This window comes from Schistocerca nitens, chromosome 5, assembly GCF_023898315.1.
Source record: "Schistocerca nitens isolate TAMUIC-IGC-003100 chromosome 5, iqSchNite1.1, whole genome shotgun sequence".
Lineage (NCBI taxonomy): Eukaryota > Metazoa > Arthropoda > Insecta > Orthoptera > Acrididae > Schistocerca > Schistocerca nitens.
The window spans coordinates 422,341,723-422,413,811 of NC_064618.1; positions in this window are offsets into that span (position 1 = coordinate 422,341,723).

The window sequence follows — 72,089 nt, forward strand, 5'->3', positions numbered from 1 at the left end:
ATTGAACAGTGGAAAAACGTTGTGTGGTGTGACGAATCACATTACACAATGTGGCAATCCGATGTCAGGGTGTGGGTATGGCGAGTGCCCGGTGAACGTCATCTGCCAGAGTGTGTAGTGCCAACAGTAAAATTCGGAGGCGGTCGTGTTATGGTGTGGTCGTGTTTTTCATGGAGGGGGCTTGCACCTCTTGTTGTTTTGCGTGGCACTATCACAGCACAGGCTTACATTGATGTTTCAAGCACCTTATTGCTTCCCACTGTTGAAGAGCAATTCGAGGATGGCGACTGCATCTTTCAGCACGATCGAGCACCTGTTAGTAATGCACTGCCTGTGGTAGACTGGTTACACGACAATAACATCCGTGCAATGGACTGGCCTGCACAGTATCCTGACCAGAATCCTATAGAACACCTTTGGGATGTTTTGGAAGGCCGACTTGCTGCCAGGGCTCTTCGACCGACGTCGACAGCTCTCCTCAGTGCAGCACTCCGTGAAGAATGGGCTGCCATTCCCGAAGAAACCTTCCAGCACCTGACTGAACGTATGCTTGTGAGAGTGGAAGTTGTTATCAAGGCTAATGGTGGTCCAACACCATACTGAATTCCAGCATTATCGATGGAGGGCACCACGAACTTGTAAGTCGTTTTCAGCCAGGTGTCCGGATACTTCACATAGTGTATCTTCAACATCACAACAAATATTTCCAACAAGATAATTTGTGATAGCCCATGAAAAAGTTAGTGCCACTAAATGACAGTGCTTCAAGCGCTTTGAAAATCTACGACCCACAATTCTGTGCAGCGTAAGGTGTCCTCGGAAAAACCTTTGTTCTGCACCAAGAGACAAATTTTCACGGCCTTAGCGTACATTGGCCAAATACCTTTCAGAGCATTAGAAACGTAAGAATAATCTCGAAGTGATATTTATGTATCTCCTTTTCATTTCGTTTCACTTTATTTTAACATGTTCCCAGCATTATATTTCCTTTGTATGAGGCTTCGCTAATAGCAATGGACATTAAAGTTCCACTTAAAATTGTCCTTGATGTCTTCATCAAGTGAATAAGATCTAAAAGGGAAAAAGAAAAAAAAAACATTATTACGCGATCTGACTGGCCTCAGAAGTGATTCGTCACCGACAAGCATATGTAAAGCAATGGAAATCCTCTTAGCACCTTAAATTATGTACTATTGATTATTGTGACCTAATGGAACGTTGTCACGGAATATAATACCTCACGAAGAACCAGCTGCTGTCCTGAAGCTCCCGAGGAGAACTTATGTTCCGGAATCTGAAATAGTTTTCTAAGGTGAAGGAATTATTTTCTGAAGTTAGGAAAGCGGGAGGCGAGTACTATGGTAATAAAGCTGTGAGGAGAGGTTATGTGACTTGATTGGGTAGCTTAGTTTGCAGAGGACTTGTCAGCGAAAGGCGAGGATCCAAGAATTCGAGCTTCGATCCGGCACAGGAAGTTTCGTATCAACGCACACTCCGCTGCAGAGCGAAAATTTCGTTCTGGGAACAATAACTGGTATTTTGGTGCCGACGAATCGAAAATATTATGTAAGCATCACAATACCACAGAGTGAATATAAACCACAAGCTACTTCTAGTTTTCTCTCTCCATCATTTTCAGTGTGACTCAGAGTAGCCTTGTTCAAAAGCAAAGCCATACCACACACGAGCAGATCACGCCTTCACTCCAGGTTAGCCAAAATGGAACAGCCGTGGAGAAGAACGCTTTGTTTTCCTTCAAAACTGACAAGCCATGCGTGGCGACCGCGCACCCGATGCTCAATGGCCGAAGACACTCTCGCCTCAAAGAGGTCAGGCAGACGTACAAGTGTAGCTGATGCGACACTGAGGATGCGGTAATCGATCAATGGGCACAGAAATAACCGTAATTAGTCGCTTGCGAGGAACAGCAGGCACGTAATAAACAGAATATATGGCAGGTTACAACAAGTAGCTTTCGCCATTGTCACCCACATTGTCGAAAGAAGAGTGACCAAGTTCTGACTTCAATGTATCATTTTCATAACTTCTAGACGATTATGTTTGTTCATTATTATTTATCGAACCGTGCGCCATATCTCTGATGTTTACGCCTCCGTTCAAAAACTAATGTCAACGTTACTTGCAACTTTATACGAGTCTGATTCCTGTATCCATTCGTCTTCAACGTCTGTTTTTATTTTTTCTTGACAGAATGACGTCATTCGGTATTTTAAAAGTTTCAGTCTCAGTTACCATTTTGAAATACTTTACAAGCAACTGCGACATTGTAAAAACCTGGAACAAACCCACTAACAGGACTTTCAAGTGTCAATAGTAAATTACTACTCATAAAACAATATGAGTAAATACAACATCTCTAACCTTCACGTCCTATCGGTATTTATGCACACCAAATGTATTTAATACTTCCAGGCACAAAATATACTATGAACAATTTGTTGATGTAAATGACATACATAGTATTATCCTTCAATTTTAATCATGCAATGAGAAAGTATCTGATTCACATCCACGAGCACGACAGTATTCTTCTTGTGCTTCATGTGACCAGAGACATAACTGTAACCTCGTTTCGATAACGTAAATCGTATAATTATAACTAATTTGTAACTTTAAACTACCTAATGGTTACTTGATAACTATCCGTACTAACCCACCTCTGGAAAGAGAGGTAATCACAGACAACAATGGATTGACACATGTTTAAGATGTTCTGCTCTCTTTTCTAGTAAGCAGTATTTGTGATGTAAATGTCTCACAAATGTGATAAAGAAGAAGATGATTCTAGTGGTTAACCTCCCATCGACGCCTATCAAGGAAAAGGGTAAATACAAGTCCACTGTACTTCAAACATCGACCTCTGCACGAGACATTAGCTGAAAACATGCTTCGAGGCAAAATATGCTTTGAGCCCTTGTTCTAGAATTTATTTCACTTAATGTTTGCGTTGCACGGTCTAATAAAACGCTAACACGTTCTGAACTCCATAGCAACCAGAAAAGAAGCACTAAGCAGGCGTGTGCCATGCACACGCTAGTCTCCAGCACTAACGCCATACGGTGCAGCACGAGGCAGCAACGAGCAAACGAACCGTCTGCAGTGTATACAATATCGAAAAACATTGCCATAATATATATTAAGTGTAACTCTTTTTAATGAGATTCTTCAGAGATGTATGCCATTATTTTAACGTACATTTATCAATCATTAATCATCATTGTTCTACTGTGGGGGCCATTGCAACACAATGAATTTTCAGTCTGTGGCATAGTTTTCTCTTCTGTGGGCCTTCCTACAGATTAAAACTGTTTTCCTGACCGCAGCTCTAACGTGGATCTTTTGGTTTTGCGGGCAGTGCTCCACAAACTGAGCTATTCAAACGTCACCGAATACCAACCCTCCCCCCCCCCGGTCTCTCCAGCTTCACTTCCTCCAGTAGAGTACCTGCTAAGGACGACGCACGCACCCATGCCCGAGGAGGGAGGACTCGAACCTTCAACGGGGGGAGCCGCGCGGACTGTGACATGACACCTAAGACCGCGCTTCTACCCCACGCTACTTTTTTTTCGACAACGTAGTAATATTGACTACAATTTTGGTTCTAACGGTATATTTATCTTTGGAGGTCAAATTTTTAGGTGTGGAAATTGTACCCTAGAACTTATAACTACTTAAACCTAACTAACCTAAGGACATCACATACATCCATGCCTAGGACAGGATTCGAACCTGCGATCGTGGCGTTCGCGCTGTTCCAGACTGTAGCGCCTAGACCCACTCGGCCACACCGGCCGGCCTTTACACCTAGTCTTCTGTTTTACTCGTAATAATATGAACGTCAATAAATAGTATCCCGTACAGGGTAAAATTTGATGCAATAAAAGTAACTCCGTTAACTTCACACATCCATTCTCTTATCGAATTGTCTACATAAACCGTACAATTGTGTGGCTTCAGTTCTCAAACGCAGTGGCATGTGTCTGTCGAACGCAATAAGATGTACGAAGTATGCCTCCAGCCTCACAATAATCGTTTTATTTCTTTCTAACTGCAAGTGATGTGTGAAAGTACTACTTGAAGGGATGAGATACATCATTTAATGGGTGACGATAGACGCAATTAATCAATTTATCGTTGCGTGTGACTTGAAAACGGCAGTATCAGCGGTGCTCTGGTAGCCTAGCTTTCAGCATGGTTCACAACTCATTCAGTAAGAATGTCAATAGCCCCTTCTGGCCGCAGCAACTGCATTGCGAAAATGGTAATTTTGTTTTTGGCAACATGACTAAGAATCAGCGTTCAAGATTCAGTTTTAATGAAGTACTCAATTTTAATTGCAAAATATTTTGTTCGTGGTAATCGGTTTCAGTATCCGAGGACTACCTTCAGACAATTAACTATCTCCTTTGGCGATCTGCGGAGGCGGTGAGTGGAGCCAAACATATGGTGGAAGGTACAATCCTCAATGAATTTGCTTAGAAAATGTACGATAACAAGTGACGGTTGTTTTCTGGAGATCTGGGATGTGGCAGCAACGATATCACTATTGGGGCGTTGAGCTATGCAGCCTCTCCTGATAGTGGTAGGGTGTGATGGAGTGCTCTTGTGGACATAGCTGAGTGAATATGCGCATAGTGCCTCTCTTATGACATTTGTACAATGACTGCCCGTCGGCGAGTTATTCGGACATTGGAAGCAGCACGGCGATGTCAAAACAGCGCAAAGTGGTTAAATTCGACCTTCGTTCGTCCAAAAGCTCTGGAAATACATCTATCTGACGGAAAATACCTTGCGACGCAACATTGCAGGACGACAGGCGATAACTGCAGCACCTGATGGACGAAGCGTTCACGTGAGTGCTCGACAAAACAGCCTCGCAATGTCTAACCGACAGAACAGTGTGGGCGGACGTGGTACTTGCCTTTCATCGAGCTGTTCCGGCAAACATGGGTCGCTGCCGACTTCATCAGTGAGGTCCGCTTGTCACCAGGCTTAGGTTACTTCATCTACTTACCTGTTGCGATAGAAGATGACCCTTACTATTACTTGTAGAAGTGTTCAATCGGTGCAATAGGTGTTGCCGTCATTCCAGTTCACAGATAGCATCGTGCTGCAGTTATCGCTTGTTGTATCGCCTGTAATATTACGTCGCAAGGTATCCGTCATTTTTCTGAAGCCTTTGGACGAACGAAGGTCGAATTTATTCACTCCGTGAAGTTTTGCAATCGCCACGCTGCTTCAAATATCCTAATACCTCGGTGACAGACAGTCATTGCACAAACGCCATCTGAAAGGCACTTTGAGGGCTTTCACTTAGCTATGTTCCACAAGAGCACATCATCTCACCCTTTCACAGTCTGAAGGGGACAGCCGGCAAATCTCAGCGTTTCGGATGCATCCCAAATCTCCAGAAAACATCCGTTATTCGTTATCGTACATTCCTATGTATCATTAGAAACATCCAGTGATTAATTACAAACATCAAAAAAAGTTTTGCATCACCTCGGTTCCGAGAGTTCCGGAACCAGTACAGAAAATTTTTATTGCTCATGAAAACGACACACTGCATGTTGTACCACCATACAGCGAGACCTTCACAGGAGGTGGTCCAGATGGCTGTACATACTGGATTCCTCTAATACCCAGTAGCACGTCCTCTTGCATTGATGCATGGCTGTATTCGTCGTGGCATACTACCCACTAATTCATCAAGACACTGTTGACCCAGATTGTCCCACCCCTCAACTTCGATTCGGCGTAGATCCTTCAGAGTGGTTGGTGGGTCACGTCGTCCATAAACAGCCGTTTTCAATCCATCCCAGACATAATGAGATATTCACTCTGCAGCGGAGTGTGCGCTGATATGAAACTTCTTGGCAGATTAAAACTGTGTGCCGGACAGAGACTCGAGTTCGAATCTCCGTCCCGCACAGAGTTTTAATCTGCCAGGAAGTTTCTTATCCCAGACATGTTCGATAGGGTTCACGTCTGGAGAACATGCTAGCCACTGTAGTCGAGCGATGGGGGCGCGAAGTGTCGTCCATGAAGACGAATGCCTCGCCAATATGCTGCCGATACGGTTGCTCTATCGGTCGGAGGATAGCATTCACGTATCGTTCATCCGTTAAGGCGCCTTCCATGACCACCAGCGGCGTAAATCGGTCCCGCATAATGCCACCCCAAAACAGCAAGGTACCTCCCACGTTGCTCCACTCGCTGGAGAGTGTGTCTAAGGCGTTCAGCCTGATCGGGTTGCCTCCAAACACGTCTCCGACGATTGTCTGGTTGATGACATATGCGACACTCATCAGTGAAAGGAACGTGATGCCAATCCTGAGCTGTCCAATCGGCTTGTTGCTGGGCCCATCTGTAACGCGCTCCATTGTGTCCTGGTAGCAAAGATGGACCTCGCCATGGACGTCGGGAGTGAAGTTGCGCATCAGTTTCCGCGCAGTTTGAGTCGTAACACGACGTCCAGTAGCTGCACGAGAAGCATTATTCAACATGGTGGCGTTGCTGTCAGGGTTCCTCCAAGCCATAATCCGTAGCTAGCGGTCGTCCAATGCAGTAGTAGCCCTTGGGCGGCCTGAGTGAGGCATGTCATCGACAGTTCCTGGTTCTCTGTATCTCCTCCATGTCCGAAAACCATCGCTTTGGTTCAGGCCGAGACGCCTGGACACTTCCCTTGTTGAGAGCCCTTCCTGGCACAAAGTAACAATACGGGCGCGATCACACCGCGTTAGTGACCGTCTAGGCATGGTTGAACTACAGACAACACGACCCGTGTACCTCCTTCCTGGTAAAATGACTGGAACTGATCGGCTGTCGAACCCCCTCCGTCTAATAGGCGCTGCTTATGCATGTTTGTTTACATCTTTAGGCGGGTTTAGTGACATCTCTCAACAGTGGAACGGACTGTGTCTGCGAATCAGTATCCACAGTCAACGTCTATCTTCAGGAGTTCTGGGAACCGGAATGATGCAAAACTTTTTTTGATGTGTGTATTTATACCGCGAAGTAGAGTGATCAAGAGACTTAACGGTTTTCAAAATGTCCTGATAAGAGATAAATTTGACGATTTTTGTCTCGTTAGTAGCGCGCACAGAAATTAACGCGCAGATTGGTACAGCCCAAAGACAGAAAGATGTCAATTGCGATTACTAACTCTAACGGTTCATTGAAGTATAGAGTCATATCATTTTCCCACCACACATGACATGCTCATTAGAGGAACGCTGTGTGTAGTGCGATATATTAGCGAATTGTGGTTATTAGCTTTTTCTGGCATTGGCCGTGTCCAGCACATACTGTCAGCCGCATTACCTACAAGACATTGCGACGGACCAAAATATAGTGCAGTCGGCGTCAACACAAAATTCTTAGCCCAAATTAAGTGACGACTACACTGCTCGTTAAGTTTAAACTAAAACATGGTTTTTGTCACGTAAATTTTATTTTTGTTGTTGTAACTGTTGCGTGCATTATGTTTTAGTGAAAGGAGGGGTGAGAGCTGCTCCAGTTGATGCTGTGACAAGCGAAAACTCCGTGGCGTCCGAGAATAAACAAGCAGAAACTGGCCAATGCGTGAGGCACACAAAATCAGTTACATCTACATCTACATACATCTACATCCATACTCCGCAAGCCACCTGACGGTGTGTGGCGGAGGGTACCTTGAGTACCTCTACCGGTTCTCACTTCTATTCCAGTCTCGTATTGTTCATGGAAAGAAGGATTGTCGGTATGCTTCTGTGTGGGCTCTAATCTCTCTGATTTTATCCTCATGATCTCTTCGCGAGATATACGTAGGAGCTAGCAATATGCTGCTTGACTCTTCGGAGAAGGTATGTTCTCGAAACTTCAACAAAAGCCCGTACCGAGCTACTGAGCATCTCTCCTGCAGAGTCTTCTACTGGAGTTTATCTATCATCTCCGTAACGCTTTCGCAACTACTAAATGATCCTGTAAGGAAGCACGCTGCTCTTCGTTGGATCTTCTCTATCTTTTCTATCAACCCTATCTGGTTCAGATCCCACACTGCTGAGCAGTATTCAAGCAGTGGGCGAATAAGCGTATTGTAACCTACTTCCTTTGTTTTCAGATTCCATTTCCTTAGGATTCTTTCAATGAATCTCAGTCTGGCATATGCTTTACCAACGATCAACTTTATATTATCGTTCCATTTTAAATCACTCCTAATGCGTACTCCCAGATAATTTATGGAATTAAGTGCTTCCAGTTGCTGACGTGCTATATTGTAGCTAAATAATAAGAGATCTATCTTTCTATGTATTCGCAGCACATTACACTTGTCTACATTGAGATTCAATTGCCATTCCCTGCACCATGCGTCAATTCGCTGCAGATCCTCCTGCATTTCAGTACAATTTTTCAATGTTACAACCTCTCGATATACCACAGCGTCATCCGCAAAAAGCCTCAGTGAACTTCCGATGTCATCCACAAGGTCATTTATGTATATTGTGAATAGCAACGGTCCTACGACACTCCCCTGCGGCACACCTGAAATCACTCTTACTTCGGAAGACTTCTCTTTGTCCCTTCCACCCGTTATGAACGTTTGAGTCTCCCAGTCTATATCCGGCAAATTAAAATCTCCACCCAGAACAATAACATGGTGGGGAAATCTACTCGAAACATTTTCCAAATTATCCTTCAGGTGCTCAGCCACAACAGCTGCTGAACCAGGGGGCCTATAGAGACATCCAATTACCATGTCTGAGCCTGCTTTAACCGTGACCTTCAGCCAAATTATTTCACGTTTCGGATCTCCGTCAATTTCCTTCGATACTATTGCACTTCTTATCGCTATAAACACGCCTCCCCCTTCACTGTCCAGCCGGTCTCTGCGGTATATATTCCAGTCTGAGTTTAGAATTACATTATTGTTTACATCTGGTTTCAGCCAACTTTCTGTCAGTTGTACTATGTGGGCATTGTGACCGTTTATTAATGAGATCAGTTCTGGGACCTTTCTATAGACGCTCCTGCAGTTTACAATTAGCACATTAATATTGTTATTCCCTGTTGCATTTTGCCTACACCTACCTTGCCGCGTCTCAGGAGGCGTCTTGTCGGGCCTAGGGAGGGAATTCTCTAACCTAAAAAACCCACATGTGCACTCCACACGTACTCCGCTACCCTTGTAGCCGCTTCCGGCGTGTAGTGTACGCCTGACCTATTCAGGGGGACCCTACATTTCTCCACCCGATAGCGGAGGTCGAGAAATTTGCATCCCAGATCTCCGCTGAATCGTCTGAGCCTCTGCTTTAAGTCTTCTACTCGGTTCTGGGAACGATACTACAAATAGTTAGCTGAGATTCCACCCTGCGAGCGAGGCTTTCCGCCTTCACCATTTCCGCCAACCGCCTGTACGAACTGAGGATGGACCTCTGAGCCCAGACGGCAGGAGTCATTGGTGCCGACATGAGCAACAATTTGCAGTCGGTTGCACCCAGTGCTCTCTATCGCCGCCGGCAGGGCCTCCTCCACATCTCGGATGAGACCCCCCCGACAAGCAGACAGAGTGAACACTGGCCTTCTTCCCCGACCTTTCCGCTGTTTCCCTAAGGGGCTCCATCACCCGCCTTACGTTGGAGCACCCATTAACTAATAAACCCCTCAGCCCGTGTGCCTGTTCGGACCTTGCTGAAGGAGCGGCCACATGTCCACACACAGGCAGAGCGGGCGATGCCACACGGCCAGCTTCCACATCGACCCTCCGCCTCGTGCGCCGCGAACGCCGCTGAACCCGCCACTCCCCTTGGGGAGAGGGTGGCCCAACCGCGCCCGGTACCCGCGAAGATGTCTCGACAGCAGGGACAGTGGGTGAGGCATGTAACACCTGGGGTGTACCATGCAACGCACCAGACTCCACACTGCCGCTACACTCCGAGGCAGCAGCCTCAAGACGGCTGACCGCGGCCATCAACACGTTCAGCTGTTCGCGAACAGTGGCCAGCTCCTGCTGCGTCCGTACACAGCAGTCACATATCCAACAATATGACAATATGCCTATGATTCAAGTGGTAATAGCTGTTCGTTTGTCAAAGTTTAATGATTCCCTTCGCGCTTTGACATGGGCTAAACGGAGAGTGCGTGTCTGTATTCCGAGCTGGGTACTCATTTTCAGATAATAATTTACAGCACTGACACATAATCTTGAGTGAACATTTATTATCTCAAAATGTTCAAACGTGTGTGAAATCCTATGGGACTTAACTGCTAAGGTCATCAGTCCCTAAGCTTACACACTACATGAACTAAATTATCATAATGACAAACACACACACCCATGCATGAGGGTGGACACGAACCTCCGCAGGGATCAGCCGCACAGTCCATAACTGCAGCGCCTTAGACCGCATTTATTATCTAACTGTCCTATAAGGAAGGCAGTCGACAGTTAATGACTACGATGTGTTATAGGTGCAAATCTTAGGGGTCTAAGAACTTGACAGCCAATCATCTGGGCTATTAACGGAACATTTGGTTCGAAATATGTTACTAAAAAAAAAATAAACTCCTTTCGAACAGGCCATGAATGCCCAACGGTACCGACTGGCCGCCGTGTCTTCCTCAGCCCATAGGCGTCACTGGATGCGGATATGGAGGGGCATGTGGTCAGCACACCGCTCTCTCGCCCGTATGTCAGTTTCCGTGACCGGAGCCCCTCACAGGGGCTGAGTGCACCCCGCTTGTCAACAGCGTTCGGCAGGCCCGAACGGTCACCCATCAAACTGCTAGCGAAGCCCGATACCTTCGGTGATCTGACGGGAACCGGTGTTACCACAGCGCAAGGCCTTTGACCATAGTGTATTACTGGGACCATTAAATATTTTACCGATGGAAGTATTAATTACTTTAACCGCTGAATCGAGACTCCCGTCTCTGCTGTAACCTTTTACTGGGACAAGCGTGGCCTTAGAAGTCAGCGCCTAAGGTGGAGGGGATTATGAAAATTTCAAACAGAAATAAAGCGTTGGTGGTACTAGACAATTTTTAAATTTTTTTTTCTTTAGGTGAGTTCCAGAGTAGGTTTGGAAATATGCGGGAGCTTGATGACAGCAAACCATGCAAAGCTAATGGCAAATAAATTCCTGCTTCGTTGAACTTTAAACAGGGTTTCTAGAGGTATTTTGAAATTTTGTTGCTGATTTTGATGACACATGTGTCTTATAAAAAGAGAAAACTCTTATCTCTTGCAGAATTTTTATGAAAAGTACTTAAAAGAAAATTAAGTTGCGGAGAACGAGAGTTGTGACTCTCGTAAAGATCAGATAATTTCAAAGATGGTAATTTGACCTCATAACAGAAATATAATTTATTTTACTCAATTCAGCATTGAAAGGAGAATTGACTAGATAGCAGAGGCTACTTCCAGTAGAAATAATCTGTAAGTGAATAAATATTGAGAAACGGTTTAAGAGTATGTACGATTCGTATCGTATTGAAGAAACTAAGAGACATGGAGTTCTAAATAAGACGTGCTGTACATTGCTTTGAAGGCAGAGTTGCCATGTTAGTAGCCGTTAAAAATTAGCGGATTAAGATTTACAACTGCTTCTTGTATTTAATTTCTGTCGTGTCCACGCAACATTTGTATTAAGCAGTAAATGTTACAGCAATTTCGTTAACAACACAGTGTGAGGAAGGCATTTTCAGGCATTTTTCTGGTGTAAAGGTATATTTGATCCAGTAATATGAAGCATTTGGCCTCGTTAATATAATTTTCTTTTTTCCACACGTTTCGAACAACCAAGGATGAAAGTACGTGATATGAAAAGGCTGCTTTCGTAATCAAGCATTTTCCTTAATGCTGATTAACGAAGACGATTTTCCGTCTGTGTCCTATTCCCGAAATTGTTTAGAACATATCTTATTATGTCTTGATGGTTTTCATTATTGCCTTCTCATAGCGTTCACCCAAAGCGCCCTACCAACAGTACTGGTAGAAAATCTAAAGTCAGATTACAGAAATACGACGACTACAGTAAAAGTAACCAGTGCAACTAAAATTCGTGTTTATAAAGGAAGATATCGCTTGAACGAGTCCACTTACGAATGAAATGTGATACCTTCCAATGATGCAAGTTTTTATAAAAACAATTCCACCAGAAGCTAATGTTTGGACCCACTAACGTAACGGACGCCGGCTTCACGTTCGTGACGTCATGACAACTGCCACGCTAACTCATGAAGAAATATTGCATCTTTGGATTTTCCGGCAGGCAAATCTTTGCTTTGCTAAAACAAAAAATTTTATATTTTATTTGCACTAGCAATTGCCTCTGGCTATCTAGTCAAATCTCTCCTTATTACATTTTGAATGCAAAACCGAGTAAAATACATTATACTTCTGTTATTAGGTGAAATTACTAACTTTGAATTTACGGAAGTCAGAAACCAATTTCTCAGCAACTTAATTTTCGTTTAAATACTTTTGATGAAAATTTGGCAAGAGAAGATATTGTTCTTTTTATACAATATCTCTAGATATTTCCCTGCGTAGGCTGCGTTAACACCACACCGCAGACGTCTGCATTTGGAAGGTGCCGTGACCGGGAAGCATCGATTATCGATGAATGGCGCCGCTCTGTGCTCAGACTTGAATCGCATTCTGCACTACGCCGGATTACCATCGTCGGCGAGTCTATCGGAGATCAGGGAAGAGGTCCCGATCTTCCACTTTTTACTAGACGCACTGAGGTGATATTCCTAGCCTCTCACAAGAAATCCTCATGCTGATTTTAAACTCGTACAAACAAAACAGCTTATTCAGAAAAAATCATACTACTAATTACTGTTTGGATTAACTTTAGAAGCAAATGTTTTGTGATCGACTGAACAAATTTCGAAGCTCTCTTCCTTAAATTATCATTTAATTCGTCTTGTTTGTATTTAATCTTAAGACCAACTATTATAACTGAAACGACAAATGAATAAAGCTCGTAATATAGATAATACATTAAGTGTTATTCGGGAATGTGGGGAATGATTATTGAGTTCAGTATAACATTGCAAATAAAATTAAAATGATCGTATGGCACTGATAGCCGAGAGTCACCAACTGGGAAGTTGGGCCGACAAGTTGCAAAACTTTTCAGTTGACGACAGACTGATCGACTTGCGTGTCGGTGACGATGAAGTGAGATCCATTTCTCGAGCGGAGAAAATCTCCGACGCTACCGGAATGAAGGAAGATTGGGTTTAACGTCCCGATGACATCGAGTCATTTGAGACGGAGCACAAGATGGTGTCAAGGATGGGGAAGAAAATCGGCCGTGCCTTTTCAAAGAACCACCCCCACATTTGGGATCGAGTGATGTAGGGAAATCACGGAAAACTTAAATTTGGATGATCGGACGCGTGTTTGAACTGTCATCCTCCTGGATGCGAATCCACTGTGCTAACCAGTGGCCACCTCGCACGGTACCCGGCCGGAGATCGAACCTATTGCTGCTGCATGGCAGACAGACGCGCTGATCACTCAGTCAGAGGGAGGACCCAACACTGCAGTTACTTTTCTTAGTACATCTTTCAAATCCCATGAGACCCATTTCATCTATATTGCCATCGATTACCTCTGAAATGCTCCACTGGACCGTTTTTAAAAGCTGTCATATGGTACCAAAACTGGTACAAAAATTTCGATCTGATATCATTTATGAAGCTGGTGTACAAATTTCACTAAGCGGCCTCTCATAGTCTCACAAATAATGATGCCTTCAATTCAGATTTCTTACAGCACAAAAATCAAAAGCTAATGGGATTACAGTCAAAGACTTTCGCAGTATTATTGTTGGTCATTAATGTAATTGAAGCATTACACAGATCATTAGACAGGTAGGTAATCAGTGAAAATATCAAAGTGCTTCGAAAATGCCCGTTTAACTGGGTGTTACATTGTCCGAAATTACAATATCTTTGAATGTGACAGATATAGTTTTTCAGGCAACGATTACTTACTTTAAGATCTGTTAGTCATGAAAACATCGCTTTGAATTTTCTTGACGGAAGTCACTGTTAGAAATTTAGAGAGTCCTGTTTCAAGTTGACATTTCTCTGAATAGTTGCTAACGAGTTGTACTTTAATCTTAACTTCATAGTAGAAGTGTTCCTTTTTTCTTGACCCTAGACTTAATTGTTCTATAAAATTAACGTCTAACAGTAATAGTTCTTATTGTTGCGGTTACAATAAGTTAAGCTAGAAAATCAAAGCCTAACCGTCAGGCAGCAACATAAGCAATATGTCTACGGGCAGTTCGACTCTATTTTTAAGACTTCGATGAAATTGCAGAGTTACAGTCTAGGTCCTGGTGTCTAGGCAGGGAGAGGGACAAAGGAAAAGAGTGTGTGAGAGAGAGAGAGATTGGGGGGGGGAGGGGGGGAGGGAGAGAGACAGCTTGTGTTTAGTGTAGGTAGTGACCAGTGATTTCCTGCAAATTAATTGTGTGAAACAATTTTTGATAAGTTAATACAAATGTATGCTTTATTCTTCTTTTAAACTGCTTTAGTTTTCAGTTAAGATGCATATCGATACTGTTTCGTAAATATTCTAAGGATGAATAAACTACTAACCAACTACATTGGGGGAAGTGGTGTACAGAATCTATGGAGCTGCAAACGTATTATCAGACTTTCGCAGAAATATCATCCACACAATACCGAAGATACCAATGACAGATAAATGCGAGAACTATTACACAACCAGCTAGAAAGCGCGTGTATCCAACTTTGTGACAAGGATAATATACAGCAGGATCCATTATATGATTAACACTCTGGCTTTTGGGAAGGTAAAGCCACAAAAGAGACAGATATGAAGTTGCGCTTGAAAATAAGAACCATCAAGACACGGTCATTGTATTTGTCGAGCTAATATAGGGCGTTCGACAATGTAATATGATGCAAAGTGATCGACATTCTGCGAAAACCAGTGGTAACCTATAGGGAAAGACGGATAATATATAAGAGGATAGAGAGGGAAAAACAAGAATAAAACACCAAGAGCATAATATTCGGTTGAAAAACGGTTTAAGACAAGGCTGCTGGTTTGCACCCCTGCTGTTCACTCTGTTCGTCTAAGCAAGAATGAGGGAAATAAAAGAATGTTTTCAGAGTCTGAATTTAGAATGGTTCAAATGGCTATGAGCACTATGGGACTTGACATCTGAGGTCATCAGTCCCCTAGAACTTAGAACTACTTAAACCTAACTAACCTAAGGACATCGCACACATCCATACCCGAGGCAGGATTCGAACCTGCGACTGTAGCGGTCGCGCGGTTCTAGACTGAAGCGCCTAGAACAGCTCGGCCACGCCGGCCGGCCTGAATTTAGAGAAGAGTTGTATCAGTGCTCAGATGCGCTAGTGACGTTGCTAATCTCACTAAAAGTGAAGATAGCTTACACAACCTTTGGCGTAGGATCAGCGGTCTCATGAGCACACGCCAAAGAAAGACGAAAGATGTGACAGTAGCAAAAACGAGATTATTGGTAAACTTAACATAAGAAATTGGGTATCATGAAATAGACGAAGTGAAGGAATTCTGCTATCTTGGAAGCAAATTAATACATGACGGCCTAGGTGAGCGGGAAATAAAAATTAAAGTAGCACAGACAAAGAGGGAATTTTGGCGAAAAGAACGCTGTTGGTGTCAAATTTCGCTTTAGTTTGAGAAATTTATTGTTGAGACTCTATGTTTGGAGCAAAGTATTGTACGGAATTGGACCATGGATTGCGGGAAAATCCGAGGAGACGAGAATCGAGGCGTTTGACGTGTGATGCTATGTAAGAATGTCGAAATGTAGGTGGACCGGCAACAAATCAAAAAATTCTCCGCAGAATAGGCGAGAAAGGTAACATATGAAGAACCATTGTCCTTAAAGTGAGTTGTAGAAGGTAAAAATTGTTAGGGGAGACAGAGATCAGAAGATACACGGAAAAAAAGGTCTTCGGATGTAAGTGTTGACCTAAGATGAAGAGTGTGAACGGGACAGGAAGTTGTAGCGAGCTCATTAAAACCAGTTAGATGAATGGTCCAGTCCTCCTTTTAACACGTCTTAGTATCAGTGAATGAGAGCTGATATGCTTTAGTTTTACTTTTTTAGACCTACACGTTTCCTTTTTTAACTTTAATAATTGTCGACAGCATTAGTCTCTACGAATTTTAATAAGGATATTGAATCCTACGATGTTTATCACCTTAAATGTTATCATCACCACCTCTAATACAACTAAACATTATCAATTCTTGATACAAACTAATCTAGTGCAACCATGTTTATAGGTGACTCAAGTGGCAGTAGCAGAGGATTACAGAATTAGTTCCGTCAGATTCGCATTACAACTCAAAAAGTAATTTATTTCACTTTATAATATTTCGTAGCAACTCTTGTAACCTCCCCACAAGAAATTATAAAAAGATCAATGATTATAGAAATGTGTCAAATGTTGTCTTCGCACAAAACTGAATAATAAAAATGAGCCAAGCGTAACCTCCTTGCAAAATTAAAGAATAATAATTGATCATAAACCCACAATAATAATAATTAAATAATGAACCATGAACCGTATGTAACATCTCCACAGAAATAATTAAACCTGATAAATCTTATAAGGACAGCAGCGCTGACCTTCGGCCCTGCGGAATAATTAAACCAAAATTCTTACCTCAGTAAAACTGCATCTATATCTGCTCTTATTTTTCGGCACAGCTTCGTGCAATGCTGGCCCATATTTAATTTTGATTCTTGGAGGGAATGCATGGGAAATATTATTTAACTTGTAATGAATCCTTTTCTTTAAAAAAGTTACTTTATAGAAAAATTATTATTGGGGCATTTTTTTGAACAAATTAATTACAATTAATATACGTTATTAGCTGAGCGCAATGCTGCTTCATTACCTTCTACAATAATACACATCGTCCACCACAATCCTGACCAGATTCGGAAGAACAGCACGCCGTCGACGCATGGCGACGCCTGCTCAGTACAACCGTCCACTCGCGACAACTACTGCCGACTGACTACTACTACAGACAGAGTGCAACTACTGTTCCTGCCGACTCGCTACACGCAACTGCACCAGACTGCTACTACTATCCAACTGACTACTCTCTCTGCCCACTCGCCACACACTACTGAACTCTCGCGCGGTCAAGCGCAGACTAGCAACGATAAATAACTCTCTGGTCAGAGATTCTGTCATGCCTCGCCATCGCTGGTAATGAATACATACGTGTTTCATAACCCTCCACTGGCGGGGCAAAAATTAGGCAGCGATGGTGAGTCATTTGGACTTGCCATGAGCAACAAATTTTTTCTTAACTAACTAACTTTACAATCACAGAAGATACAGATATATAGGTGTAGAACATGAAGTAAATATAGTGCACATGCACTGAGTACAGAACATATCAGGTAATGACAAAATATATATACAATGAGTATAGAACATATCAACAAATCACAAAAAATGTATATGCGATGAGTAGAAATCATCATGTTAACAAAATGACAAAAGTGCACATGCACTGTAGATCAGAACATATTTGCAAATCACAAAAATGCATAGACCATAAATAAAAATCATGATAACAAAATTATTATTATTATTTTTTTTACTATGTCACAAGAATTAGGATAGGAAAGGGAAGGATTGCGTAATGGTTGTAGCACTTTAGGTTGCAAGCAGCTGCGCTGAAAGTCCATATCTTTCTACAGAAGCACAACACCAAGTGAGGCAATCTAAAGTTCTTTTCCCAGAAGTATTAATCAGCGTAGCCAAGACACTGAAATGCCGTAGTAATATTCCATGTTATCCTTTTGGTAGTACATTAGGTACACCAAACAGTGGGACCATAATAGCATCTTCATCGCTCATGGTGGTGGACAGCATGTCGTGTCAACACCACGTTCTTGTCTGTTACAACAACGTAGAATTAGTGCAAAAACCAAATATAGTGCTCCATGATCATGAGGATATACAGGACAAACGGATATTGCAGTAATTCCAGGTAATTAGGTTAGAAGCTGAAGGACATTAAGTCACATACTAGTCTTCATTGAGAATTACACTAGTAAGGGGGGGGCACTCATTGCCCAGTTATTGAACATTTCTGTACCATGTATGTAGTATTACAGAATAATGTTCATGAGTAACTTTACAAAGAACATTGGCACTCATTGCCTAATTGCAAACCATCAGAAGTCATTTACAGAGAACATTAGCACTCATTGCCTAATTACAAACCATCAGAAGTCATCATAGTATTGCAGAATAATGTTTACATAATAATATTCATGAATTGTTTTTACAGAGAACATTGGCACTCATTGCCTAATTGCAAACCATCAGAAGTCATTTACAGAGAACATTAGCACTCATTGCCTAATTACAAACCATCAGAAGTCATCATAGTATCACAGAATAATGTTTACATAATAATATTCATGAATTGTTTTTACAGAGAACATTGGCACTCATTGCCTAATTGAAAACCATCGGAAGTCATTTACAGAGAACATTAGCACTCATTGCCTAATTGCAAACCATCAGAAGTCATCATAGTATTACAGAATAATGTTTACATAATAATATTCATGAATTGTTTTTTACAGAGAACATTGGCACTCATTGTCTAATTGCAAACCATCAGAAGTCATTTACAGAGAACATTGGCACTCATTGTCTAATTACAAACCATCATAAGTCATCATAGTATTACAGAATAATGCACATAATAATATTCATGAATTGTTTTTACGGAGAACATTGGCACTCATTGCTTAATTACAAACCATCAGAAGTCATCATAGTATTACAGAATAATGCACATAATTAATCTTTAATTAGATTAAAGTAATCATTCCCATTCAATTTTTTTTTTTTTGCTAGCAATGCATTGCGTTAGGTAATTACTGGGGAATGAGAATATTTGCTTTTAAATTATTGCTGCAAATGAAGATGTGTAACGTCATTCGTCTTGAGTCAGCTGTAGCAAGATCATGAAACATGTAGAGTATATGTAATCACATTCATAAATGACATGGGTTTAATGAACAACTGCTTATAGCACATTAATTTCATAAATAATTTCTCCTGCAAAATATACAAAAGTGGATTATTAAACTGAAAGAAGAAACGCATTTTATGCTGAAAAGTAGTGAACTTCGAATTAACAGGTAGTGAAATGTGTATAAATAATATGTGTGTTCCCTCGCTGTCCTTTCCAAAACCTTCAGTCATCGTACTATGCAATATAACACATACTGTCAAAACGAACTGCAACAAATACTTAAATAACTACATAGCATAAATACATAAACTTCAACATCATCCTCATCTGTAAAGAAAAAAACTTCATTATCCATCACTTCATTATCCATATTATCATAACTCCATTATTTTCATCACCTATAAAGAAAAACTTCATTATTCATAGTAGCATATTCTTCATCATTATTCATCATCATTCATTATCATCTGCAAAAAAGTCACTTCATTATTCACTACACAATTATTCCTTATTCCTAGCATATTTCATCACTAAAACTAAGATGTGAAGTTCTGTCTGACAGCCTGCATCAATCGCTTCGTATTCTGAAAGAAAAAATTAGTTAAGACTGCTATTCTACGATGTGTATAGTATATTCTTGTTAATGCTTGTTAATCCTGATCCATTTACTCTTCCTCATAAGGTTTTTGCATCTTCTTTCGTTTATTCCGTAGGTGAAATTCCATTTCTGTTTAATTTATTTCCTTCAAACGTTATTTCTTTCTGAAAATGATGAACAAAGATTAATGTCTTGCATTTAAATCATATACCCATTAAATAGAAACTGGTTTATAGTAACATAATTGAGCATACAGCATAGCATGACAGAAAACGTAACATGTCAAAAATATAGATAGTGTTCAAATGCAAAAAAATTTACCCAGTGTATCACAATGGAGCAGCAAAAAAAAGAAGTAAAGTAGTCACGATGTTGAGATATCATAAGGCAAAAATGTCAAAGTCAACTGGTGTTTGCTATATCTTAACTAATTCATAGTGCATACAAACAAAACATGAAAACAATCGTACATACATAAAAAATGATGACAAGAAATGTGACCTTCTTTGTGTTCAGCTTGTATGTTGTGTAGTTAATAGAGGCGAGAATTAAAGACTTTAATGGGGAGAGAATTTAATAAAATTAATATGTCACTAGGCAAAATTGCATAATTATTCATAAGATACGTAAGTTTATCTGGAAAAATGTGCACGGTCTGATGTGTAACGACAAGAAAAGCGACCTGCTAACCTTACCTTGCCGGGCACTTGCCAAGAAAAATACGACAATCATCAGTAAGTACTCATATAAATATAACTGCATAAGCGGTCATAAAATGTGTAAATTCATCTGGAAAATATGCACGGTCTGATGTGTAACGACAAGAAAAGCGACCTGCTAACCTTACCTTGCCGGGCACTTGCCAAGAAAAATACGACAATCATTAGTAAGTATTCACACGAATATAATTGCATAAGTGGTCATAAAAATTAGGAAATGGCACTAAGCATGTTAAATCATAAAGTATCTTCTTTCAATAAAAGGTTTAATATTCGATATGTGGTGGTTTCCTTTGGATTTTCTGGTTCTCAAAGTTTCGACGTGTACAACATTGGGGTGAGGAATGCTGCGAATCCGATATGGACCTGCGTATAGAAGTTCAAATTTACTGCACCTATCTTTTATTTTGTTGGATAAATAGTGTGTACGTACTAATATCTTCTGTCCAACGTGAAAGTAACGGCGTATACAAACCTGTTTTTGTTGTCTTCTCCGGCGCTCTGCGGCACGTTTGATGTTGTTCAGCGCAATGTCAATTATTTCATGGTGTCGTAGTCGACGAGATGTAGAAAATGTTACTAATTCTGTAATTTTGTTAGGTGTTTCAACGTTTTTCAGTACAACATACGGAATGGGATAATGCTTGGCTTGAAATGTGTCGTGCTGTTTGACCTGAAATTCATACATAAAATCGGACATAGTACCAGGAATGTTGTCGAAAACTGGAGCTTGCTGTAAAAGAATTTTGTGTAGTAGCGTGCATTCGTCGTCTGTATTTGCACTGCTCTGTTTAACTTTATCAGAAATCATCTGCATTACGTCATAGTCGGCTTCGTCTGGAGTATTATAGTTATGTACGTACGTATCTGTGAACAATGTGGAATTATAGTCTATGCTGCGTGATACGGAAATGACCTCTGTACAATTAATTGTTTGTTCTTCCGCAGATAAAGAGTGCTGAAATTCTAAAGCCAATTGTACATTTTCATCCTTTAGCATTAAATAGGAATTTTGAAAGTCAATAACTGCGTCATGTTGTACCAGAAAATTCGTACCTAAAATAACGTCTGTTGTCAATAAAGGAACAATCCAAAAATTTGAGTGAAATGTGTGACCTGCAATACAAAATGATAAATGTGTCTGTAATTTAGCGTCTACTCCTTTACTCGATACTGCTCCTTTTACTTTCGTTTTGCCTAATGGTAATGTAGGATAGGTATTCTCTTTGTTACACTCGTTGAAAGGTTCTTCATTTATTACTGACATAGGTGATCCGGAATCGATTACTGCTGAAAATTTCGATGAACCAATTTTAATTTCGATGATAGGATGTGAAATGGTTTTCTGAACAACTGGTCTTTCCTGCAAAAGAGTGTCTCTGATGTCGTCAAAAGTAATAACATTTTCGTGAACAACATTCTGCGTGTCAAAAGTAGTGCTTGTATTACCGGAAGATGCGACTTGTACAGTATCCAGTCAAATTCTATCTGACGTGCTATTATTTTCGGGAGGATGCTGTGGAATTTCCACTATTTGAACTGTTCTGTTATTTCTTCCAGACGTGTTACGCACTGGATGATACCTACTGTCTGGTTCATTCATGATAATATGTTCCTGTGGATGATTTTGCTGTTCGTAAGATCGACTGTTATTAAATGTACGTTGAAAATTGTGCTCATTAATTTTACGTCTGACGTGATAGTCATTTCTATACGGTGCATTCCGATAGGAATTGAAATATTGTGTTTTCTGTACGTAGTTATTTCCTTGCTGCCGTGCGTTACTATTTGTTGGAGCTGAGACTATACGTGCACGCGGCGAAACATTAAAGCTTGGTTGACCTTATACATTACATTGTTGGTTAGGTATGCTAACCGGTTGGTTTTGTTGCTGTTGCCGAGAAAAACGTCTATTGTTACCAAAATGTGTTTGCTGTTGCTAATAATTTTACACATACTGATGATTAAAAAAAATTTTTTTGTTATTAAAGTTCTCGTGCTTGTCATTTCTGGAGCGTCTAATGATAACTGTCACTTTCGGTAAAAATTTTGTCCTATCAGGTTTTCTTTACACGTTTCTTAATACTAGGTAGGGCAATAGTTAAAGAGCTGTTTTGATAGATATAAAGGATAGTAGAAGAGAAGGCAGCAGTGCAGAAAACTAAAGATGAAACAGCACTACTACAGCTCGGGGCCCTATGCACGCTACGGCACATATTCATTAAAGCGTAATGAATCCCCTGAGGTCCATTACGCGCTCCAAATACATTTCAGCTTTTGCGTTACAGGCAATGGCGGTAAAATTTCAGAAGCAAATTGCTGCATCCAAGCTAATCCAAGTTTCTGCATTACAGGCAATGCTATTGAAAATACAAAAATAAATTGTCGTATACAGTTCAAATCGTGAATCTGTGCTCTGTCATTATTAAGTTCCTTAGGTTTTTTTACACATACAATTTGCTTGTAATCAATGTTATCGTCACTGAATGTGTGAACATGTTCACGATTACTTAAGAATCTGTTTGTCTGTATCTTTCCGGATTTTAAGTCACGTAGTTTTTCGGATTTTAAGTCACGTACTCTCTGTAAATTATCCAAGTTACACTGGCTGTGTGAGTATGAGAAATATTCGGAATGTGTCGTATGCTGTGACGTGTTATTGAGTGAAACATTTTTCATTTCTGTTACTTTAATACTTTCGTCAATTTGGCTGATCTGTTGTTCAAATTTCTTATCGTTTTCCGTATCCAGCGTGTGTGACAGTTCTGGTGGCTTTAAATTAAACTCGTAGTGTACTTGTGCTCTGTCATTTTCAAATACTTTAGATTTTCTTACGGATAAGAATTGCTCGCGATCAACGTTATCGTCTCTGAACGTGTGAACAGGTTCACGATTGCATAAGAATCTATTTGTCTCTGTCACTTCGTATTCTAAGTCACGTAGTTTCTGTACATTGCCTAAATGACACTGGCTATGTGAGTGTGACAAACGTTCAGAATGTGGCGTATTCTGTGACGTATTAGTGACTGAAACATTTTTCAATTCTGTCATTTTAATACGTTCGTCAATTTGGTTGTTCTGTTGTTCACATTTATTATCGACTTCCGTATTCAGATTGTGTGAAATTTCTGGTGACTTTAAATTAAACTCGTCGCGTATCTGTGTTGCGTTTTTAGGACATTGTTCAGCGACTGAATTAATTTCATCTCTATGTGATTCTGTTGTAGCTGCATGTTTATTATCTAATTCTTGAGCAACAGATCTAGTTTTTTCACTACTATTACTAGCACAAGCCTTAATTTCGTCACCTAATTGTCTTTAAGTATCATAATATTGCGCGGCAATGGCTGTAATCTGTTCATCAAGCTGTTTATTCCGTTCACTAAGTTGTTTGATTTTTTCATTAATGTTGTCTTGTTCTTCATTCGACTGTTTATAACTTTCATTAATTAGATCATGTTGTTTGAGACGGTTTTTCTGTATTTCATTCATTAGTAGTAATATTGCCCCAATTTGATCCCAGCCAAAATTATCGGCTCTATTCTCTGTGCTGTTTGATGGTGTATCTAAAATTGTCACGTTTTGTGTATCCATTTGGATATTCTGTGATTCTTGAAAATGTTTGCTAATCGGACGTGCGCTGTTAGTCACTAATTTGGAATCAAATAAATCTGTCCTACTTTAAGTATCCTGTTCATTATCATTAGAAAAACTTATCTGTTCGTCACGCAAATCCTGCAAACCGGGTGTGTTAAACTGAGCAGAGCTCATTGCAACAGAGCGCCCCACGTCATCAATTGTCGTTAAATTAACAGAGGACACAATTGAATTCGTCTGTTCAGCACTAGGATCAAAATCAACATTAGTAGTCGTTAGACACTGATTGTCTGTAAATGGAGGATTGTCATCATTATACTGCATGTCGCAAGTTCTATCGGTGAAGTTGTTTAAGTCGGTTATTTCACTCATTATACCTCGCGATGTACTGTTAACAGTTTTTCGCGGCATTTTAACACTAATCACAATTATTCACAAATGAAAGAAAGACAATGCAAAATCCAACAAACACTATTACAACAAAGAGCAACAATTTGCCGATGATCTGTGGAAGAAAGTGATAAAGTTAGTAAAAGCGTTGCGCCAAATGCTAATTATATTAAGTAAATAAGAGCAGATATCTGACTACTTATCAGAAGATTCACAAAGAAATACGATCCTGGTCCGGATGTCGCCAAGTGTAACCTCCCCACAATAAATTAAAAAAAGGTCAATGATTATAGAAATGCGCCAAATGTTGTCTTCGCACAAAACTGAATAATAAAAATGAGCCAAGCGTAACACCCCTGCAAAATTAAAGAATAATAATTGATCATAAACCCACAATAATATTAATTAAATAATGAACCATGAACTGTATGTAACATCTCCACAGAAATAATTAAACGTGATAAATCTTATAAGGACAGCAGCGCTGACCTTCGGCCCTGTGGAATAATTAAACCAAAATTCTTACCTCAGTAGAACTGCATCCATATCTGCTCTTATTTTTCGGCACAGCTTCGTGCAATGCTGGCCCATATTTAATTTTGATTCTTGGAGGGAATGCATGGGAAATATTATTTAACTTGTAATGAATCCTTTTCTTTAAAAAAGTTACTTTATAGAAAAATTATTATTGGGGCATTTTTTGAACAAATTAATTACAATTAACATACGTTATTAGCTGAGCGCAATGCTGCTTCATTACCTTCTACAATAATACACATCGTCCACCACAATCCTGACCAGATTCGGAAGAACAGCACGCCGTCGACGCATGGCGACGCCTGCTCAGTACAACCGTCCACTCGCGACAACTACTGCCGACTGACTACTACTACAGACAGAGTGCAACTACTGTTCCTGCCGACTCGCTACACGCAACTGCACCAGACTGCTACTACTATCCAACTGACTACTCTCTCTGCCCACTCGCCACACACTACTGAACTCTCGCGCGGTCAAGCGCAGACTAGCAACGATAAATAACTCTCTGGTCAGAGATTCTGTCATGCCTCGCCATCGCTGGTAATGAATACATACGTGTTTCACTCTTTGAGACATAACAGCACAAGCCGTTGTGCGCTACGGAGATTTCTTATGTACACAGCCGTCGTAAGCACAGAAATTGTCTTCCTCTTGGGATGTAATTCACATAAGTATTTTATCGGCATAAAATGACAATTTTTGCTGTTGCACCTGTTACCTACTTGATTTACTTGAAGGAGACAGGTGGCAAATTTTAAAGTGATGATTACCATCATTAATGAGATAGTTGATAGGTCCCATTTGGTTGTCAGAAAAGAGTTTCTGCGATATCGGAGATATTTTACAAAATAGGTACAGTAATCATTAGAGAGGACTACGACCGAATAAACATTATATTCAGGTACATCTACTAACGAAATCTCAGAAGTGTGTAACCTAATGGTAAGCACCAAAGCGAAGCACTTCCAAATGAGTTAGGTAATTCGGGGAATTCTACCCACTTGTTAATTTATGCTTGTTTCTCTACACTGTTTATCATGAGAGAGCCACTAGTGTTAAGCCGTGGCTCTAACATCGCAGTTTCCATTAGACGGTATGAAGTCACTACAGAATAAGCTCTGTTGTGCTGGGAGTGTAATCTCACTTCACGCTCTTCAACTCCATACGCTTTACTATGCACGCATTTGCAATTACCAAATTTGTAATTACCAGGAAGTGCCACAAGTACGTGTTCCCAAGGAAAGGACACGTTTAGGTATGCTGACAAGTACCAGAGAATATATTTACATGTGTTGAGAGCTCAGATATTATTTAAAATTGCACTTGATGCTGAGTGGAATGTGTGCGAAATAGTCCGCTGTGTAAGAGGTGACCGAGACAGATAAACAGAAACAGTTCGTCGTCGTTTACTGTAGTATCAGTTTATGTTCGGACCATCCGGGAAGGCTGAACTCACCCCGAGTGCCAATCTCATGGGGAACACGAAAGTGTGGCAATTGGTAGAGATTGTCTGAAAAAGCTCTGGTATTTAGTACAAAGTCGAAATAATACTCCAGAGCAGAACTAAAATAGTAGAGCCACGCGGAGGAGGATGGGAAGACGACTGTCCTGGAAAAGAACCAAGGTAGTCCCATGACCTCTAGACCACGCCCCCTTGATTTGTTATTGATACGAGTCTGAGTTGAGTTTCATTGTCGTACTGACCTTGTACTGTCTTCGCACTCTGGTCCATTTCTTTGGAGCTCATACGCCAAGCACGGGTGTCTTGCTGCAGCATCTGGTACAGAGCGTAAAATCCTACAGATAGATGTCAAAAATCTGATTAAAATAGTCAGTGTCTAGGGATCAAAGTAGATATTGACGACCAGAGTTTCTAATTATTTTATAGGTGATAGGGTTGTACCTAGAGGATAGTGTAGCCGGGAACACATTTCCTTCTCGATGCCTCAATCTAGTAGCTCATCTTAGAATCACATTAAGAAATAGCTGCTGGTAAACCTTTCGGGATGTGAGGTCATGGTCCAAGAAAGTGGTGGTCCAGCTACTCCTATTCTGCCTCTAGATAATGTGATTTTACGTGTTTATGCTTGTCTAAAATTTTTTTTCTGACATTGACATTTCCTGTAATTTTGCTAATTGCAATGTTACTATCTTTGTTCCGTACACTATGTCATAATCTTGTTACGAAGCCCTGCATCTTCTGATAAAGGCGGTTTTAAAACTGTCGAAATCATGGTCGACGTTGAGTAAACCTGTATTTATTTAAGAGAATGAGCTTCACAAGGTAAAACTGTCCTCAAACTCGAGGTCGGTGTGAACTCTGAAGTGCTTTCACTTCGAATAAAAAATCTCGCGCTTTTGACAACACTCTCCACCACCGTCATCGAAAGTACTGACTGCCGCTGTTGGCTCGGACTTCCGCGTATGTAGTGAAGACTCAGAGGACACTTTCTCGGTGTCCCACTGCGCATGGTTCTATAATAGGTGGTGAGTCCTTCCTCTGACATTTCAACTGACAAAACCCAGTTACATAGCGCTACAATTTAAGGTGAACATTCACCGAGGTGCAATAATTCAAGAATGGATAAATTGTTCTGTTAAAGGGGTCAATAAATTCCACGGGTAAATTCTTTGAGAGATAGCTTAATGATCTCTGTATCTTTTGCAGTACAAGCTGCCACGTGACGTTACATCTATATCACTACTCTGCAATTCACATCCTTGTGCTTGGCAGAGGTTTCACAGAACCACTTTCGGGCTATTCCTCAGCCGTTCCACTATCGAACAGCAAGTAGGAAAAATGATCACCTAAATCGTTCCGTAGTGGCTTTGATTTCTCTTATTTTATTATGTGTACTCAACAAAATATTTTCGCATTAGGAGGAGAAAGATGATGATTGACATTTTGTGTTAAGGTCCTGCCACATAAATTCGCGTATCTTATCAGTGACAGTCTCCAGCCCCTCCCCCCCCCCTCCCTCCCTCCCTATTTTCAGTAATACAAAACGAGTTGTCCTTTTCTGAAATTTTCCAGTGTCCACCGTCAACCCCATCTGGTACGGATCCCACACCGTGCAGCAATTCCCCAGAATAAGGAAGAGGAAGGACAAGGAGCTATAGGCAGTCTCTCTAGTAGATCCGGTGAATCTTCTAATTGTTGTACCAATAAATCGCAATCTTTGGTTCGCCTTCTACATAACATTATCTGTGAGATCGTTCCAGTTTAAGAAGTACGTAACTGTAATCGCTAGGTATTTAGTTTAATCGACAACTCAGCTGACATATTTCAAAATGCAAATGAAAAGATAGTGAATGAAGTAAAAGTTATTCAGTTGCTAGACTGTAGTTCTTGAACAACAATACGCAGTGTTTCTGTATTTACACGGGTTTCCTGAGACAAGATTATGGAGCACATTACGTATTTTCTAAATGATGAAACATTTTTAAAAACCATCGTAGGCTGTCAGTTTTATCATACAGTATGCCTTTATTGCAGCATGTACATACAGGACAGTCATAAAGTCTGAAAAGCTCGTACGAGAGTGCAGGGTAGGTTGTGCTAAGAAATAACTGTTGAGATAAAATTTGATATGTTGTGCTGCTTCCGTGTTAATGAGCATTAAAGTTAGCCAATCACACCGTCGTGCGAGCGAATTCAAGCAGCCCGCCAGAGGCTGTGTAGCCAAACTTGTTCTTACCAAAATAACTGCACATTTCTACACAGCAACAACAGATGTAAGAACTGATCTCGAGACAAAGGCTGAGCAGACTCTCGACCTATCATCTACGCTAAGGGAACACTGGCACGTATTGTATTTGCACGCGCAACGGTCTCATTGGCTAAATTCAGTGTTAACTAACTCGGAGACGGCACAGCGTATGAAATCTCTCTCCTGACAATTATTTCCGAAGAGAACCTACCCCGCCACAACGTTACAAGCTTTCCTGACGACACTGTACGCCACATTACTGGAAAATTTCGGCCTTTGGACATTTTTAAATATTAGGAAATTCAATATGAAAAGAGTAGCAATGACAACACACGTTGGTGAACATCATTACGAAAAATTAAAAATTACAGACAGATGAGATAAAAAAAAACCATGGATATGTCAGAAGATATAGAAATATACGGCCACCTGATAAAGCAGCCTATACAAATGTTAAATTAGTAGACAGATTTGCGAAATAGAAGATTTTTATTCAATTTTAGTCGTATTTTGGGTTCTACGTGAACTTATTAACACAAGACACCGTTTTTAAGGTCGCAAAAGCAACGACAAGTACGCAGTGCTTTGGTCATATGACTGTAACTAACTGTGTAGTAATACAAAACGAGTTGTCCTTTTCTGAAATTTTCCAGTGTCCACGGTCAACCCCATCTGGTAGGGACTTGCTGCAAAACTATATGACTAACTACAGTCTTTCGATGATCTTTGTAACAAATATATTGATGTATGAGGAAGCAAAAGGACATATTGTGCCTTTAAATGAATTTGTAAGCACCAAGAAGGAGCTGCCTGTTAACAAGGTTTCTGCTTAGGCCTACATGAGATATTCTACAATGTTTTCTTGGAAGCAGTTTGTGATGTGGAAGACTATACAGGATATGTAATTATATAAACAGTCAGGTGGTATGTAGGAACAAATATCTGTCCCAACATAGAAAAAAAAAACCATTTTAAATGTGACACACACACACACGATAACAGCGCTAGGTAACTAAATTTCACAACCATAACATACAAGCACAATTATGTATACGAATGTGTTTTGCCTGTTCACTGTTCCACTCGTACTGTATTCACAAAGATCTGAAACTGGTCAGGGCCCCAAACTGTCCAGTAATGACATATACTGGCTGCTTATAATTAAACTGACAGTATTCTAAGTGCTGCACTGCACGTTGTATAAACTGCAGGACACTGAAACATCATAGGTATGTTCATTAATCGGTTAGCTTGAGGAGCATTATGAAGAGAACAATAGTTCCAGTTTCCGTCAGTAGATGAAAATGTGGCACTGTAAGCAATTACTATATGAAATGTTTCCTCTTTTTACTTTAGGATGCTATTTGTCACTTGGCGACGCTTGTGAAGTGGCTGATGGTGTAAAAGGTTAATAAGGCTGAAGGTTTCCCTACGAAACGCAGTGGCTATTGAGAACAATGATCGTACCCAGCTGGTAAAGTTGTTTTATCAGAAAGGCAGCAAAGGCAGTTCATCATACAGATACGAAGAGGCGCTAAGTCAAAAAATAGGATAAAGAATATAATCACGAAATTTGAAGAAGCAGGTTGATTAGTTTGTGCAGCAGGAAGAGGAAGGCATTTCAATGGCAATTATTGATGAAGTTGCTGAAGTTACAGCCTACCACGCAGCACAAGCCTCAAATTCTGCACCCAGTGCTCGAACCAGTGCTCGAGTTGTCTCTTCCCTGATCAACTGTGCGCTGTTTTTTCACAAGCTCCTTCTTTCTCTGTCCGTTTCTGGTAGAGGAGATGACACCTCATGATCCTGTTAGGCGTACAGCGACATCTGCACTTTGTAAGGACCTCCTTGTGAAACACTTGATTCCAGCTTTGCAAGAATGCAGCAGTGTCCACACAATTATTTTCACGTAAGATCGGGTGACACCGTATACCACTTGTCAGATGACAGACTTGCTTCAAAAATCCTCGGTAATGATCGCATCATCTCTAAGCAATTTCAAGTTGTGTGACTTTTCAGACCCCCCCTCCCCCCCCCCCCCCCCCCCAATCCAAACCCATGTGACTTCTGGCTGTTGGATATCTGAAAGATAGTCTGTTAGCGATGAATCCCAATTCTTCCCGATCTGAAGGATAGCACACGACGACATATCGCTCACATTACATCCGATATGCTGCAAGGAACTTTCGACTATGCCGAGTTACGGATGCAGCATGTTGCCGAATTGGACGACCATACTCAACGCTTGTAACTTGTGACCATATCCTAATAAATATGTCAGAACCACCGTTAACATGTGTTTGACGGTTCCTTTTCTTTCCCTACAGCCACACCACATTCTGATTGCTTACAGCGGCATATTTTCACCGGGCGGAGGAAAGTGGAACTATTATTATTTTCAGCATACTCCGTAAGCGTACATATTAGTGAACACACCTACGGAGTTTCAACGTCCTGCGATGCATACCGTACGCACTGCTCCACTCGGAACACCGACAGTTAAAGTAAAACTACCTGGTATATACGTAGTGCAATAAAGGCATCTTACATAATAAAACTGACAGTTTGCAGTGGTTTTATCATTCAGAGGTGTGGCCAGACGACAGAGGAGCGAGGACTGAAGGTCAAGAGACAGACTAACACTTTTAAATATTTATTAAAAATGAACATTAATTATTCTTCTTTATAATTTTTACGTCCAAACGGACGAATTTAAAAAAGAAGTGGTATTAAAATCTTTTACAAGAGCTATTACTTCCAATCAATGGAATTTAGAAACACAAAATTAAAAATGTTTCACAAGAATAAATTTACACAAAAACTGTTAGTAAAATTTCTGAATTCTTACCGCATTCTGGTAAAGGTACCCTTTTCTTTTTTGACACACAGGCTAATCATTTAAACAAACTGCATGAGTAATCCATAAGAATTAAACAGTGAACTTTTTGAGAAAGCAAGTAAATATTCAAAATTTTTAGTATAATAAAAGAAACGAGAATGGCTTAAACTATTTTAATATTCAAAATTACAAGGCTCAGGCCAAGAAAGTTAGTGTATTACGACAACACCTCGGTCAACCCGATCAAGCGGGCCTAATCAGCTGTGGGCCCAGTATTACTACTTCCTGTGGCTGCACAGTCAGTGCAATTGACGCTCGGAAGCAAAAGGCTTACAACTGATGGCTACCGGGAGTCCGAATTACAAGATAATTACAATAACAGCATTAAAACGGTTGGCTGCTTGGTTTGGGGGAGGTGCCAAACAGCTATGTCATCGGTCCTATCGGATTACGGAAGGATGGAGAAGGAAGTCGACCGTGCCCTTTCAGAGGAACACGCCTGGAATTTGCCCGGAGCGATTTAGGTAAATCACAGAAAACCTATATCAGGATGGTCAGACGCGGGTTTGGAAAGTCGTCCTCCTCAAAGTGAGTCCAGCGTGCTAACCACTGCGCCATCTCGCTCGGTCATTAAAATGGATTTCCTCATTCTCGATTTCACTCATCATAGTAATCACAGGACGGTGTTTATGGTCAGTTAATACAATACTAGTACTTTTGCGCGAGGCTGTACAAACATAATGCATAGTATTTAATCAAACCTATCTCACAGTATCTTTCTCACACACAGCAGCATATGTTGTATCAGACCAACGAAAGTAAGCAATAGTAAGATATTCTGGAATACTGTGACGAGATGAGAACAAATTTAATCGACACAAGGTAACATCGCCTACCGTAAATCACTCGATACCACCAAGACCATTGGCGTTAAGATTCATAGAGTGAATGATTTGTGCACTTCTTATAAACCATAACTTAAAGACATTCATCAACACAGCAGAAGTATTGGATGTAGGAGTTCTCATTGTACTACATAAATCCTTTGCTGGTTACCAATACATGACTGCTGTTGGGAAAGTAAGATCCGATCTCTCACGAAATGGAAACCACATTGAAAATCCAATGAAGCTTTGTACAGATGTGTTGTACAGTGTCTCTAGTTGGCCCACCGATAATTTCACGTCAATATTTTCAGTTCTGAACGCATCGTGAACCTACAAAAACAGTGTCTCCCGCCAAGTATGAAGGTCTGGTAAAGATTGAGCCTGATGACCTGCAGTCTACATAACGCAAGTGTCATGCGTTTCATTCTTCGTTAGTGATGGGAACAACCGAATGAAAACAACCGATTTATTCGTTTACTGGAAGACAATCTACACATTCCGTCGTAGTTTTAGGCATGGGTTGAATTATTCATTCATCATTTTGAGTGAAACTAGTCTGTGGCAGCAACCGAATGAAAACAACAGATTCATTCAGATGGACTACTCATTTATTCTTTTGAGTGAATCCAGTTCGTGGGAGCAATCGGATGTAAACATTCGTTCAGTTGGTCTGACTACTCATCATTGTTTTGACTGAAACCAGTCTGTGGAAGTAAACGAAAGAAATCAATCGAGTCAGTCGGTTGTACCTCTAGGCGTCGGTTGGAATATTATGCATTTACTTTTTTCGAAAGTAGTCTATGGGAGCAGTCGAATGAAAACATTCGACATCGTTGTAGCTTTGTATACTGACTGAATTCTACATTCTTTCATTTCCATTGCAACACGTGTCATACTAAATAGTTTTTCATTTAAATAATTATTTTCTAGTTTTAAGTCTTGTGTGTGTGTGAAATTATTCTCGATGGTAAGGTTACAACAGGCATGCAGTACATTTGAGGTTTATTGTTTATTTCAGTTTCTCCTCAATTGAGTCAACCAATATATTGCTTCCTCCGACGTATATGTCGCCAAAAGACAGTTAGTGCAAGCACTGGAGAGAATCTATCTCATACGGAAGCTTAGCAGCAATCGTTCAGAGCTGTGAACATTCGCTATTGGAACAGGAAAGCAGGAAAACAGCAGTGGTGCCCCGATTACTCTCCGCCACACACACCAGGAAAGAAAGGGAGTTAATATTGCACTGTCGTCGAGTTTTCAGCTAAATTGAAAGTTTCAAGTCTTGAGCTTATCGTGAAGATCGGTTAATATCAGTTGCAGAATTAATACCAAACCAAGGGACAAGAAACAGATTTATAAAAACTTGTTAAAAAATGATTGTTCATTTATACATACATAAATTTACAGTGCAGCACCAGATATTCTAAAACCAATAATAAATTTATTTTTAATGCTATAAGTACTAAAATACTTATTTATGTAAGCAAATACGAGGGTTGTCCAGAAAGTAAGTTCCGATCTGTCGCAAAATGGACACCACAGTGAAAACCCGATGAAGCTTTACACATATGTGTTGAGTAGTGTCACTAGTACGACCGTCGATCGCATCAAGACGCTCTTTTCAGTTGTGAGCGCACTGAGAGCGAGTAAAGGTGCCTAGAACAACGATGTCTCCCGCCAAGTAGGAGGGCCCGCTGAGAGGCTTCGCCTTACTGAATGCAGCCCACCTAACACAACTGACACGCACTTCCTTTTTCATGGAAATTCTCAGCCGCACTCTGCAGGGGCAGTGAAGACGCTCCTGCAGCCTTTTCGATGGGAAGTGTTCGATCACCCACAATACAGCCCTAATTGGCTCGTCCTGAGTATCATCTCTGTTCACATGAAACGCTGGATACGAAGACAACACTTGGGTGCAGGCTTGCTCTATAGACTAGCGTAGAGAATTATCGGAAAGTACAGGCGTCTGCCTTCTATGACGATGGAGTTGGAAAATTCGTATAACGCTCCGACAAATGTCTAAGTCGGAGCGGCGACTATGTAGAGAAGTATCTGGAAAGTGTAGCTAACTCTTGCAAACAAAATGTTTCTGATTTTCACTATGGTTCCTATTTAGTGACAGATCGGAACTTACTTCCTGGACAACCTTCGTACATACATTTGAAATACCTTATTTTTAGAAATATGCATTTATTCACATGATCTTGAAATAAAATACTTTATTTGTTGATAAAAAAGTTGTCAACCTTAGTCATGGTTCATGTATAACCGAAAAGGCTGAAAAAGTATATAAGTAAAATACCTGAACACTTGAGAGGTGGCATGAGCCCCTCTCACATTTCTATCTTACGATTTTCCTCTCTAATTGCATGCAGTGAAAGGTTGCTATTCCTTCACATGCGGGCTTCCCACGCAGCGTCTCTCGTCACTCGGGTGGTCCGGTGACAGGCGGGCTCTGCTGATCTTGAAAGGGTAAGCCGACGGGTGTGAGGGAGTCGAGTGAATGCTTTCCAGCCGCCGACATTGTAGAATAGCGGCAGACACGCTCGGAGGGGCCTGAAGTAGCGGCTGGGCTAGAGGTACCGTTACTTCGCAGAAACTTTGCGAAAACACTTTCTGGCAGGCTACCAGCGAGGCGTGGGAATGACTTGTGTACCCAGGCAGTTGTGGCGGGCAAATTCCCGCGCTTTCTGCAAAATCGTAACTGTGATTGGCTTGCTCAGGGCATAGCTACGAGACGTAGCAAAATCGGCGCAGAAATTGGCGCCAAGAATCTCCATTGGTGGAATGGTAGTGCTCCGGCAATAGAGTGGAATTTTCCGCCGGTTTTCGAGTTGCTGATTGGAACGGTTAACCACGGCCACTGTCGTGGGGGCGGGAATGTTCTGTGTTCGGTTTGTATGGGTGCTCTTGTGGGTAGTCGGCTCTCGCCTTTCAGTCAGAGTAGGTTACAACACTGAGCTCTCGCTGCTATGGACAGCCTGCCTTCCGTTGGCTGTCTAATATACTTTTATTTGATTGTAACTGTTTAACCAAGTTGCTGAAGTTTCGACTTCAACGTAACTTTCCGAATACAGTTGGCAATTGAGCGTTCTGCGTACAAGCGGCCTATGTTGTCTGTCTTGGGCAGTTTTGGCTAAAGTTGACTGTATCGGAGTTACTGGGTGACTTCGCTTGTTAAAATCAATCACTGTACCGTCAGTGAGTGTGTAGGGAGCCTTCTTAGTCTCCCTCAGAGGCGCATTTGTATTGATAGGAAGTCTTTAGTCTGGAACAACCAGACCAGGACAATTTGTTTCGGGCTATACTCGCGACATTATCATCACCACGACGGGAAGTCGAAGCAACCTGCCATCGCTTCCAGTACGCCAGATCGTGTCCTTGCAGCTAAGAAGACAGCTTGGTAATGTACGTCCGCAGCACCGGCAAAGCAGGCATTTTTGCTAGGCGATAATCAGAGCTCAGCATAGCGCGCCTGTTCGTCTTTTCTAACTTTGTTCTATCTTGGCTGTTCATTGTCTGAGTTCTCACTAATGTAGCAGCAATTAATGTTGGGCTAGCTGTGTGTCTCTCTTAAGATTTGAGTTGCAAGGAATTGGCTCCACATACCACTTCGTCATAAACGTCATAATCTAGTTTAGGGACAACTTCACCTCCACAGCATTTATTAGAGTATCCAGTTTGAGCCAATTTTATGTATTGTAAATGTTTCATGTGTTTTTGTTTATTATTTTGTGTTTAGTCTTAATAAATCATATTGTTATTGTGGACAGAACGTTCATTCTGTTAATCGGCAGAGCAATCCTATCATTTCTCACTACGTTAATGAAACCTTCCTTTATTTAACTTATTTATCAAATGAAATTATTGCAGGTGCCAAACTCTTTTTCTACTCCACTTGCAGGGTTTGTTACAGTCAGTTCGCGTATCTTTTTAATCCATGTGCAACAGCAAAAGTCGGAGTTTGAATAGGGGGGGGGGGGCTTAGAGCATCATTTACATATGTAGATTCTAGAAGAATTTAGTGTTAAATACACTGCTAGCCCCGGCCTCTCGCAGACTGAATAGAAACATTCACATAACGGCCGCAACCGACAGAGACTTGTTTCTGTCGGTTCTCTCTTATTACATGCAATGACTCAAATCTGGAGACAGAGTGCTGACATAGACACAAAGACATTTTTCGGAACGCAAAAACAATCGGCTGACCAATCGATTGTTAAAAACACTCGGTTGTCCGATGACTATTCTGCGTGACAATTCTCGGTCGCATTCTGCAGGGCCAACGAAGATCCTGCAGCACCGTTTTCGGTGGGAAGTGTTCCATCACCCACAATATAGACCACCATTGGCTCCTCCTGAGCTTCACCTCTGCGCACATGATCCGCTGGCTGTGAAGACAACATTTTGGACAGACAACAAGCTGAAGACCACTGTAGTGAATTGATAGCAAGCAAAGGCGGCTGCCTTGTATGACGAGGGTATTGTATGCGCGACCGGTTGGATCTAACTTTGCAAAAGTCCTCGTAGCATCGTATTACTCCTGTAAGGAAGCTCAACAATCTTCAAATACACGATCTTAACCCTTTGCATACAGCAGACGTGATGTGCCGCGGCGCTCCACCTTGCCACAGGGCCTGTGGACGTTGTTTGCCGCTGAAGTGGGCTTTCCCATGGTCCCTGCAGATGGCATTCGCCGCGCGGCCCGGCCGGTACTTGAATCCTAATGACAGCTTATACCGCAGCCGGTTACACTGCCTGTGGGCCTGCGGACGTCAATAGCTACTCAGAGCTGAATGCCGGCCCGTCACAATTTCTTTTGTCCCGTGCACTCCCTGGTATGGATGTACCGTATTTATTGTTCTGTGCTGCTGTCCCTGCTATCTGCGAAACACACTGCTAGGGATTTTGCAGTTGCTGTTCGACATTCATGCTAGCTGGTTCGTGTGATCTTCTGCATTCTACCTCTGTGGTGTCGTTTAGCTATCTACCATTTCATCTGGATTTATAGAGTGCTGTCACTTTTGAGTTGCACAGACAAATGGCACATCGGCGTCGTTGCACTGACGAAGAGATACTGGAGATACTGACAAGGAGTGACAGTGACTGTGAATGTGGCACCTCACATGAATTTAATGACGATGAAGGTTCATCGGAAGAATCTGTTAGTAGTACACCGCCACGTACTTCGCCTGGTAGAACTCACCAGGACAGTTCATCTTCAGGTTCTGAAAGTGAAGACGAATCGATCCATAAAAGGCCACGCCATAGAGTGAATGAGAAATTTGATTGGCAAAAACGTGAATACAGTCCAGCACTTCATGCATTTGATGACTCGTCTTCAGGACATAATTGCCAACTAGCGCCTGATTCAAGCATTCTATCCTTTTTCGTGTTATTTCTATCAGAAGATCTGTTGAAATTTATAGCACTTGAAACGAACCAATTTTTCCTTTTCACCATGGCAAATACGTCGGAATCAGTTCGTCCTCAAGTATCCACCTGGAAAGATACAGGTTTTGAGAAAATGTATACCTTCATTGGTATTTGGCTCCTCATGGCTCGTGTAAAAAAGTTGAAAATAATATCGGTCCTGAGATGTACTTCTGAGTACTCCAATTTTTGGCGAAGTTATTTCCCTTGACCGTTTTATGTTACTTTTGAGAATGTTGCATTTTAGTGACCACTCGGCCAATCCTGGAGTAGACAGTTTGTTTAAAATTTGGAAAATAATTGATACAGTTCGTATGGCGTTCCGCAGTGCATTTAATCCATACAGAAAACTCTGTTGATGAAAGCCTATTATTGTTCAAAGGTCGCTTATCTTTTAAACAATACATTCCATCGAAATGAAGTAGCCGCGCGGGATTAGCCGTGCGGTCTAAGGCGCTGCAGTCATGGAAGGTGCGGCTGGTCCCGGCGGAGGTTCGAGTCCTCCCTTGGGCATGGGTGTGTGTGTTTGTCCTTAGGATAATTTAGGTTAAGTAGTGTGTAAGCTTAGGGACTGATGACCTTAGCAGTTAAGTCCCATAAGATTTCACACACATTTTTGAAATGAAGTAGATTTGGAATCAAAACATTTGTGTTGTGCGACTGTAAAACTGCATACGTCTTGGTTTCTTTGTATACACAGGCACAACAATAGCAGCTGCAGCCCATATTTTGGGGAAATCTGGTGACACTAACGAAGCTATACCTTGAACGTGGACATACCTGTATGTCGACAATTTGTATACACGTCCAGCCTTGTTCCTCTGGCTTCACAACCAGAGAACAGGCGCAACTTTCCGAAGCTACAAAAGAAACGGAAACGAGGAGAAACTGAGTTTATGTCAATGCTTGCCATCAAGTGGTGCAACAAGAGAGAAGTGTTCATGCTGAGTACCTGCAACACTACAGAAATGCGTGACACAGAACGGACTAACAGGACGATTGGCGAAAAGGTAATGAAGTCGCAATATGTTGTTGATTACAATGCTAATATAGGAGCAGTAGACCACTCCGATATGCTGTTAAGCTCTGTTGCATCTGCGCGTAAATTTGTTAAGTGGTGTCGGCAGTGATGGCCGAGCGGTTCTAAGCAATTCAGTCTGGAACTGTGCGACCACTACGGTCGCAGGTTCGAATTCCGCCTCGGGCATGGATGTGTGTGATGTCCTTAGGTTAGTTAAGTTTAAGTAGTTCTAAGTTCTACAGGACTGATGACCTCAGATGTTAAGTCCCATAGTGCTCAGAGCCATGTTTTGTTAAGTGGCACAACAAGAATTTTTTTCATATTGTGGGCCTTTGTGTTTTGAATGCTCACACTCTTCATAGATTGGTGACAGGGAGCAAAATATCATTAGCATATTTTCATTTAACTCTGGTACGAGGACTTGTGGAAAAATTTGCTGCAGAACGGAGAAGAGATAGGAAAGGAAGACGCTGTGATGACGAGAATCCTCTCCGCTTCACTGGGAGGCACTTTCCACATGTCATTCCAAGTGACCAGTCCAAGAAACGCGGACTATGCCGTAGATGTGCAGTCTGCTCGAAACAGAATGTGCGTCGAGAAACAAAATATGAATGCAAAACATGCAATGTACCTTTGTGCGCTGCCTCATGTTTTGAAACATACCACACAAAGAAGAACTTCTAGCCAAGTTGTTACAGTTGGAAGATGAAATGAAGCCCTTACTTCTGAAAAAAATACTTAAAAATAGAAATAATTGCAAAAATAAAAATAAAAACTTTTAACTTCGCCATTGCCAGTCCAAAGCCCGGATGAGAAAGAAGGATGGGAAACATAACTGTGAAAAAACACGGAATTATATGAGCTTGAAGAGCGTATCCAGATGAATTACTTTGCTGAAAAACACGTTATGTACGAATATGTGAAGCATCCAGTTTGCACTGCAAACACAGACTGGATGCTTCAAATGTTCGTACAGAAGGTGCAAAAATAAAAACTTTGTACAAATTTATGGATTCTTCCATAACTTCTTGGAAGAAGTTAAACCTTAAACTTAGTGCAAACATCATTAATTAAACAAAAAATTCTAGCATTATTATTACTACAAAATTGTAGCCTGAGTTGCGGTAAAAGATATTTATTTAAGCGGCAACTAGTTTCGGGCGAAGCCCATTTTCAAACCACCGTGTATAACAAAGACTGTGGCAACCACATTATAGCTGTTAATAAAACCATAGAAGATGGATAGCTACCGACATTATATGGTTTTATTAACGGCTATAATGTGGTTGTCACATTCCTTTTTGACATGGTTGTTTGAAAATGAGCGTCGCCCGAAACTAGTCGCCACTTAAATAAATATCTTTTACCGCAACTCGGGCTACAATTTTGTAGTAATATTCAGTAACGGATTGCTGTCCTATTTTTCCAGGACACTGGATTTGTGAAAAAATTCGAAGTCCACACTTGGAAAGGGCGTCTCGGCACACGTTGGTCAGTAGCACACACTCACCCATTTCTGAAGCACAAAAGGTCATTGGGAATGAAAGGAGATGTTTAATTAGGTAGTTTAGAAACTTCAGTCTTTCTTAATTCTTAAACAAAAGTTATAAATCACTGTTTACTTTACTGTACAATAACAACAGCGTCCCATATAAAAACAATTCAGAAATGTTGAATTTTTGATTCTGAAGTTTCCTTGGGGATAATTTATTGGGTTAATGCTCTCAAAATATAGTTATTAGCTTCAAAAGTGTGTCTCGGCATCCAGACACTTCCCTCGAAGGTTGTTTGCGGGCGAATTATTGTGCTAGTACAGAAGAACCTCAACGTTTGGTCGTTAGGGATCCTACAGCGCTTATATCGTAAGTTGCGTACAAAAACCTGATAATTAAGTATCAGTATACCAAATAAAGCACAGATGTATACTAAGGCCTCATAACGATTCTCAAGAACTAATTGCAAATGAAAGGAAGCCTTTGATGAGGAGATACGTGTTACCAGCATAAGCAGTGTACATTAGGTCTGTCGAGCAATTCATCTCCAGATTCAAAGCTACGCAGTAAGTATCCAGGTATCCTGCGTTTATTTGTAACGTCGGCGATCACACTAACTGCGAGACTGTCACGACCGCCGTGGTTCCAGAAATATTCAGGCCAGGGCGAGGACAGCCGAGCGGAGAGCTCAGGCACACAGAGTAGTCTGAGGAAGTGGCTGCCGGCGCAGGGACACGGAGTAGGTGGCCCCAAGGGCAGTTAAGCACGGATATAGTCCAAGACTCAAACCACTACTCGTATACCGGGACATTACTGTGTGGCCTCCACAACTAGACTTCCACTGGCTGCGCACTCGTCTCTTTTACGACCCTCTATGGAGCCACCACGCTGGTCGTCGTTGTTGTTGTTGTGGTCTTCAGTCCTGAGACTGGTTTGATGCAGCTCTCCATGCAACTCTATCCTGTGCAATCTTCTTCACTCCCAGTACCTTCTGCAGCCTACATCCTTCTGAATCTGTTTAGTGTATTCATCTCTTGGTCTCCCTCTACGATTTTTAACCTCCACGCTGCCCTCCAATACTAAATTGGTGATCCCTCGATGTCTCAGAACATATCCTACCAACCGATCCCTTCTTCTAGTCAAGTTGTGCCACAAGCTCCTCTTCTCCCCAGTTCTGTTCAATACCTCCTCATTAATTTGTAAGTAGGCTGTTTATGTTTTCTTATTGGCAACGTTACGTAGCGCTCTGTATGAAAATCACTGGCTGTGCTGTGTGCAGTCTGTGGCTAGTTTGCATTGTTGTCTGCCATTGTAGTGTTGGGCAGCTGGATGTTAACAGCGCGTAGTGTTGCGCAGTTGGAGGTGAGCCGCCAGCAGTGGTGGATGTGGGTAGAGAAATGGCGGAGTTTTGAAATTTGTAAGACTGGATGTCATGAACTGCTATATACATTATGACTTTTGAACACTATTGAGGTAAATGCATTGTTTGTTCTCTATCAAAATCTTTCATTTGCTAACTATGTCTATTAGTAGTTAGTGCCTTCAGTAGTTTGAATCTTTTATTTAGCTGGCAGTAGTGGCGCTCGCTGTATTGCAGTAGTTCGAGTAATGAAGATTTTTGTGAGGTAAGTGATTTGTGAATGGTATAGGTTAATGTTAGTCAGGGCCATTCTTTTGTAGGCATTTTTGAAAGTCAGATTGCGTTGCGCCAAAAATATTGTGTGTCAGTTTGAACACAGTCATGTATAATTGTTCAAAGGGGATGTTTCATATGGCGACCCTGCCAGGATACCTCACTGGAATCTTCTGATTTTTTCTTGTAGTTTGTGTAATTAGTGTAGATTTTGTTTATTGCTAGCGCGTATTTGTAGAGAGAATCTCCTTTGTAGTTGCAGTCTTTCATTGTTGTGCAGTAAAACAGTTGTGGCATGCATGTAGATTGGCACCAAGTATTTCGCAGCGGAGCTTGCAATTAACTAGATATTATTTTCAGTGCTATGTTAACGTGTTCTCTTATTTTTGCTCTTCAAATTGTGCTGTTCTGTGTTGTCGTGTGAAATATTGTGACAATAATGGCGTGTGAAAAACGTAATACTAGGCTCCAAAGTAAACTGAGAAATGACAGCGAAGACGAAAGCAGTGTGTTCAAACTAGTAATTTGGTAATTGTGCATAGGGAAATGGAGCGGGCTGCAAATAATGGTGTAGGCAGTGAAACAATTAGTGAACAGGGAAGCATCATCGATCGATCAGTCGGCAACAGCTTGCCTCAGGAATCTGGAATGACAGGATACAATCTTGCAGATACTGTAGATTCAGGTTTTGGTGCCTCATCGTTTTCTCAAATAAGTCAAAACTCATTTTCTGCTTGTCAAAATGTGAATGCTGCTGGTGCAAATGCACTGCCGAAAAGCATAGAGGAGCAGATTCCAGACACTAATACATTATTACTGCAATTAATGATGCAAATGAAACAAAATCAGAGACAAACACAGCAACAGTTAGACACAATGGAACAAAATCTTCAAAAGTTAGACACAATGGAAAAAAATCTTCAAAAGTTAGACACAATGGAAGAAAATCTTCAAAAGTTAGACACAATGGAACAACACCAGAGACAAACACAGCAACAGTTAGACGCAGTGGAACAAAAGCTTCAAAAGTTAGACTCAGTGGAACATAAGCTTGAACAAACACGTGAAGATATAACTACTGAGTTACATAACATTGAATCGAAATGTCAAAAAGTCTGTAATGACGTAAAAAACACAAATTTGTGAGCATTTTCAACCTATTTTTTCGCGGCATGAAAATGCATTACAGAATCACGAAGCAGCCATAAAAGTACTGTAAACTATTGTTCATGAAAATCATGAGACCTTGCAAGCTAAAGTTGACTCAGTTGCATCTACCGATTCGGTTACGCAACTTGCAAAAACTCAGGAAAACTTAAAGGACACAGTAGATACTCTGAAAATTGGTTCAGAAAGACACATGGAGGAAATTAGTTCATTATCAGAGAAAGTAGTTGAACTTACGGATCAGCTAATTAATTTATCTACGAAGGTAGATGATAATCTGAATGACACAAAACCGGTAGTCTTTAATGACACAGAAGAGTGTGAACAAATTAGGAAATTCAAACAAAATCAGAATCAAATAAATACGCAACACCAAAGAGAAATCCGGGAAGTACAAGATCAGCTGACACAGGTAATACAAGAATTACGTATTTCAGAGGAAACTCGCGCCCCAATATGGGAAGAGGGACATAGAAATACGGAACAGGCACAAAATAATAACACAGCGCATTTCGGAAATTATGAAAGAAATTGGCAAGGTGCACCGAATTTTGAAATGGAACCGCCGAAACGACGTAACAATGACCGATATGCGACTCGCCGACATGATGATTTTGACTATAAGCTGTTCATTACTACACGTAAATTTAAAACATTTAAGAATTCTGGCAACGAAATTCATCCATAAGCGTGGCTCCATCAATTCTCTCATTGTTTTCCTCCCAACTGGTCATTAGAGCACAGATTAGAATTTATGTGTGGCTATTTAGAGAATGAACCAGCTGTAAGAATGCGATCTGTCATTCACGATTGTCACAGTGAAGGAGAATTTTATCATGCCTTCCTCTCAGCATATTGGTCTCAAGCTACACAAGACCGAGTAAAAAGTACCATCATAATGATGAAACATTTCGAACAATCTGAATTTTCCAGTCTTGTGAAATATTTTGAAGACATGTTACACAAGAATCAGTACCTGTCAAACCCATACAGCCCCTCAGAACTCATCCGCATTTGCTTAATCAAATTACCTGAACATTTACGACATATTATTTTGGCAGGACGTTGCAAAGACGACATTGTAGCTTTTCAGGGACTCTTACAAGAATTAGAAATTGACACTGACAATCGCGGAGCGCGAAAACACGAACACAACAATTACATGTCACATCCGTCGCAATTCCTCGATGAAAGAAATAATAACTGGACACGACAAGACTATTCTCACAACACAAATCGTGACCAAAACAGACACCACCCGTATGACAACCGTTGGCAGAGTAGTAATAATTATAGGGAAAGATCACCTCTCCGCGGTAGTGACTATCAGAGAGACAATAAGAGAAACAGACAATATGGGAGCCAAAATAATTATTATCAAGGGAGACAGAATAACTTTAGACGCAACGGTCCAGCGTGCAGTTACGATTCAGGGAGAAATTCTCCACCACATGACCGACAAGAAAGAAACTATGGAATCTACCGACATGACGACAGACGATATGATCGTAACGACAGAGCTGAATTGCATCAGAACTGGCGGGATTCAAACAGTGCAGGGCCCTCTCAACAAGGCGAATTTGTAGAAGTTAGAGCTCCAAATCCCAATAACGACGCGCGCCAACAAAGACGCAATAGGCAATGACTCATACCGCTGGCAGCCACAAAACGTACTTATAAAACTGACGACGCAGCTACCGTTGCTAATAATTACGTAAAAATGGAAGACATTAGGGACATCTTACTCCAGGAGCATGACGTAAAACATAACAACATTGCATATCCTGTGATTCACATTACAGTAAATGACGTAAAATTTACGGCAGTACGTGACTCTGGCAGTCCCATTTCAGTAATTAGTGAAACAGCCTTTAGCAAATGCAACAAATCGAACGATTGTCCCATACTTCCGTTACGTAAGGTTAAATTACAAGGTGCAATCCTTGGAAAAAGTGTAGATGCACGCCAACAAACCAACTTAGAATTCTTTTGTCAAAGCCACAGCTTCTCTATGAACTTCCTTATTGTTCCATTATTGACGACGGAAATTATATTGGGAGTAGACTTTTTGAATGAATACAAAGTAATCTTAAACTTTCACGATGCTGAAATAAGTTTAGAGAAAGAAGGTAGGTCAATAGCTTTGAAATTTGAAGATTGACTCTCAAACCATGACGAAGAAATTAATCGGCTTTACCTCCTGTTAGACAACAGTTCGGAATTTACGACGGATCTTGACACTAACAATCACTCTGCAAGTACTGACAGGGATGATATCGACGGCGCATTTGATACTAATGAGTTAATTCAGAATAAAATTCAAACAATTTAAAATTGTAATGACAGTGATATGCAAGACATTTTCGAGATTTTACAAGCACATTCCACAGTTTTTACTCACAAAACAGGAACAATCGAGGGATTTCAATACCAATTTCGTGTTCGTGAGCATACTAAATTTTGTGTTAGACCATACGTAATTCCAGCACATTATAGGGACCGTGTTAGAACAGAAATACAATCTATGCTTGACGACGGCATCATTGAGCCTGCAGTAAGCTCACACAACAATTCATTACATGTTGTTGAGAAGAAAAATGGATCGATCAGGCTTGTCTTAGATTCGAGACAAATCAATACTATCATCATTCCTGAAACAGACAGGCCGCAAACGTTAGAAGAACTTCTTCAAAATTTTAACGGTGTAAAAGTGTTGTCTTCTATTAATCTCAGATCCAGCTTTTATGAGATCGAACTTCATCCAGAATGTAGAAAATACACAGCTTTCCTTTGTTTCGGCGTTTGTTATCAGTTTCGGAAAATTCCTTTTGGTTTGAACATTTCTTCGGCAGCATTCATTCGCGGGCTTAATCCCACATTACCTGAGTTCTTAAAACGTCACATCACCTTATATGTGGACGATATTCTGATAGCAGAAGCCTCATGGAAACAACACAATCGCATCCTCAACAGCGTGTTACATATTATTGCAGAATCTGGAATACAGTTAACTTGGAAAAGTCTGAATTCGGTAGGACAAAGGTGAAGTTTTTGGGACATATTACTTCTTCTGAAGGCATTCAGCCGGATCCTGAAAAGTTAGAAGCAATCAGAGCCATTCCAGTTCCATCCACAAAAAAACAAGTCCGCAGTTTTCTAGGTCTCGTAAATTTTTACCGTCTTTTTCTGAATATGCAAATTCTAGTTACACCAAAACTTTGTTCTCTCACTGAAAAAAATACTATTTGGAACTGGGACGAACAAGCACATTTGAAATTCAATTCTTTGAAAGAATCGCTACTTAACGCGCCAATACTAGCTCATCCAGATCTGTCACAAGATTTCTGCCTTAGCACGGATTCTTCTAAAGTCGGTCTTGGTGCCCATTTATTTCAAGAAGCCACAGAAAATGACACTACTATTCAGAAAACCATTGCTTTTGCTAGCCGAGTGCTAACAAAATCTGAAAAAAATTATTCCGTTACTGAATTAAAAGCTTTAGCTATCGTTTGGGCATTTAACAAATTCCGTTTCTTTCTTTCTGGCAAGCACGTAAAAGTATACAGTGATGATCGTGCATTACAATTTCTTATGTCTTCAAAATTAAATATGACAGGTTAAAACGTTGGGCATTGTTTCTGCAAGAATTCCACTTCACAGTAGTCTACATTTCCGGCAAGGACAACATTGTTGCGGACGCACTGTCACGCGCACCGGCTGGGCTTGAGAAAAGCAACACAGAAGGCAACCTCGAGAAAAATTTCAGTATTCTTTACATTCAGAAAGTCGTCTTTGAAAACTTCATCACCACACCTTTAAAGGACATTGCTCACGAACAAGATAAAGATCCGATTTCGAAAGACATCAAAAGTAAATGGTATGAAAATACACACACTCAGATTCGGCATTATTACCTGGTTAGAAACAACATACTCTTCAAACGCTGCACTGTTGATGACAAGCTATGAGTACTTTGCATTCCAGACGATTTTGTTAATAAGCTCATTTGGTACATTCATTTCAGCTACGCACATTTTGGTCCACGAAAATGTTATCATATTCTTCGAACGACTTGTTATTTTAACAATATGGAAAAGAGAATTCGAAGAGTCTTGTCTATTTGCAAACTTTGTCAAAAGGCGAAACCATCTACTATCTGCCATCGTGCTCCGCTGTTTCCCATCCTTCCTTCTAAATTAAAAGAATTTGCTGCTGTTGATCTCTTAGGACCGCTTGTCAGAACGTCTAATGGATTTTCGTACGTTCTAGTCGCTGTTGAACTTACTTCAAAATTTGTTTGTTTCACTCCGTTACGTAAAGCCACTGGACGGTCTGTATCCAACGCCTTTGTTAAAAATTTCTTACGTGAAGTTGGACACGTTATTACAGTCATTTCAGACAACGACCGCAATTCAGATCTGCTGTTTGGTCACGCATGCTTCGGAATCATAAAATCAAACCTGTTTTTATTTCATTGTACTCACCACATTGTAACCCCTCCGAACGGATAATGAAAGAAATCAACAAGCTTTGCAGACTTTATTGTCACAGAAAGCATCAGCATTGGGACAGATATTTACACTTATTTCAAAACGTGCTGAATGAAATGCCTCATGACTCCACTCGTTTACCATCTACTCTTGTACTGAAGAATGAAGAACCACCGAACAGAATCACAGAGCTTGTACCTTTCCCGAATACACGTAAACTTCGACACAAAGACGTAATTGATTTGGCTATTATAAATATAAAATCTGCAGCAGACAAAAGGAGAAAACTACATGGTAAAGCAAATGCAAAGAAATTATATATTGGTCAGAAAGTTCTCATTAAAGCTCATTCATTGTCACATAAAAAGAAACACTTGAGTCACAAATTCTTTCTAGTTTACAATGGACCTTACAGAATCCGACGTATACCACATGATAATTGCGTTGGCGTTGAAACTCTGCGTACTAGGAAGAGTAAAAGTTTACACCACATTTCACATGTAAAACCGTTTATTGAAAGATAATCTGCTTTTCAACTTTGTCTTTGCCATATACGTTTTCACTTTACATCACTAGTATGCTTTGTCAGACTTAGAATCTGTTAATATGCAACAATGTTTGAAGTTAAATATCCAGTCAAGAACCAAGAAAATTTATTTAAACAGAAATTACGAATGCATTGTTATTGTGAACAGACGACACAGTGTTATTGTGTGTGTACATTCTTGCTTGTTAGTTGCACGATTACGTAACGACTATAAGGCTCACATACTCAAAACATTTACCAGTACTGCTAATGAGATTTTAATGCAACATTTTGGTTTACTTGAAAATACATTCTGGATTTAAAGTACTTTCTGTGAGATACCAGATGACACACTGGTTAGTTTATGTGACAGCTACACGATTTTATCTTGACGCTACTAATGAGTGACAATTTACAATGTTGCTTTTGCGGTGCATCTGTTTTATATCTGCACAGGTTTTCTGAATTCTTCTGGAAAGTAAATCATGTTTTAGTAGTAACTTTTGTGGTATAGCTACAATGAGACAGCCTTTTTCATAGCACAATAATACGTTACATTATAGTACTTTCTTCATCATGGCAATAAGCATAATAGCTACGATATCTATACGCAAAGCATCTCACTTTTGTTTATGATGAGGTGAGAACATTGACTTCAGCAGAACTTTGCTTACAGAGGACGATAACTACGACACTTTAACAGAATTATCTTACAGCAAGACGCACATTTAGCGCTACAGGACACGCATTTCAGTGATTAATTTTGTACTTAAATCATTTAATTTTAAAGATTTTTGAATTACAAAGAAAGTTTTCCGTGATACATTTCATTCCATTGCTGTAATATGTAACACCTGAAGGTATAATTACATTAATCCTCAGGGGGTACATGCTTACTTTGTGTACCACGTGTTTGGCAAGCACAAGGAGCCCTAGCTAATATGGTATTTGCTTATACAACTTTACACATCGGTACCATATTTCTCTAACACACAAATTACACAGCTATCTGATCGTTTAACTGAGAGATAAACATTGTTTTTACTACATCAGTGACACATGTTTACGCAATTACACAGTTGGGTCACTGCACATTTATGAAATTGTATTTTGTCTGTACTTTGTGAACTGTTCATATTTTTTCGGAACTATGAGAGCTTTGAATGATGTATTTGGTATGGGACCATGATTTTTAAAGTACGTTTGAGGTAGATGACACTTTTGACGTGAGCAAAGAATTTTTTTTAGGTTTTGAAATTATTGAAGGAAGCTACGATGATTTTGAGATTTGGCTGAGGTTTTATGATGTTATGATGACGATGTGCATTACGCTGTTGCGGTATGTTTATGATCAACAAGCTAATGCTATATGAGGAATTTGATTATGCTATGTATTTATTATGATGAAATATTGAAGAAGTGTCGACAAATATGTATATGTGTAATAAGGTAAGGAATAATGAGTAGTGGTTAGGGACTCTGACTTGTGAAAAAGGATGTTGGAAACCAAGAATCGTACTTTAAGAGTTATGAAATGTGTGTAAATGCGTGAATGTACCACAATGCCCACGAAAATTTTTTGGACACTGTTATATTTACAGGATTTTGTTTCTGCATATTTGTAACACAAATTCTAGACTTGTGAATTTTTTATATGAGACTGTCACTGTAGTGCAAACTGGTGTCGTAAATATTTCGGTAAGAAAGCCAAGTGACCTTGACGTAATGCGTCTTGAGCGGCCAGCTGTGTCAGACGCCTGGAGAAAAAGCAATTAGTATGTGCCTTTTCAGAGGCACAGGTAGAAAAAAAGAGGCCATTATCCTCCCTATTGACATTTCTTTGTAGAAAGCATCGCAAATACGACAAGCTCAAACTTCAAAACATATGATTACACTGTGGAGCTCTTAATTTATGATATTTACTAATATGCCTAATGAAATGATGAGAAACATTTTACATCTATTGTCTTTCTAGTTGAGAGATTGCTCATTTTGTTTAATATCTAGTTAGGTTAATGTTAGTCAGGGCCATTCTTTTGTAGGCATTTTTGAAAGTCAGATTGCGTTGCGCCAAAAATATTGTGTGTCAGTTTGAGCACAGTCATGTATAATTGTTCAAAGGGGACGTTTCAAATTATGTGACCTACCCATCTAATCTTCAGCATTTTTCGGTAGCACCATATTTCGAAAGCTTATATTCTCTTCTTGTCTAAACTATTTATCGTCCACGTTTCACTTCCATACATGGCTACACTCCATACAATTACTTTCAGAAACGACTTCCTGACATTTAAATCTATACTCGATGGTAACAAATTTTTCTTCTTCAGATACGCTTTCCTTGCCATTGCCAGTCTACATTTTATATCCTCTCTACTTTGACCATCATAAGTTATTTTGCTCCACAAATAGAAAAACTCCTTTACTACTTTAAGTGTCTCATTTCCTAATCTTATTCCCTCAGCATCACCCGACTTTATTCGACTACATTCCATTAACCTCGTTTTGCTTTTGTTGATGTTCATCTTATACCCTCCTTTCAAGATACTGTCCATTCCGTTCAGCTGCTCTTCCAAGTCGTTTGCTGTCTCTGACAGAATTACAATGTCATCGGCGAACCTCAAAGTTTTTATTTCTTCTCCATGGACTTTAATACCTATTCCGATCTTTTCTTTTGTTTCCTGTATTGCTTGCTCAATATACAGATTGAATAACATCAGGGATAGGCAACAACCCTGTCTCACTCCCTTTCCAACCACTGCTTCCGTTTCATGCCCCTCGACTTTTATAACTGCCGTCTGCTTTCTGTACAAATTGTAAATAGCCTTTCGCTCCCAGTATTTTACCCCTGCCACCTTCATAATTTTAAAGAGAGTATTCCAGTCAATATTGTCAATACTATCTCTAAGTCTTTTTTTTTTTTTTTTGGTCATCAGTATACAGACTGGTTTGATGCGGCCCACCACAAATTCCTTTCTGTGCTAACCTCTTCATCTCAGAGTAGTACTTGCAACCTACGTCCTAAATTATTTGCTTGACGTATTCCAATCTCTGTCTTCCTCTACAGTTTTTGCCCTCTACAGCTCCCTCTAGTACCATGGAAGTCATTCCCTCATGTCTTAGCAAATGTCCTATCATCCTGTCCCTTCTCCTTATTAGTGTTTTCCACATATTCCTTTCCTCTCCGATTCTGCGTAGAACCTCCCCATTCCTTACCTTATCAGTCCACCTAATTTTCAACATTCGTCTATAGCACCACATCTCAAATGCTTCGATTCTCTTCTGTTCCGGTTTTCCCACAGTCCATGTTTCACTACCATACAATGCTGTACTCCAGACGTACATCCTCAGAAATTTCTTCCTCAAATTACGGCCGGTATTTGATATTAGTAGACTTCTCTTGGCCAGAAATGCCTTTTTTGCCATAGCGAATCTGCTTTTGATGTCCTCCTTGCTCCGTCCGTCATTGGTTATTTTACTGCCTAGGTAGCAGAATTCCTTAACTTCATTGACTTCGTGTCCATCAATACTGATGTTAAGTTTCTCGCTGTTCTCATTTCTACTATTTCTCATTACCTTCGTCTATCTCCGATTTACTCTCAAACCATACTGTATACTCGTTAGACTGCTCATTCCGTTCAGCGGATCATTTAATTCTTCTTCACTTTCACTCAGGATAGCAATGTCATCAGCGAATCGTATCATTGATATCCTTTCACCTTGCATTTTAATTCCATTCCTGAACCTTTCTTTTATTTCCATCATTGCTTCCTCGATGTACAGATTGAAGAGTAGGGGCGAAAGGCTACAGCCTTGTCTTACACCCTTCTTAATACGAGGACTTCGTTCTTGATTGTCCACTCTTATTATTCCCTCTTGGTTGTTGTACATATTGTATATGACCCGTCTCTCCCTATAGTTTACCCCTATTTTTTTCAGAATCTCGAACAGCTTGCACCATTTTATATTGTCGAACACTTTTTCCAGGTCGACAAATCCTATGAAAGTGTCTTGATTTTTCTTTATCCTTGCTTGTATTATTAGCTGTAACGTCAGAATTGCCTCTCTCGTCCCTTTACTTTTCCTAAAGCCAAAGTGATCGTCACCTAGCACATTCTCAATTTTCTTTTCCATTCTTCTGTATATTATTCCAGAAGCAGCTTCGATGCATGAGCTGTTAAGCTGATTGTGCGATAATTCTCGCACTTGTCAGCTCTTGCCGTCTTTGGAATTGTATGGATGATGCTTTTCCGAAAGTCAGATGGTATGTCGCCAGACTCATATATTCTACACACCAACGTGAATAGTCGTTTTGTTGCCACATCCCCCAATGATTTTAGAAATTCTGATGGAATGCTATCTATCCTTTCTGCCTTATTTGACCGTAAGTCCTCCAACGCTCTTTTAAATTCCGATTCTAATACTGGATCCCCTATCTCTTCTAAATCGACTTCTGTCTCTTCTTCTATCACATCAGACAAATCTTCACCCTCATAGAGGCTTTCAATGTATTCTTTCCACCTATCCGCTCTCTCCTCTGCATTTAACAGTGGAATTCCCGTTGAACTCTTAATGTTACCACCGTTGCTTTTAATGTCACCAAAGGTTGTTTTGACTTTCCTGTATGCTGAGTCTGTCCTTCCGACAATCATATCTTTTTCGAAGTCTTCACATTTTTCCTGCAGCCACTTCGTCCTAGCTTCCCTGCACTTCCTATTTATTTCATTCCTCAGCGACTCGTACTTCTGTATTCCTGATTTTCCCGGAACATTTTTGTACTTCCTCCTTTCATCAATCAACTGAAGTATTTCTTCTGTTAACCATGGTTTCTTCGCAGCTACCTTCTTTGTACCTATGTTTTCCTTCCCAACTTCTGTGATGGCCCTTTTTAGAGTTGTCCATTCCTCTTCAACTGTACTGCCTACTGCGCTATTCCTTATTGCTGTATCTATAGCGTTAGAGAACTTCAAACATATCTCGTCATTCCTTAGTACTTCCGTATCCCACTTCTTTGCGTATTGATTCTTCCTGACTAATGTCTTGAACTTCAGCCTACTCTTCATCACTACTATATTGTGATCTGAGTCTATATATGCTCTTGGGTACGCCTTACAATCCAGTATCTGATTTCGGAATCTCTGTCTGACCATGATGTAATCTAATTGAAATCTTCCCGTATCTCCATGCCTTTTCCAAGTATACCTCCTCCTCTTGTGATTCTGGAACAGGGTATTCGCTATTACTAGCTGAAACTTGTTACAGAACTCAATTAGTCTTTCTCCACTTTCATTCCTTGTCCCAAGCCCATATTCTCCTGTAACCTTTTCTTCTACTCCTTCCCCTACAACTGCATTCCAGTCGCCCATGACTATTAGATTTTCGTCCCCCTTTACATACTGCATTACCCTTTAAATATCCTCATACACTTTCTCTATCTGTTCAGCTTGCGAAGTCGGCATGTACACCTGAACTATGGTTGTCGGTGTTGGTCTGCTCTCGATTCTGATTAGAACAACCCGGTCACTGAACTGTTCACAGTAACACACCCTCTGCCCTACCTTCCTATTCATAACGAATCCTACGCCTGTTATACCATTTTCTGCTGCTGTTGATATTACCCGATACTCATCTGACCGGAAATCCTTGTCTTCCTTCCACTTCACTGACCCCTACTATATTTAGATTGAGCCTTTGCATTTCCCTTTTCAGATTTTCTAGTTTCCCTACCACGTTCAAGCTTCTGACATTCCACGCCCCGACTCGTAGAACGTTATCCTTTCGTTGATTATTCAATCTTTTTCTCATGGTAACCTCCCCCTTGGCAGTCCCCTCCCGTAGATCCGAATGGGGGACTATTCCGGAATCTTTTGCCAATGGAGAGATCATCAAGACACTTCTTCATTTACAGGCCACATGCCCTGTGGATACACGTTACGTGTCTTTAATGCAGTGGTTTCCATAGCCTTCTGCGTCCTCATGTCGTTGATCATTGCTGATTCTTCCGCCTTTAGGGGCAATTTCCCACCCCTAGGACAAGAGAGTGCCCTGAACCTCTATCCGCTCCTCCGCCCTCTTTGACAAGGCCGTTGGCAGAATGAGGCTGACTTCTTATGCCGGAAGTCTTCGGCCGCCAATGCTGATTATTTATCAAAATTTAGGCAGTGGCGTGGATCGAACCCGCGATCGAAGACGTTTTGATTATGAATCAAAGACGCTAGCCCTAAGTCTACAAATGCTATAAACGTAGGTTTGCCTTTTCTTAATCTAGCTTCTAAGATAAGTCGTAGGGTCAGTATTGCCTCACGTGTTCAAATATTTCTAAGGAATCCAAACTGATCTTCCCCGAGGTCGGCTTCTATCAGTTTTTCCATTCGTCTGTAAAGAATTCGCGTGAGTATTTTGCAGCTGTGAGTTATTAAACTGATAGTTCGGTTATTTTCACATCTGTCAACACCTGCTTTCTTTGGGTCGAGGAGGGGATAATTCTCAGATGTGCCACTCATTGGCACGGAAATTAAATGTAGGCTGTAGACCATACACGAAGAAGTGAACGGATATTACGAATGCATGACCTCCTCCGAAAAGGAGATGAAGGAATTTTGTCACTGGAAAAGTGCAGTTCACAGAGTAATCCCTGTAATGCTGGTTCCCTGCGGTGTACTGATGTCGTAGGTTTCGATGTAGATCGGATTGTTCAGACATGAAACACGTTCCTTTGCTGTTACGCGTGTCAAGATCAGCGGACTGTAAGGAAGTAACGCCGCCGGAAGGTCTCTGGCTCTGACCGCACACACCAGCTGGCGGCTGACGAGTTCGGCAAACAGAATTCTGCGGCGCACGGCGTCGGCAGAGAGGCGGCGCCAACAATGGCTGCTCCCCGGGGAGGGAGGGAGGGCCGTCTTTTCCGGCGCCTCTGAAAGGCGAGCCCCGCCGCGCCACGCAGGCAGGGAGGCGCGAGGCGTCCACGCACCCTATTAAGGAGTCGCTCCTATTGTGCGATACGTTACTCCTCACGGTCGACTAATTGTCTCGCAGGGGCGGCTCGCCGGCGCTCTCTAATTGGGTGGAGGAGGATACGGCGCGGAGGTCGCGTCCGCGCGGACGTCACGGCCGGAAACGGGCGAGGGCGAAGGCGGCAGCGTCAGCGAAAGCGACAGCGACGGGGGAGGGCTGGAGGGACGGACAAACAGCCACGGCCTTGATTGGCGCCCCCTCTGACTAATGAGATGCCTGTGGCGGCGGGCGGCCACGGCGGCTCTATTACGCACGGAATGCTACGGCTCGGTGCCCGGCACTCACAGAGCTTCTTTTTGCATTATCTGCGCTGCCCAGCATCCCTAGTGCTTTATGTGGATTCCTACCACAGAGTACGCAGACGACTCTCGGCTTGCAAAATGTTCTCCGATTCGATCGTCCGACTTCCTTTTTTACGTGTATCATCTTAAGAAAATGGAAACATCTTAGACCAAATATATCACCTTGTGGACCCTTAAAAACCCGCTTTGCAGATGTTTAGTTTATTGCATTTGATGATTGAGACGCCCTGCTAATGCCGCAGGACAGAACAGATAGTATAAATTGTGGAACGGGGCCAAAACAATGGGCTGCCAGTTACACTAGAACGTACAACTTTATTATTTGATCAAACATTACAAGAGACCAAAAATTTTTTTCAGCACACAGCTTTAATCTTTGGGACTTAATTACCGGCTAAAAGCCACTTTAATTTAAAAACGGCTGAAGGTCAATAACTTAAAAGGCAAGCATAATCATAAATTTAAAAGGCGAGCCTCACCTTAAAACAGTTCGTTAGGCTGAAGTAAAAAAGTTAAATTCAAATCGGCTAAAGACCTAACACTTAAAACTCCATAACACTATTTTTTAATACCAAAGGCCTTACGAGAAACAGTTCTTTAATTTAGGCTGAAGGCCTTAAGAGCAAACAACTCAAACTCAGATTCGGCCGAAGCCCCAAGACTTAAAATTCAACAACATTAAAATTTTTAAAATGCCAAAGGGCTTACGTGAAACAGTACCTCAAACTAGGCTGCAGACCTTAAGAGCAAAACAACAAAAATCGGTTAGAAGCCATACAAGCACAAACAACAAGAAAAAATTTTAAAAAATAGGGCAGTACACCCAAGGGCGCTCAGATGTTCGAGGGTCGGCCTGGAATTTAAATACTAACGCTTGCTTAGGTGAGACACGCAGTGGGCCCAACCATTTTCAATCCAATGGGAACTCTACCGACAAACAGACCAATGATCAAGATCAGTTCCGCTCTACACTTGCACCAGCGGAGACTGGAACAACAACCAGAAAGGATCACAGAAAACTCGTAAGCGGTGGACGACCCAAATACACGTCGTCTAATCAAACGACCGACCAAACGGCCAAGCAAGGTCGTTGCCGCTCAAACTTGTGTGTCGGCAATCGTCGGTCGAGTGAAGGCTGTCCTGTCCTTCCTCACTACTCCACGCCAACCGACCAATTCAGAGCCAGTACGCTGATAACCTTTAAGTAATTTATTTGTCAGCCAAACCACATGAACTACACACAGTTTCATGAATATTTACGCGAAGAACTAGACAATGCTAACGGCAGTGACTGAGCAAAACAAGAACGACTCACGAGGTGGCACACACAGCCAACCCATAAGAAATCGCCGGCCAAATATACGTCGTCCGATAAGACAACCGACCGTCGATCAACCAAAGTCGTCCCAACTCATATCATGTGTGTCGGCAATCATCGGCGAGCGATGGCTATCCGCGCCTCGCTGGCGCTGCATGCCGCACTGGTGCTACAACGCGACTGCGCCAACCGACCAGCTGCTACACATCAGCACGGAGACAGCACTAAAATAACTGGGCAGTCGACATCACAGGCTACACAGAATTTCACAAACACTTGGACGAAGAACGAGGCGAATGCTAAAAGCAGTGACTATGAAATCACCAGGACTAACCACGAGTTAAGACACACACCACCAACACATAAGCGATAGGCGAGCAGATACACGTCGCCCGGTAAGACGACCAGCCGACGATAAACCAAGACCGTACCCAGCCGTGTGTGCCGTCAACTGTCGGGCGACGCATGGCTGTCCGAACCTCACTGCCGCTCCAACCCGACCGAACTTCTCCGGCGCTGCAACTGTCCGACTGCCAGGTCAGAATTCCAATGCTGGCGCGTTCCAACTACTTCATTGCCTGGTCCGAACTGCACTGCTGGAGCGTTTCAACTGACTTCACGAGACATGACCACCTGGAAGTCATGGCAGTCAAGCAAAGATAATACGGCAGGGCCTATATCGATAAGCGCTGCTGCTGCTGCTGCCGCTCACGGGCAGGCAAGGCAGCAACTCGGTGACGCCAGTAATTGAAAATTAACTTAACGAGGCGGCAGTACGGTAAAAACAGGGTGTTAAATAAGAGATGGCACGAACACGAGCCACGCACGGCTCAATGATGAAAATAAATTACATTTCCTAAAAAAATAGTACACCCTTTTAGAGGTTCCCAGTGCATTTAAGATATATTTTTGCAACGGTGTATATGGAGTACACGACGTGATTGTATTAAAGAGCTGTTAGTCGACGAGCCACACGACTCACGTGTTGTCCCGTCATATCCCACATGTGCTCCATTTGAGACAAGTCTAGAGATCATGCTGGCCAGAGAAGTTGCTGCACGTCTTGCAGAACACGTTCAGTTTCACGGGCAGTTTGTTTGCGAGTATTATCCTACTGGAACAACACATCACTTGCATATCGCAAGAGTGGCAAAAGAATGGGCTAATGCTATTCTACACATACTGAGCTCTGGTTAGCGTCCCCTCCAGAAACACAAAAGGTCAGCGAGAATTGTATCTCATCGACCCCATGCCATAAGATCTAGGGTGGGACCAGTTTGCCTTGGGCGAAAACATTCTACGAGACAGCGCTTACCAGGTCTGCATCACAAGCGCAAACGAACATAACATGCGTGCAGGTAGAATCTTTTTCCACGAGATCCTCGGACGACGCCACCCGGGCTGTACATGTCGATGCTGTGGCGTGAGTGAAAGACAGGCTAGAGATGTGTGTACCAGTACACCCACTCCTAATAACCGGCACGCAACAGTTCGTGTGGGCACGTCTGGGCTCGCAAACCGTGTTATCCGTGCTATAGTAGCTGTACGAACTGCCACTGCTCCTCTTACAACGATCGCCTGGCGAGCGTCTGTGCTGCATGGACGTCAAGGACCTCGTCTATGGGTACGACCACTGATGCCAGCATCGTTACACAATAGACGCAGCACGTCCAGTCTGTGTGGAAAATCTCCTAAAGGACCATGCCGCTACTGGGGAGGCAGCAATTTGACCCTTTCAAACTCGATGATTTGGCTGTAGGTCGCATGAGTGCTTCTCCATGGCATGGTTGCCTCTTACTTCACACGACTGCACCACACCGAGTCTTCGGACTGTATTTCCGAGCAGAGGCTAGACCAGATGGCGATCTGGTAGCCATGCCACTTAGCTCTGTTGGAGGATGTTGTTGAAAGCATTACAGTGCATTTACTATCCCCAGGTGGCATATGCTGTCATCGGATCAAAATCTCATCGTCTTTCTAGCTTAGAACTTTTTTTTCCCAGCAGCATATTATCCTAAGAAGATGGAAACAAGAAATAAATCCTGAGTTAAGGATATCACAATGTGAATCCATAGATATCTGCCAGTTTTCTTGCAGACGATCAGTTTATTGTTTCTGACGACGAAAATAAATTATAATATGCCATGGTCAAAGAATACAATATTGAAATCTCCATTAAAGAAATGAAGGTAACAGCGTTTAAAGAAATTGTACCAGTGAAAAAAATTGTTATCAATAAGAGAATACCTAATCAAATCAAGAGATAATAAAGATATAGGCCGGCCAGGGTGGCCGAGCGGTTCTAGGCGCTAGAGTCTGCAACCTCACGACCGATACGGTCGCAGGTTCACAGGTTTAAGCAGTTCTAAGTTCTAGGGGACCGCCGGCCGAAGTGGCCGAGCGGTTCTAGGCGCTACAGTCTGGAGCCGCGCGACCGCTACGGTCGCAGGTTCGAATCCTGCCTCGGGCATGGATGTGTGTGATGTCCTTAGGTTAGTTAGGTTTAAGTAGTTCTAAGTTCTAGGGGCCTGATGACCTCAGAAGTTAAGTCCCATAGTGCTCAGAGCCATTTATTTTTTCTAGGGGACTGATGACCTTAGAAATTAGGTCCCACAGTGCTCAGAGCCATTTAAGCCAATAAAGATATACACAACGAACTTCATCAGTTTCCGTATTTGCTGAGCCATACACTACTCTTGAGCATAGAAATTCCTAGTGCCAACATAGCCAAAACGATGCCGTAGGGAAAGAGGTGCTGCCACTATGTTTAACACGCACTATGGAGTAACAAAATGAATTCGAAGCGCAAGCGTCCTTATTCAGGGAGCTGAGGAATCGAAAGGAGCAAGCCAGCGCCTCTGAAAGATGAAATCGGGCACTACTATAGCTTGACGTAGGATCCTCCAGCAGCTAACTAAACAAGAAGAGCAGAGCGAATGAAGTAATTCCCACCCAGTGGCGCGTTACTCAGCTGCTGCTGTCTGTTGTCACTTCCGAGATGGTGGTGCAGAGCTTTTGGGGAAGTTCTGGCCAGCCGGCTCTCATAAAACCTGCCCCCAACCCCTTCCCGCCCCCGCTCACAGGAAATTCTCTCACTGTCCGACGTACACAGTTTTCTCTAATGTTTGACACCTGCCTTTTTTGCAGACATCAACCTGTTGTATTTGACTATGAAAATAAATTAGAACGTCCCATGGTCAAAGAATACTATATGGAAATCTCAATTAAAGAAAGTAAGTACTGGCATTTAAAGGAGTTGAGCTAATAACATCAAAAATTGCTATTAATATCCGAATCATTGAACAAGTTAACAATCTTAGCCATTTAGGAAATCAAATAAGTTACCTGCGCATTGGAAATGGTGTCAGAAAGCTTTATCAGTTTCAGTATGTTGCACGACATACTAGTCTGTATCACTGAACTCCTGGTGCCAACATAGCAAAACAACGTTGTAGGGAGGGAGGTGCCGCCACTGTGGCGACCACGCAAAATGAAGTAAGAAGATGTATTCAGAGTGCAAGAGTGCGTATTGAAGAAGCTGACAAATAGGACTCGGGCTTACGATATCACAGTGTGAGTCCATAGGCATCTGCCAATCTTTTTGCAGACGATCAGTTCATTCTATTTGACGATATAAATAAATTATAGTATGCCATGGTCAAAGAATACAGTACAGAAATCTCAATTAAAAAAATGGTCTCAGAAAGCTCCTCAGAAACCTGAAGTTCAGCAATATTAGAACTCCAGATGGGATCCTACAGCATCTAACAAAACAAGAACACACAGTCGACACCCAGCTGCTACAGACAGCTGTCGCTTCCGGGCTGGTGGTTCAGCTGTTGGTGAAGTTCTGACCAGCAGACTCTCATGAATCCCCCACCCCAAAGCAAACACACTTTCAGATATACTCAGCTCATCTCAGATGCTCTTCGATGTCTCTGTACACACAATCGTATTAGGCTGCGTATGTGATGCCACGGAGTGATGTCCTCATCAGTTGTTGACTTCGAGGTGGAAACTGTTGCAGTACCAGATAAAGTATCTAATCATACACGAAGGACTTCGTTTCCTGTAGTGGCAGGCAACTGCATCTACTGGGGACCATAAGCTTATGACTTAGCGTCTTCGTACTGCTGTGTTGCCCTCTAGTGACTACCTCCTACTGCTTCATAGTCTAATAATTAATGACTCACTATTCAAATTACTAGCAACACATGAAAGTAAATATGTAACAGAAACAAACACCAATGGCTGTAAATCTAGTAAGTACGTCCTCATTTAATTTCTGTACAGCGAAGGGTATGCGTAATGATTTTTGTAAGCTGCGTCTGTTGGCTGACTGTGGGAAAGGGAGGACCGCATAGGTAGAACCACGAACAAGTCCTACAGCTGTTGCTTGCTGAAAGGCAGAGTCGTGGCCAGGTACAAACTGAACGGACGGGCGGCTGTCAGATAAGGTGTCCCACTGCAACTTCCTGGCATATTAAAACTGTGTGCCTGACCGAGACCCGAACTCGGTCCGGCACACAGTTTTAATATGCCAGGAAGTTTATCAGCACACACTCCGCTGCAGAGTGAAAATCTCATTCTGGAAGGTGTCCCACCTTCCCACTAAACCTTTACAGAGGGCAGGAGACAGCAATTGGCAGGCTATAAACTTCCAGTGTGGAAAACCAAGGAAAGAACGTCTTCTGGAAATATAGACACCTGCAAGCGGATGGGAAACATGAGGCACTCAGAGCGAGAGGAATCTAATGGACCCAAAGGAAGCCATCAGTAATGGATGTTTAAATTTCGTAAGAGAGTCCTAGACTGGTTCACCAAAATTACTTCTTTAGTGCAGCCACTGTCACTGTCCGAAATGTGAAAACACCCTCATAATGTTTAATTATTATTTTAACAGGAGTTACTCAATTAGTCATATATAAGATTATGCACTGTTGGGGAAGAGCTCACTGATCCCGGTAGAATATGCCTTATCAGCAAAATAAACTCTTTAAAGTTTGTTAAATGTAACTGTCATTGTTTAGGTGCGAACGCGAGTGTAAGGCCGTTGTGATCTGCAATACAACACAGATGTATGGTAAGTGATTGTGTAAATGTGTTTTATAAACCACAACGAAGATAATTACTAGAAATAAAAATGGCGTTCCTTCAGAAGACATGCTTGTTATTTGTCGACAAACTCCTGTCTACACCGTTACAGGCATTCATCCAGGTCCTGAGTCTGGTGAATCCACGACCAGAGCTTCTGCTGTGCAGAGGGGAGATCGTCATCTGAAAGATGCAGCTCAGTTTACTTCAGGTACCTATAGCTAGATACGACGGGTCTCCACCAGCAATCTTGCCCAGTTAAGATGTTCTATCATCAACAGGTTCTATGACCGGTCTTGCTAGCTTAAGGGCAATGTTAAAAGTGGAAGAGAATTTCTGATCTCTGTTTCGCTTTAACAGAGAAGTGTATTCTGGTTAATAACACTAAATTCCTTTGGAGAAGGGAGATTGCTGCTGCTGTTATAAAATTCTTGATTGCTCAGAACTCGGAAGGTCTGCAGTGATTGACTAACGAGAACCCAGTGGTGACAGAACCGGCAAGATTTCGCGAAGGAGCGCAGATGGACACTCCGTCTTGGATCGTCAGAGAGAGAAACACCTTCGCCTTAGAACTGTAGAATTCGTCCGAGAGCTGACCATTGAAACACGTATGTATTTAATGTATTCTGTACCAGCTATGGCGAGGCATGACAGAATCTCTGACCAGAGAGTTGTTTATCGTTGCTAGTCTGCGCTTGACCGCGCGAGAGTTCAGTTGCGAGTGGCAGTTGCGTGTAGCGAGTCGGCAGGAACAGTGCAGTTGCGAGTTGTACTCAGTCGGAAGTCGTGTGTGAGGAGTCGGCGGGCGTCGACATGGGTCTCTGGTCAAGGTTCGGGACGAGGTATATTGTTAAATAAGGTAATGAAGCAGCAGTGCGCACATCTGATAATGTAATGTATGTTAACTGTAATTAATTTGTTCAAGAAATGCCCCAATAATAATTTTGTTTTCAAAGCAATCGTTTTTTAAAAAAAAGGAATAATTCCAATTGAAAAAATATTTCCTATGCTTTTCCTCCCTGAATCAATTTATCAGATTAATTATTGCACAGGTCCTAAGGTCAGCGCAGCTGCCCTTATAAAATTTATCAGGTTGATCTTAACGTTAATTTTGTGGGGACTTAACATTTTTGCACATTTTTATTATCATTGACTTTTATTACTGTGGGAAGCTAACATTTGGCTCTATTTGCATTTTTATTCAATTCATATCATTTAAAAATTCTTACGGGCAGGTTACGTTTAGCATGATGTCTATTCACATTTAATTATTTTCTTTCATTTTTGTGGGAAGGTTACAATTGGCTCTATTCCCATTTACATTTAATTATTGTCTTTTCAAAATTTTTGCGGGGGGTTACACCATAGATGCTGGTGCTGAACATGTAACTCTCAGCTATCACTGCACTCATCCTCTGCACCTGAGTTTCAGAACGATTGCAAGCGTGAGACGCGTTTGCTTAAGCCGTGACGAGGGGATCGAGAAGTTGTTTCTTTCGATTTAAAGGTTTGCTTTTCTCAGTTAATTCACACAGTCAACCAGTTGAACTCAACATGTGGTTATGCTAAGGAACTAGGGCTCATATCTAATTTTATGGGTCTCGCCTTTGATCTGTTAACTAATTCAGCAGCCATTGGTGGTCTTTACAGAGACCGCTAACTGTATCATTTCATTTTCAATTCCACTTATCTCTCCCAAGATATTATAGTGTGTCTTTATAGTTCATTTAAACCATTCTGCATTTAATAACTATTAATATTGCCTATTCAGTGACTGGAATCAAGGTAACGCATCTTAGTAGTAAACAGGATTTTATCTTTTATCTTTAGTTTTATTCCGTAGGAATGTATATGTGTGCTAAGGCACCAAAATTTGACGTTTAATTCGGACACCCCTCTTAAAATTCAGATGTTCATTAGTTTCCGTTGTACGACTTTGTCTAATATTTAACAAGATCTTACGGGGAGCGGTCAGTTCACTGTATAGGTCACTGGGTTCAAATCTTAGTATCACAGAGGTGTGCTAAACGGTCGACTGTAGCCTCGTACGTCCTCTAAATATTATTCCTCTCAAGCAAATCCCGGCTCCTGAGTTACAGCTTTAGCTGTCAGAGACGAGTGCTCCGCTCGCAACTCGTTCCGGCAGCATATAATAAAACACCTTAACCACAATGTGAGACAAGCGCAGGACAGTCTTTAACCCTTCCTGAACTCTGTCTTCTCTTCTTCTTCTTTTTGTGCCTATCCGGTTCGGATGTTGGTGACCATGTTGGCTATTCTTCTCTTTACGCTAGTAACACGGAATAGTTGTGTTGAAGACATACTGAATCAGCACCTAAAGTTGTCAAACCAAGATATCCCTCTCCTTCCAGGATCTCTTTTGCTGTAGATTTTCCCTTAAGTATTTTTCACAGCAAATCACATATATTTGTATTACACATGACGTCCTAAGTATTGCCACTATCTTCATTGATTTAGGTGTTGTGTTCAGTCTTCTCAAAATTTCTACGTTTGGCACTCTCTGGATTCAAGGTTTTCTCAGGATCAGCCTATAAAGCCCAATTCAAATGCCTCCAGCTTCTTCTCCGTGTTTTTATTTAAGGTCCATGTTGCTGCCTCATATAGGAAGGCAGAACATACATAGCAGTGCAAAAGTTCGATTTTTGTTCTTAGAAGTAGTTTATGGCTTTTGAAGACAAAACTCGTTTCTGAAAAACACTTCTTGCTTTCCCGATTTGATCTTGATTTCTTGTGAGTTACCCCAAGTTTAATTAATTATGATTCCAAGATATATGTACTGTTTTACCATAGTTATTTGGTTTACGACTACATTCACTCCTGTAATATTTTTCTTACTGCGGCCATAAGTTTTGTCTTAGTGGTGTTTATTACAAGCCTATACCGACAGCTGGCTGCCGGCCGGAGTGGCCGAGCGGTTCTAGGAACTCTGGAACCGCGAGACCGCCACGGTCGCAGGTTCGAATTTTGCCTCGGGCATGGATGTGTGTGATATCCTTAGGTTAGTTAGGTTTAAGTAGTTCCAAGTTCTACGGGACTGATGACCTCAGAAGTTAAGTCCCATAGTACTCAGAGACATTTGAACCAATTTGACAGCTGGCTCTTATAATTCTATCCATTAATAATTTTAAAGCTCAAATAGTGTCATCAAATACAATAGTATCACCAGCATATCGAATGATGTTTAATCTCATTCCACTTGTCGAAATTCCTTCTTCTACTTCTTCCAGGGCTTCTCTAAATACGAATTCTGAGTATATATTAAATAGCATGGGTGATAAGGTCCACCCCTGTCTTATTCTCCGTAGAATTTGACTGCTTCAGTGTGTTCTCCATAGATAAGCAACACCGCTTGTTTGATTCCAGTACACGTTCTTGATGATTCGCAGATCTCTTTCCTCCATTCCAATATTTCTCAAACTCATTATCAATCTGTCGTGTTTTACGCTATTAAAAGCCTTCTAGTAATATATTAGGGAAGCAAATACATTTTCATTTACATCTCTATATCTCTGAAACAATACATGTACACTGAACGAGGCTTCTATCTTACCCACGGTATTGAAAAAACCCAAACTGATTAGTGTTATCTGTTCCTCAGATAATCTATATATTCTTTTGTGTATCATCATCAAAAACCATTTCAAGATATGGATAATTAAGCTTATCATACGATAGTCTCCGCATTGTTTTGCACTTGGCTTTTTGGGCAGAGTAATGAATTCTGATTACAGCCACTCCAGTGGAATGTTTTCAGATACATAAATTTGATTAAAAATTAGGGTTAAGCAGAATGAGATTTTCACTCTGCAGTGGAGTGTGCGCTGATATGAAACTTCCTGGCAGATTAAAACTGTGTGCCCGACCGAGACTCGAACTCGGGACCTTTGCCTTTCGCGGGCAAGTTCTCTACCAACTGAGCCACCGAAGCACGACTCACGCCCGGTACTCACAGCTTTACTTCTGCCAGTACCTCGTCTCCTACCTTCCAAACTTTACAGAAGCTCTCCTGCGAACCTTGCAGAACTAGCACTCCTGAAAGAAAGGATATTGCGGAGACATGGCTTAGCCACAGCCTGGGGGATGTTTCCAGAATGAGATTTTCACTCTGCAGCGGAGTGTGCGCTGATATGAAACTTCCTGGCAGATTACAACTGTGTGCCCGACCGAGACTCGAACTCGGGACCTTTGCCTTTCGCGGGCAAGTGCTCTACCAACTGAGCTACCGAAGCACGACTCACGCCCCGTACTCACAGCTTTACTTCTGCCAGTACCTCGTCTCCTACCTTCCAAACTTTACAGAAGCTCTCCTGCGAACCTTGCAGAACTAGCACTCCTGAAAGAAAGGATATTGCGGAGACATGGCTTAGCCACAGCCTGGGGGATGTTTCCAGAATGAGATTTTCACTCTGCAGCGGAGTGTGCGCTGATATGAAACTTCCTGGCAGATTAAAACTGTGTGCCCGACCGAGACTCGAACTCGGGACCTTTGCTTTTCGCGGGCAAGTGCTCTACCAACTGAGCTACCGAAGCACGACTCACGCCCGGTACTCACAGCTTTACTTCTGCCAGTACCTCGTCTCCTACCTTCCAAACTTTACAGAAGCTCTCCTGCGAACCTTGCAGAACTAGCACTCCTGAAAGAAAGGATATTGCGGAGACATGGCTTAGCCACAGCCTGGGGGATGTTTCCAGAATGAGATTTTCACTCTGCAGCGGAGTGTGCGCTGATATGAAACTTCCTGGCAGATTAAAACTGTGTGCCCGACCGAGACTCGAACTCGGGACCTTTGCCTTTCGCGGGCAAGTGCTCTACCAACTGAGCTACCGAAGCACGACACACGCCCCGTACTCACAGCTTTACTTCTGCCAGTACCTCGTCTCCTACCTTCCAAACTTTACAGAAGCTCTCCTGCGAACCTTGCAGAACTAGCACTCCTGAAAGAAAGGATATTGCGGAGACATGGCTTAGCCACAGCCTGGGGGATGTTTCCAGAATGAGATTTTCACTCTGCAGCGGAGTGTGCGCTGGTATGAAACTTCCTGGCAGATTAAAACTGTGTGCCCGACCGAGACTCGAACTCGGGACCTTTGCCTTTCGCGGGCAAGTGCTCTACCAACTGAGCTACCGAAGCACGACTCACGCCCGGTACTCACAGCTTTACTTCTGCCAGTACCTCGTGTCCTACCTTCCAAACTTTACAGAAGCTCTCCTGCGAACCTTGCAGAACTAGCACTCCTGAAAGAAAGGATATTGCGGAGACATGGCTTAGCCACAGCCTGGGGGATGTTTCCAGAATGAGATTTTCACTCTGCAGCGGAGTGTGCGCTGATATGAAACTTCCTGGCAGATTAAAACTGTGTGCCCGACCGAGAATCGAACTCGGGACCTTTGCCTTTCGCGGGCAAGTGCTCTACCAACTGAGCCACCGAAGCACGACTCACGCCCGGTACTCACAGCTTTACTTCTGCCAGTACCTCGTCTCCTACCTTCCAAACTTTACAGAAGCTCTCCTGCGAACCTTGCAGAACTAGCACTCCTGAAAGAAAGGATATTGCGGAGACATGGCTTAGCCACAGCCTGGGGGATGTTTCCAGAATGAGATTTTCACTCTGCAGCGGAGTGTGCGCTGATATGAAACTTCCTGGCAGATTACAACTGTGTGCCCGACCGAGACTCGAACTCGGGACCTTTGCCTTTCGCGGGCAAGTGCTCTACCAACTGAGCTACCGAAGCACGACTCACGCCCGGTACTCACAGCTTTACTTCTGCCAGTACCTCGTGTCCTACCTTCCAAACTTTACAGAAGCTCTCCTGCGAACCTTGCAGAACTAGCACTCCTGAAAGAAAGGATATTGCGGAGACATGGCTTAGCCACAGCCTGGGGGATGTTTCCAGAATGAGATTTTCACTCTGCAGCGGAGTGTGCGCTGATATGAAACTTCCTGGCAGATTAAAACTGTGTGCCCGACCGAGACTCGAACTCGGGACCTTTGCCTTTCGCGGGCAAGTGCTCTACCAACTGAGCTACCGAAGCACGACACACGCCCCGTACTCACAGCTTTACTTCTGCCAGTACCTCGTCTCCTACCTTCCAAACTTTACAGAAGCTCTCCTGCGAACCTTGCAGAACTAGCACTCCTGAAAGAAAGGATATTGCGGAGACATGGCTTAGCCACAGCCTGGGGGATGTTTCCAGAATGAGATTTTCACTCTGCAGCGGAGTGTGCGCTGGTATGAAACTTCCTGGCAGATTAAAACTGTGTGCCCGACCGAGACTCGAACTCGGGACCTTTGCCTTTCGCGGGCAAGTGCTCTACCAACTGAGCTACCGAAGCACGACTCACGCCCGGTACTCACAGCTTTACTTCTGCCAGTACCTCGTGTCCTACCTTCCAAACTTTACAGAAGCTCTCCTGCGAACCTTGCAGAACTAGCACTCCTGAAAGAAAGGATATTGCGGAGACATGGCTTAGCCACAGCCTGGGGGATGTTTCCAGAATGAGATTTTCACTCTGCAGCGGAGTGTGCGCTGATATGAAACTTCCTGGCAGATTAAAACTGTGTGCCCGACCGAGACTCGAACTCGGGACCTTTGCCTTTCGCGGGCAAAGGTCCCGAGTTCGAGTCTCGGTCGGGCACACAGTTTTAAACTGCCAGGAATTTTCATAGGGTTAAGCATTTTACATGATTTTCATACATCAATTTTAAGAACTCTGCTTCTGCTTTATCTGGTCCCACAGCATCTGATTAATGGCAGTTTGAATCTCTACTTGTAATATATCTGTACCACCTATTTCATTCATTCATACTTGAATTAGAAGCACATCTATTGTCAAGAAAAAAATTTTCAGTATATTTTTTCCATGTATTTTTCTTGTCTTCTGATTCGACCATCAAGTTCCCTGCTTCATCCACTTGTTTTCCACTGATGCTCTTCTTGTATTTCCCAGTTATTTCTTTGTCTTTCTTGTGTACATTAAAACTATCATATTTGGTTTGATAAAACTCAATTTCCTGGCGATGCTCTACTTTAACATTTTCTTTCGCCTCCCTTATTTTTCTTCTGAGGTCCATATTTATCTTCCTTTATTTAATCTCGTCTAGCTTGAAGGGGAAACCAGATGGCGCTATGGTTGGCCCGCTGGAGGGAGCTGCCATAGGTAAAACGAATATCAACTGCGTTTTTTTAAGTAGGAACCCCCATTTTTATTACACATTCGTGTAGTATGTAAAGAAATATGAATGTGTTAGTTGGGCCACTTTTTTCACTTTGTGATAGATGGCGATGTAATTGTCACAAACTTATAAGTACGTGGTATAACGTAACATTCCGCCAGTACGGACGGTATTTGCTTCGTGATACATTACCCGCGTTAAAATGGACCGTTTACCAACTGCGAAAAGGTCGATATCATGTTGATGTATGGCTATTGTGATCAAATGCCCAACGGGCGTGTGCTGTGTAGGCCGGCCAGAGTGGCCGAACGGTTCTAGGCCCTACAATCTGGAACCGCGCGACCGCTACGGTCGCAGGTTCGAATCCTGCCTCGGGCATGGATGTGTGTGGTGTCCTTAGGTTAGTTATGTTTAAGTAGTTCTAAGTTCTAGGGGACTAATGAACTCAGAAGTTAAGTCCTATAGTGCTGAGAGGCATTTGTGGTATGTATGCTGCTCGGTACCCTGGACGACATCATCCAAGTTTCCTGACCGTTCACTGGATAGTTACGTTATTTAAGGAATCATGAAGTGTTCAGCCACATGTGAAACTTCAACCACGACCTGCAACAAATGATCATGCCCAAGTAGGTGTCTTAGCTGCTGTCGCGGCTAATCCGCACATCAGTAGCAGACAAATTGCGCGAGAAACGGGAATCTCAAAAACGTCGGTGTTGAGAATCCTACATCAACATCAATTGCACCCGTACCATTTTTCTATGCACCAGGAATTGCATGGCGACGACTTTGAACGTTGTTTACAGTTCTGTCACTGGGCACAAGAGAAATTACGGGTCGATGACAGATGTTTTGCACGCGTTCTATTTAGCGACGAAGCGTCATTCACCAACAGTGGTAACGTAAACGTGCATAATATGCACTACTGGGCAACGGAAAATCCACGATGGCAGCGACAGGTGGAACATCAGCGACCTTGGCGCGTTAATGTATGGTGTGGCATTATGGGAGGAAGGATAATAGGCCCCCATTTTATCGATGGCAATCTAAATGGTGCAATGTATGCTGACTTCCAACGTAATGTTCTACCGATGTTACTACAAGATCCACTGCATGACAGAATGGCGATGTATTTCCAACATGATGGATGTCCGGCACATAGCTCGCGTGCGGTTGAAGTAGTATTGAATAGCATATTTCATGACAGGTGGATTGGTCGTCGAAGCACCATAGCAGGGCCCGCACGTTCACCGGATCTGACGTCCCCGGATTTCTTTCTGTGGGGCACATTGAAGGATATTTGCTATCGTGATCCACCGACAATGCCTGACAACATGCGTCAACGCATTGTCAATGCATGTGTAAACATTACGGAGGGCGAAGTACTCGCTGTTGAGAGGAATGTTGTTACACGTATTGCCAAATGCATTGTGGTTGACGGACATCATTTTGAGCATTTATTGCATTACTGTGGTATTTACAGGTAATCACGCTGTAACAGCATGCGTTCTCAGAAATGATAAGTTCACGAAGGTACATGTATCACATTGGAACAAACGAAATAAAATGTTCAAACGCACCTACGTTCTGTATTTTAATTTAAAAACCCTATCTGTTACCAACTGTTCGTCTAAAATTGAGAGCCATATGTTTGTGACTATTACAGCGCCATCTATCACAAAGCGAAAAAAGTGGTCCAACTAAAACATTCATATTTCTTTACATACTACATGAATATTTAATAAAAGTGAGGTTTCCTATTTTAGAAAAACTCAGTTGATATCCGTTTGACCTATGGCAGCGCCATCCAGCGGGCCAACCATAGCGCCATCTGGTTTCCCCCTTCAAGCTAGACGAGTTCCGTTCTTTGTAGTTTTTTCGTTTGACGCCTATTTCGTGAGATATTTATCCCGGTCACGATCAATGGACCACCCTGTATAGTCTGATCCACGAACGATGGCGGTTCGCGCATGTCAAGGCACGGACGGGGATTGCATTGTCGACGTTCCGAAGCGACAGTTGCTATATGCGCATGCGCGTGCTTTCCGCTTAAAGAAAGCGTATATCCTGCGAATACTGTCTCTCGTCTACTTATCCAGAATTTATCAATTACCACCACAATCAGCGATGCCAACTCGCAATAAGTGGAATCGAAACTCACTAAACAACTCGCTACGATCACGTTTAATGCTCGCATTAGCCACGGTATTCGCAGCAGAGCGCCGAGAACGTAGTGAACACTCATTGGCTGTCGGTGCATACCTGACGTAGGTGCGCAGAACAAACCTAAACTCGACTGCCACCGTTCGTGATTCCAGCTACACGGGGTTGTAGAGTCGCTACTCTGAAAAATAAAGCAGCTCGCACGGACATGCTAAGGGCGCTCTACGTCATGTCGGCAAGCAGAGCCCTACGTGACGCCGGACGAGTAGTGTCTGCACCGGCGAGTGTGCTGTTGCGGTTTGTGGGAAGATCCTGCGGGGGTCGTGCGGTGCTGCTCTCGCAGTTGGTTGCGTCGTGGCCTTCGTTGGCCGACATAGTGCACGTAGCACTGGAGTAACCGTGGTTGCTATAGTGAATGGCATAGTGAATGGTCGCTCTGTTATTAGAGGTGCAGTACGTCGGCGACCAGAAACACCAGATGTAGTTGTCAGCCACTCCCCGTATTAGTCGCCTGCTGTGGATGCTTCTCGAGATATGTTTTTGCTAATGGAGAACAAAGCAGCATTTCAGTGCACCGTGAGCGTACCGTTAGGATGCATATTGTTTTCCACTGGCCTTAGAATAACAAGCTCATTTGTGCTTCAAACGGTCGGGTGCTTGTTTGTGTTTTGAAGTTGCTGGATTTAACTATTCGTAAGGCCGCTTTTAATTTAAGAACTAGTTGACTTTAAAATAGAAATTAAACTATTTAAATTTTAATATGTCTTTGTTGCCACAACACCTTATTCTTATTGTATCGGTCCACTTACTTTAGTGCGTAAATGTTTTGTAATTCATTTAAGTTTAAATATTTATGATCGTTGAGGCGAGTTACGAAAGATTACGGATAGCTTA